The sequence below is a fragment of the Sinocyclocheilus anshuiensis genome, unplaced genomic scaffold (assembly GCF_001515605.1).
Source record: "Sinocyclocheilus anshuiensis isolate Anshui unplaced genomic scaffold, SAMN03320099.WGS_v1.1 scaffold2284, whole genome shotgun sequence".
Taxonomy (NCBI): domain Eukaryota; kingdom Metazoa; phylum Chordata; class Actinopteri; order Cypriniformes; family Cyprinidae; genus Sinocyclocheilus; species Sinocyclocheilus anshuiensis.
The window spans coordinates 41,849-108,991 of record NW_015542461.1 but is presented as its reverse complement, the minus strand read 5'-3'; the positions used below and the strand labels follow the sequence as shown (position 1 = coordinate 108,991).

The following is a 67,143-nucleotide window of genomic DNA, read 5'->3' as shown; positions in this document are numbered from 1 at the left end:
CACATATACCTAAACCTACCCATCTCCACCCCCTGATCCCTAAACCCACCCATCTCCACCTCTAAACCTACCATCTCCACCCCCTAGATGTGGATCCAACCTCGCCCCCTGGATCTTTGTTCTGCAGTGAGGGGCTACTAGAGAAGTGGTAGTGTTTTATTGGCTTAGTAAATAGCAATTGTAACTGTTTTTTATTGCCAAAGCAAGCATTGGTGGAAAATAAAAAAGAATAGATTAATAAATATATACAATACATTAATTATAGCACTTGGTAACATAACAAATAATAAAAATTATATTTAAATAGCCTAATAGAATACAATAATAAGAAATATATAAAATAATAAGAGATAGAATAATTGAATTTTTTATTTATACATACACTGTGCACATATGTGTTTTTGCAAACATGCATTTTACTAATTTTTCACTTCCCTATTAAATTCTTTTTTTATTTGATTTCTAAGTTATATAAGAAATATATAATATAATTATGTAATACAATTATTACACAATTCTTTATATTAGGCCTGTTTATAAAATAATATAAACAAAAAAAAATTAATAATAAACAGTACAATTAGAAGTAAACATATAAAACAATAAAGGATAGAATAATATTTTTACATACATGAGATCAGGGCCGTGTACATTGCAATTACTAAATGATATTTAGACAGACTTAAGGAAGTTCCAGATCTATACTTGTGCTCTTATTATTTCAGTTATTTTGACTTTAATGTAAATAAGCATGTGCAAACAATATACTTGCTCTTGTGAATTATTTTGATGTTAATTACATTGTGCTAGCTGTCTCTTCAATACCACGTGGTTTACATACATGTTGCTGCTGTATCTCAAACCCCGTTGCACACCGCTGCACACCGTTTTCAGGAAACATGTCGTTCAAACCGGAAACCGTAGCAAAACGTTGCGCACCGGTTTGAGCTTGAACTTGCCCCAGGTGTTTGTTGTAGCTATATGGGCGCGGCGCTCAGTTTCAAATACATAAATTATGAGCCTTTATAGACATAATGTTTCTTGCGTAAATAAAACGCTGTACTTATTCAAACAACAAGATCTTTATTTACCCTTGCAGACCTAGTTCAGCTGCTGTGGAACTTCAGTTCATTCAGTCAAGATAGAGGGGGTGGAGTTATGAGGTTTACTGACAGTTTGAGCGGATCCAACAAGATTTAGTCACAAGCTCTTTTTAATACCTTTCATTAGCTAAATATTTGTAAAACAGACAGACAGATGTAAAGGGTGACCAATATCATTGATTTATTGAAGAAAAAAAAAAAACACCATCACCAAAAAACTTCGGAGTGTAAGGGCAAAAAGGGCATGTGCTCTGCACAGGTTGAGCCCTACCTGTGCACGTGCCTGCATGAGATAGTGTGCAAATGTGCATTATTATACCCAAGTAGTATGCATTTTACATATTTTTTACTTCCTGATTAAAATGTATTTAAGTTGTATGTAATTATGTAATATAATTGTTTTATATACAATTATTACAGCTTTTACATTAGACCTATGTATAAAACAATTTATTTATTACGTCATAAACAATATATAAATAATAATAAACCATAAAAATAAAGGCGTATAACATAATTGGGAATATTAACAGTATTAAAATAACCTAATTTGTAAGTCATAACATTTTAGATGACAGTGGACTTTTTTACAGATCTATACAGATGGATCTAAAGACCCAATCAAACAAAACGTGGGAGTGTGCATTCCAAGATTTAAGACGAAAATAAGTTTAAGGTTAAGTGACAAATTGTCTGTATATTCTACAGAATTAACTGCTATAATAATAGGATTGCAGTGGGTAGAACAGATTAAGCCAAACAGGATTGTAATTTGCTCAGATTCTTCATCAGCTCTTAAAAGTATATTGTCGACAAAAACTGATAGAGAAGACCTGCTAGTAGAAATGTATACATTACTGTACAGACTGAAAATAGAGGGTATAATTGTATACTTTAGTTGGGTACCGGCACATATCGGGATAGTAGGGAATGAAACAGCGGATAAGTTAGCAAAAGCTTCTTTTAATGCTTCATTAAAGAAAAACTTTGTGGATGTTAAGGCACCTCTGGGAAGAAATGAGATAAAATCAGTAATTAATAGGAAAATAATAAGAATATGGCAACAAAGATGGGAAAATAGCAGCACAGGTAGGTGGTATTATAATATTGTAAAATCAGTAGGGAAAAAAGAACAGTTTTATGGAAGGCACTGAACGGAAGAAGTAATTATTTCTATTACGGATGGGACACACAGGACTAAATTCAACACTTAATTAATGGGGAAGCATGAAAATGGTATGTGTGATGAATGTGATGTTTTTGAAATAGTAGAGCATGTGCTTTTTAAATGTAGTAAATTTGAAGATCAGCGTAAACAGTCTTTTTAGCAATATAAGGAACAGGCCAGTGAGCGTAGTGGACCTTCTGGGAAAGGGTTTGAGTGATAATTAGATGGTTAAGGTGGTTTTAACGTTTTTAGAGCTTACAGGACTAGACCACAGGATTTAGTGTTTGAGGATGAGGATCATGATGCTTCTGCCCATCTCGGAGGTTGAGGAGCACAGTGTGGAAGCTGGAGGAGCTGAACACGCAGCGCCAGCTGAAGCTTGGGCTCTGATCCTCTGGGGTGGGTGGGGCATTACAATTTTATTTTATTTTTTTTTCTGTTGTTATCAATACTGATTCATCACCCACGTGCGCAAGATATACAGTAGGTGGCGGTAATACTCCTAAGGAGTGAACGGCCATTGAACAAAAAGAAGAACAAGAAGAAGACAGTGGACCTTTATTATGAAAAATATTTTGGAGGCCATATTGAAAGCGTGGTTGCCCATGCTGTTTGATTATCGAAAACAAACAGAACTCTATGTGCGCACGATTTGATATGGGAGTTTTCAGTAGCTCGTGTTAAAGTCATGGACGAACAGCTTACTGTGAGTTTATCCTTTAGGTAGTATTGTTTGGCGATCTGTGCTGTTATGTAGTCGATATCTTACTGTTGGACTCTTCCTCCAGGATGGATACAGTGAGCCATGCGGCCAGTGCGCTGCTGTGAACTGGGGAGTGTCGGATGAGGGTCAGTTCTTCTGCAGGAGCTGCCACAATGTGATCGAGGTTAGTCAATAGACAAACATTATTAGATGTCTAGGGCTTTGATATTCTACAAATCCTCAATGCTAATGCAGTAATTCTTATTGATAATGTAGTCTCTGGCCCTTATCCTAAAAAATTAATGGAAAAATAATTTAAATTAATTTGTTGTAAGGGGCTGGCATTAATGAAACTGTAAATTAATTATCCATTATACACTTAACAAATCATGCTGTATATTTTCTCAACTTCTTCTAGAAAACGAGGGAGGTGGTGGATGTGAACACCCTTCATAGTAAACACAGCAGGATCTCACAAATAACAAGACCCAAAAAGAAAAGACCAGGTCAGTCAAATAAGTTGATTTATTATTTATTATTATTATTATTTAGATTTGCGAGATCCTTCACTTTCTCTGATCTCATGGTTTCTTCTGTCTGCTTTCAGAGAATGAGCGAGAGTGGATGATATGTGAGGGATTTCAGTTCATCTTGAAACACCAGGCCAAGGCTTTGGTCAGTCTTGGTGTCTGCATGAAGTTTGAGGTTGGTAGTTTAGTTTAGCCTACTAAACCCACACAATGTTATGGATGACACCAAAAAATTTATCGTATTTTGTTTTGACAGACAGAAGTTTTGTGGAATTTCTGGAAGAGATACCTGCAGAACACACAGCAAGCTTTCACCAGAAATCCGGTGTACACTCCAAGGTTTATGGTGGTAAGTTATTTTTATTTATTTTTTATTTTTTTTTTTTTTGTTGTTAATGTTGAAAATAATAGAAAGGGCTGTAAATTTTATATAGTGTAAAAATAACACCATCTTTCGGTTTTCTCTGTTTAAGTGTTATTTTTGTATTGCTTATATCCTATTATAGTATTTATTATATTTTGAATTAGCGTTGTTTTATATGTTCATTTTAATTTGTTTTGTGTTGTGCTTTACTGCTTTTGTCATTTTTATTATTGTTTTTTTAAATGCACGTTTAGCTATAATTTATTTGTATTTTAGTTTTAATTATTTAGTTCTTCAACTTGAATGTATTTATTTCAATTAGTTGCCAAGCCAACATTTCTCATTTTCATTTCAATTTTCAATATTTTATTTTTACTTCAGCTTTATTTCAATCACCAAAAATGATTAACAACACTGCTCTGCTCTCTTCCTGCCTTTTTGCCCTCAAGTTCATGAAGTCACAGAGTGATTCGGAGTCTAACGCTCAAAGTGAGCAGTCGTATCACACCGAAGTTGCTTCAGAGATGTCAGAAGAGATGTCAGTCTCAGGTACGACAGTGATTACTCTCTGTCAGCTGGACCATTTACATCTTATACAGTATTGATTGAGCTGAATTTTGTTTTTCTCCTGCAGGTTACTCCAGTGAGGCACCGTCATCAGTATGTTCAGGGTCTTTGGATGCCGTTGTGTACCAAAATATGAAGGGAACAAGAATGCACAATCTTATGACCATGCCACGGACACTGGCCCTGTGCTATCTGGCTCTGCTGTGGGTCCGAGAGGCCATCACTCTGGCTGACTTACTGAGGTTTGAAAGGACAAATACAGCTCAACACAAATTGGCCATTTTTTAAAAATATTACATTTACGAGTGACAGAGCAAGATGTTTATTACCTTAAATAAAGTTATGTGCTGCCTGTTTCAGAGTAAAGTGTCTGAAAAGTGCTCATGTGTTCTTTTACACATGAGCAGCTCCTGATTTTGTGCTTTCATTGTCTAAAAGTGGCTTGGCTCACAGTAAATTCCACTCTACATGATAGCCATCTCTGAATCTACTCTGATAAAAAAAAAAAAAGAGTTAGATCGCTTATAACAAGCATTTAGTAATGCAACATGTGCCAACCATTTTACCATTAAGACAGATGTGAATAGAAGTATTGTAATTTTATAGTTAGTTTTACTTAAACACTTTAATTCTTTAAATACTTCTATTTATTGATTGATTTATTTTTGAGATTACTTAAAGAAAAAAAAAGAAAATTCTGTCATTAATTACTCACCCTCGTGTTGTTCGAATGTCACACGGACTACTTTGTCGATCATCTTGGTACTTTTCTGGACTTTGAACGTGGTAGTTACCTTGCTGTCCATGGGAGGGTCAGAGAGCCCTCAGATTTCATCAAAAATATCTTAATTTGTATTCTGAAGATGAACGAAGGTCTTGCAGGTTTGGAACAACACAAGGGTGAGTAATTAATGACAGAATTTTCATTTTTGGGTGAACTAACCCTTTAAATCTAACATTTTATTTAATAAGATTTTTTGGGGTTTATTTATTATTACTTTATAGTTATATTGATATATACAAAATTGTGTAGCCCTACAAACAATCACAGCAAAACTTTATTTTATTTGTCAGAAAAATTTGATTTTTCCCCCAAATCATGCAGTCCACTTATAAGATTAATTAAAGGTGTAAAGTTTTTTTCTTTTTTTTTTTGCATAACATACACCAAAGTATCCTCCCTTATTTACATGCATTTAAATGGGGTCAAATTTGATTTTATGCTGACTTGATGCTATTATATGTGTTTAATATGTTTTGCTTTGGACGATTTTTAGGCCCAAAATTTTGTCCTAAGCAATGTTTCTGCTTGGTGTGCAGCATTAAACATTTCTGTCAGTGTGTTTAGATGTAATATCACGATTACATGATGGCTTTTATACTGTGTATACTTGTACCGGATAATTTGAAAAACATCTGATTTAGTCATATTTCATGCAGGATGGTCTCAGAGAGGTGTGTTCCTTACATGAACATTCATGAGGCATTTCCAGCGGAGCTGAGTCTGTTCGGAAAAGATGTCCAGTTCTTTAATGTTCGGGTGAGGAAGACAAATCTGGTTCGCATTTCGTCAGTCAAGAAACAATGTATTGTATTTCTAATAGCTATGACGACTTCTGGTCTTCCACAGTACCTTCCGTCCTACTCGCTAGTTCATAAAGAAGCTGTGACTCTGGCTCGAATCTTGCAATTACCCTCCTTCCCAACAGTTTCGAAGGATTGCCTTCTCCACCCGTTTCCGCTCACTGTCCGCTATCTGTTGGAGGCAAACCTCCCAAGTGGGTGTTTTTGACAGTAATGTTTGTGGCAAATGATGGCTTGAGATTTTAAATAAATTTACCCAACACATATAATTGTCTTTTTATCTGTTTGTTTGATACACTTTTGACTCCATTTATTTCTGATCTTTCCCAGATGACCTTCATGTTTGGGTCCACAAGGTTATAAGACAGGCTGCTATGGGGGACAGCTCTTTTCTGACCTTTGAACCCAGCAAGGAGAAGCCTCATCTCTTGCGCTATGACATTCAAGCAGTAGCTGTCATCATTGTCACCTTGAAGCTCCTTTTCAAGTTGGATGATCATGTGGAGTGGTACATAACTTCATAATTTGTAACTAAAGGTTTTGGAGTTATCGAAGTCCATGCAAAAAGTCAATTTTTTACTTCACTGGATTTGTAAAGTTACATTTTTATGCTAATTATGTTTCCTTTTTCTCACTGATGTCTCAAGGAAGTTATCTGAGGAAGCAGCCAAGAAGAAGAAAAAGAAACGTAACACTTTTTTTTAGCTAGTACTTTTTATGCATATCATTGTTTTTTTTTGTTGTTGTTATTTTGGTTCACAGCATGTTCTTATGCTTTTCGCAGTTTTCAAGTTAAAAAAGTGGTTTGATGTTGTACAACCTGTCTTGGAGCAAGCCAGAAAGAGGGAAGAACGAGAGGAAGCTCAGTAAGACAACCGTTTCAGTAGTTTACATGACTTTTATTGAAAAATCTTTTACTACAACTGCTTTCATTCTGCACTTTCAGACGGCAATGGGGAACCACTAAGCCTTTCATTACATCTTTGAAACGCAAGAGCGCGGTTCTGAAAAAAAGGCGTAAGCTGATCTGGTCACATCTCAGTAATGATCTCAAAACTGTATCTCTGTATGTCATCCAATGTCTGCCTTCACTTCTCCAGGCGTTGCTAAACATTTGGAGCAGAAATTTCAGAAGTTTACTGACTCTGCACCAGAACAATCGTCTTCCTTAACAAACCCTCATGCCAGCTTTCACTTCAGCTGGGGAAAAGAGGAAGGTTCGGATGGACCCAGTATGTATAAGAAACGTTTGGACTGTACCCTTAAGAAAGACGGGTTCAAGTACCTCTGCAACCGAAAATACTGGCATCCTGAACTGAGATTATGCCCACGCAGGTGAGTCATCACAAATGTTTTGTTTTCTCAATGACAGATACTATAGTATTGTATTTTATTATATATAATAAAATAATGTAATGTGTTATTTATTATTTCTATTATAAATAATTTTTTTTTATTCCTCTCAGGACGTGTGGGGATCATTTCTCAAAAATTGAGCCCAGTTTGCCCAGGATGTACGTGTGGGTCCTGGATCTCTTCTCTTTCATTCTGGGAGTCCATCAGGCAGAAGTGCACAAAGAGGTTCTCAGCGTTGAACGTCGTTTTTTGAAAAGGAATCATCAGCCCAAGATTCAATGGACTTTAACTTCCTGCAAAAATAAGAAAAAAAGGTCCAAAACCGCAACTCATGTTGTTAGAAAGAAAACCCGTGTTCTTGACGAGAATATCACTGGAGTATGAAATCTGCATATCAGTTCCCAAGATCCCTTTTGTTTCCCTACAACAACAGCAGCAGATTTGTTCTTTTGTCATGTCAGATTTTCACTTTTGAGCATTATTTTCAATAGTGTCTTGCAGTATAAATCTGTTATGAGACTTGGAATGAACAGTATCGGTTTCCCTCAAAAGTGTATTTTTTTAATGTATTTTATATTTTGATTAAAAAATACATCACTTACATTGAATGTAGCTACACAGATGAACCAACAGGGGGCATAATGCACCTGACAATGGAGTGCTGATAGATTCCTTTGTCCTGCAGCTCACTAAAAATATTTTCTTTTAATTTGTGGGAGCAAAATTGACAGTTGTGAAAAATGTAAAGTAATTCTACTGGGTCTTTCTACTGAACGAGGGTTTTGTCTAACTAGTTTTCACAGTATTTTGTCCCAGATGAAGGATCATAATAAGCTATTTCACCCCTTTCAATCCAAGAATTGACTCGTGCAGGAGAATGTTATTTGATCACACTGTGATTGAAACTAATATATATATATAAGCTGTCCTTTTGTACTTGCAACCCACTGCTGTCACACTGTCCTCAACATCAGTGCTACTATACACCTTGTTAAGCCTCAAAAATTATGCCTCAAATATAACATGGCAAAGGTTTGTCTTAAAAGTCTCATGAGTAAAAACACCTATTTAAATAACACAAGATTATAAGGGTTCTTATGACAAGAGTTTATATTGTTTTTAATTGTATGCATAGTTCTGTTTCTTTTGCTCTTTTGACCAGCTAATAATAGCTTATATATAGCCTACAGTATACACATTTTTCATTTTTGTTCATGAAAATGGTAATAAAAAAAAAGGCAGGAAAAAATCGAAAACACTAAAACTTTAGTTGATGATTACAAGGACTACAGTATCACCGGCCAGAGGACTTTTACTGTAGTAGTAAGTCCAGCATAGAGAGAGAAAAACACGAACTGTCTGCAGGGCAAGAGTGATGGAAGAACGAAGAAATTTGGGAAAGATGGAGCCAGAGGGGAAACCAGGACAGAGTCTGTGCTGTACGGTCCGCATGCTTCTCTTGCAAGAGGCAGGAAAAAATCGAAAACACTAAAACTTTAGTTGATGATTACAAGGACTACAGTATCACCGGCCAGAGGACTTTTACTGTAGTAGTAAGTCCAGCATAGAGAGAGAAAAACACGAACTGTCTGCAGGGCAAGAGTGATGGAAGAACGAAGAAATTTGGGAAAGATGGACAGAGAGTCTGTGCTGTACGGTCCACATGCTTCTCTTGCAAGAGGAGCTATGACATGCACAAACATATACACTCAGAAACTCTTTGTTTCCAGCGAAACAACGTACCCGGCATACTTTTCAGAGTTGTTTTCCCTTCTCACGTGTAGAGGGGCAGTCTGCAGAGTTTTCCTGGCGTGATTTCTGTTTGACTTGGGCTCTCCCAAACAGACAGCACTATGTTTGGGCTGCACACACTACATGGTGCCAAAAGGAAAACACTCGGTCTGGGGGTTGCGCTGCACGAGAGGATTTTAACCCTGAGTAACTGACCAGGGTTTGTGTACATATAGATAAACACGCTAGACCGCAAAGTCTCCGGCGTAATTTCATTGTAAACAACTGATAGTCTTATCTCTAATGTTTTATCTCACACCTCGCTTCCTCTCCTCCCCCCAAAATGTTTCTCTTTCATTCTTTGACCCGCGACACTGCTTTTAGTGTTTGTTGCTTTGACGCTGAAGTTTAGTTCGATTTTTCTGTGTCTAGCAATGTTAAGTCTTCTGAAAGTGCTCTCAACCATTTATAGCTTATGTTTTATATCATAAATTTACATTAGAAAATTTTAAATATTAATATTAATTTGACGTAAAAGCGACGTTTGCCTCAAAATTGGGGTCTTCATATTTTTTCCCCGCGTTTTTCTTCATCTTTTACCAGATCACTGATAAATATGCTCTCTCAGCGACAAAACCTTCAAACTCTGTATATAAAATGGTGTAATACTAAAATGTGAGTATTATAGACCAATTTTTTTTGCACCATACAATACGCAACGCCTACTTTTTTTATCTGCAAAAATGCTTCGCAAAATATAAAATGGAATCAAAATATGCATTTTCCACGATATATGTTGTGCACAATGTATTTTTAGACAGGACCTGCGGAAGTGTAGCAGTAATAAGTGTTTTCCAGTGGTTCACAAAAGCAAAGTTCCACACAATAGATTACATTCTGAATGATTTAAGATCCATTTCCTGTTTAGATAGAAAACCATAGTTTACAGTTTATCACTAATGTTAGTTAAACCAAGAGTATAGGCCATCTGGTGTACAGTTGTTTTAGTTGTGTGCTAGTATTTGCTAGTAAACTGTTCAGTGTAAGTCAATGTGCATTTATCCTTTCTTGCACTACGTTGCATATTCAGTACAGACTGGTGTGAATATTGTGAATGTAATATTTTCCATCCTTCTGTATGAGTCGTTAGTGTGGAGGCGAGCTGTTTGCTCTTACAGTCTCAACTCATGTGACGGTGCCTCTGAGATTTTATGTAACTTAGTCAAAATGCTGAGTAAGTGTGTCTCATTCCAGGACATAAATGGTGAGAATAAAGCACCAACACTAGATGCTCTTACTTTAATTTATGATGTTAATTTATAAATGGTCATTTATTTTGTTACAGGCAGGATGCAGAAGATTCGGGCTACGCAACACAGAAAGCATGTTGCATCTCAGAGGTTAAAAGCATGCCCGCCCTTTTTGGATGACCTACTTTTTGAGAACCCCACCTATCTGAGCACAAGTCATTCGGTTCAGACGCTCTGCAGCAGCACATATTGGATTGAGCCCCAAAGTTTCAACTGTTTTTAACTGTTTTTCTTCATCAGCCCAAAGCGGACAGCACATCTGCCACCCAACCCTCCTATAGCCTGTGTGTTTGCGTGCCCTGTTTGGCCTCTCTCTTTCACACACACACACAGACACACACACAGACTCTGTCTCCTCTGGCCCGCAGCCTAACCCCCATACATGGCCTCACTACCCTCCTAAGATTCCACGGTCTCTGGGTTCAAACAAGCTCATACTATCCATCAGGAGAAGCTCTGCTTCTCGAAAACGCAGATGATGAATCTATAGAGTCTTTGCAAGACTCTGGTTAATCAAGAATTTGGTTATTTTGGGTCTGACAATCTTTGTATTTTCTCAGCTTCATTTTAAATTTGTGTGCAAAGCAATCAAAGTTTATACATGTTTTATAGAACTCCAAAATTGTTTATAGAATTTTATTCTTCATTAACAAGACTTGACCTTCAACACCCCATACCAGTTAAAATCTTCATTCGTATGCAATTCAGCTCACAAGGAAGGAAGCAGAATCATGCAGTGCAGAGGAAAAAAAAATGTTTTGCTGTCACATAATGAAACGGAAAACGCATGACTAATTCAAGTAGTAATATCTTGTGAAATATATTCTATTTAGTCACTTACATTTTATGCTAACATTTTAGTTCTAATTCTGGACAATATTATTTATGTAATAGTTCTTGAGAAACAAAACTACATTCTCAGTACTCCATGGGGTGCAAGGCAACATCTGGTTTTGTTTCATTATTGTTACATTTTGAACAATAGTGTACTTCTTTTGATTAATATGTGGATATTTTTTCTTAAAATTACAACTGCTTTCTGTAAAATCATTTGAGTGTTTAAATGACACAATTCTATCCTTTATTGATTCCTTCGTTCATTTCTGAATACAGCTGCTGAATGGTGTTATATTAAATAATATATCAAAATATATTTGTATTATTAAATATAAAAATTTAGACAAAGTATTCGGTATATAAGAATATAAAGAGCTAACCTCACTGTGCTTGAGTTCCAGAAACCACACTACTGTTCAGACGTTTGTGGTCAGTAAGAAATTAATTTTATTCAACAAAGACACTATAAATTTGATCAAAATTACCAGTAAAGACATTTAGACACTTACGTTTTAAGAATATTTCACAATATTACTGTTTATGCTGCATATTTTATCAAATAAATGCAGTCTTGTTGAACATGAGACTTCTTTGAAAAACATGAAAAAATCTTACCGAGACCTAACATTTAATTATCGGTAGTGTATATCCAGTTACGTTTGATAGAATGTTTTCATGTGCAACTTTTCTTCTAATTCGTTTACCTGTTTCATTGTTCCATCAACACAGTAGATCTGCTTTCCTGTCAGTCTCAGTGTTTTGCTTTATTTTTTAAAACAGATCTTGCTAAATGAGACTTACATGAAATCATCTGTGCAGTATTAAAGACCTTAGTCTCTTTTTTCTTTACTTGTGACTCCCACAATACCACTTTTATCAGATAGAAAAACAACAGAAACATTCCAATTCTGCATTCAAAATGTAACAATTATGAAGCAAAACCAGATGTTGCCTTCTACATCCCTATAAAGAAATGTGCTCCTCTAACAAAAATCCTCTTTTGTTGTTAATGTGTTCGTTTAGCACTTCTAAAAGTCAATCTGTGCCATTGGATTACCAAATATTACCAGATCTATGTCTTTATAATCAGTCAAATTAGCTGAACCACCTATTTATATAGAATGAAATATTGCTGTTTAATAGGACATAATATTTGCCTTTGTTCATGTGTCAATTATGTGTCTAGGACTCGTTTTATATTATTGGTTCATCTATGTGGGTAAAAAAACAAAACAATCATGTACATTATTTAAGACATTAAGTGTTGTCTAATTATATGTGATACATTAGACTACTTTTAGAATGTCAACAATAAATGTACTTTATTTTTTAACTGCCATTCTAAGAACATTAATGATTACTGAGATTTTCCAAAGACAGCAAATGTTTTCCTCGGCTGTATGACACATCACAGACAGCGAAATACGATCTTTTCACTGGATATCTGAATCTCTGAAGAGGAGGGGGCGACTGATGAAGCCTTTTGTCTGCTCAGCTCTACTCACACAGACAGACCAGCCAAATCACAGCCCTCCTGCAGAGACACACAATTAGAATATATATGATTTGCACACATTTACACCTGTTCTCACTAATCTTTTTAGTGCAGAAACAGCTAATTATCACGACAAAAATACAAAGAGAGAGACCCATCAAGGTTAGTGTAGCTACAACAAAGAGATGCGGTACACTCATAGGCTCCGCCCTGGATTCTTTCACAGAAAGCAGAGGTTGCTGAGTTCAGTTTAGTTCACTAAAACCTGGGCTGTGTACGCACGTGATGCGGAGATGCAATGATTTCCGGACAACTGTGTCTTTGTGAGAAGACAAAATGACAGAAAAACACGCATTCTCTCACAAAATAAAATTTTTCTTAAATTGTTTATTTTCGTCAAAAAGGCGAAGTAAATATGTAAATGAATTATTTCGATATTATATTGCTATATAGGCACTATTATTGTTTCATTATTAGTACAGAGCTGTTATTCATTATTTCCATTGTAGGCTGTTACTTTCCTAAGCAGCACCGTGTCCCCGCTTCCCCTTTGTGCACCAGTCGCGGGAGGCTACTAAACATTCATTACGAGAGTTTATATTATAAAATCAATACAGTCTATCCATAAAAAAAACAATAGCCATATTTTCTGTAAAATGTGTACTATACGGTTTTGCTTCTTTGTTTAAAATTTGTTTTGAACAGGCGTTGGCTCTTGTACTTCAGTGTGGACTCTCGTCTGCGCATGCCACACTCCACTGGCACAGCTATAGCCAGACGCGTGCGAGTATCTCACGATTCCGCTGGTTCTCCGCGCCGACCTTTCCCCCAGTTCTCCAGCACGGGGTTCAGCGGGTTTACTCTGACACCGCTGACTCCTCTGTAACGCCCCCCAACAGCCACGCACCCCGTTTTAGCCAATCAGCGAGCGATCACGTACTGATCACGCGCTGCCTGCTTTCCCATTGGTCCGTTCCTGCTACACCTTTGTTTTTGATTGGTAACATGTTACCACCCTCCAGAGTGCTCTGAATTTTGTTTCTGTTTTTTTTTTTTTCTTTCTTTCTGTTTTTTTTTTTTTTTAGCTTCTGATTCACTCAGCTGAGGTTGGACTTTGCTGTAAAAAGTGGTTAGACTTATGTGGAGAGGCTTCGTATCACAGCTGTCTTCCCGTTGCTTTTAATTTACTTACACATATGCTGAATTTTGCTTCTGACTCCGGCCGGGTAAGTTGATTATATTGCCAAAGTGGTTTTATTGCTACTTTTTAGTTTTTGCGTATTGACGTATTGAACTAATGACATCCGCTTTTGCTGCAAGTTGCGACCCATATAAAATAATTTCATGCTCATTGACGGAGAACAGTTGACTTTGAACAGAGCAATGTTTATAATTTCTGTTTACACGCATAAAAACTTATTTGATGTTCTTGACACTTGCAACAACGAGCAACATTCTTTGTGTTACACTGCTTTAATTAAATTAAGTCATGACGAACCGTTTGCCGCACATATGCTGAATTTTGCTTCTGACTCCGGCCGGGTAAGTTGATTATATTGCCAAAGTGGTTTTATTGCTACTTTTTAGTTTTTGCGTATTGACGTATTGAACTAATGACATCCGCTTTTGCTGCAAGTTGCGACCCATATAAAATAATTTCATGCTCATTGACGGAGAACAGTTGACTTTGAACAGAGCAATGTTTATAATTTCTGTTTACACGCATAAAAACTTATTTGATGTTCTTGACACTTGCAACAACGAGCAACATTCTTTGTGTTACACTGCTTTAATTAAATTAAGTCATGACGAACCGTTTGCCGCAATCATTGTTGTGCATTTCCCTCCTGCATTAAGCTGCAGTGCTACTTTACGTTCAAACTGTTGTCATATATATATATATATATATATATATATATTATTTGCTAGCGACCTTATTTGAACCTTGAACATACTTGAATTTGAAAATTTTTCTCCTATTTAATTTTTGCATTAAATTGTCAGTTATTTTGAATGCATTGTTTGTTTGTGTTATTGCAACAACAACGACGATGTGCATTGTTTCTATCACTCTTGGTATATCATAAAGGCTCCGTTATGACAAAAATAGTAACATTAATGCAATATGCCTTGATATGGTTTACCACCCTTGGATGATACTTTTTGCATGGAACACTCACATGGCGCTTTGGTTGGGTGCACCTCACTCTTAAATCTATATTTGGCAATGGGAGGTTCCCAGCAGCTCACGTTAACGCTATGCAAGGCTCTAAGGTGGGTGTAGTCGACCAGTTCTGGGGCCCCTTTCTTTGCTTATGAATGGCAGAAGCTATTTACAGCAGATTCAAGACAAACATCGCCTATTTTGCCACTTTTATTGTATATCATGCAATTACATTAATACATTTCATTACAGTGATAGTGTCGACTCATATTCAGTGTTATTGTAGCTCAGCAACCAGCCTACTGTGGCATTAAAATGACAAATGTGCTTTTTCCAATCCGCAGCCCAGTCTTGTGGACATCTGTGAGGTGATGATGGAGAGAAACAGGCATGACAGTGAGAAGTCCTGCTCCTCCACTCTGGAATACAATGACCTGGAGGCTGCAGAGGCTTTGGTTTGCATGAGCTCCTGGGTCCAGAGGACGCACAAGCCTCGCCCACTGACGCCCACCTCAGACTCTTGCGATTCTCTCCCTTTACAGCCTGAACTCAACGAGTCCCCTAAAGACCTGGTCTCCCTCTCATCACTGGTGAGTGACTCTTTAAAAAAACAAAAAAGAAAAGAAAAGAAACCGGACTGTGTTCTAGCTCTTAATGAGCATTATAAATACATATTTCCAAAAAAGGCTTGGGGATGCTGCTGAAGCAAAAGTTGTTTCATTATTTTGAAAGTGTAGTGTAGTGTTGTTAATGGCAAGAATACACTACATGACTTTTAAAATCAAAACAGATTTTAAAACACTAGGCATCATACACTTGCCGACTTTGAAAATGATTGCAGAGAAAAACTGGACATCATAGGGGACTATGACTATGAAGTCATTACAAATACTACAAACTCACACAGAAACTATGAGATGCATTAAAATTAAAACAATATTTGTTCTAAAATTGGCACAAATAATATATTTGATATCCCCCAACTGGATGGACTCTTAGTCTGAAGCTAAAAAATCAGAGTCTGTGCCCATCACACACTATTTGATTTTCTGTGTCAACTACGACTAGCTAAAATCTGACTGTCTGTGACTTTTGGCAACTAGCGTCAACTTGTCCAGGCTTAAAATTGGTCCAAAAATCTGGGTAGAAGTTGTGTAGTGAATTAAAGGCAATTCCCAATGCTCAATGCAAATCTCTTCTTTCCAACAGTGCATGACCCCTCCCCACAGCCCAAGCTTTGCGGAAACTTCAGGCACAGCGGTTCTCAGTACCTCAGTGGCCTGCTCAGGCCTCAAACCACATCCCAGACTATGCTCAGCCTTGACCAACAGGGCTGCATGTCACGTCAACTTGCATCCCAGCACCACAGTCCTGATCAACCCAGCTCCACCGACAGAACAGCCCTCACTTCACAGAGCCACCAGTGTTATACGGCACACTGCCGACAGATCCGTGGACCACAACATTCCATCTCCAACCACAGGGCAGGAGAAGCCATGTTACTCAGAAATCCCTCTACAGCACACAGAGCCAATTGCCAACCTCACAGCAGAGCTGCAAAGCTGCAGTAACCCATGTGACACTGCAGAAACGGAGAGAACTTCCCCTTCTCCTCCCTCCACAGGCATTGCTATCCCAACATCACAGTCTGCCGTTCCTCAGTCGCCCATATCCAGCCCGCCGGTGCTCTGTCAGGTGTTTCCTGTTACGGGGCAGACTGGAATCATCTCTGCATTTGTTCAGGCTCCAGTTCAGATGCATGCCTCGGGGTCGAAGCCCATTCTTCCGCATTCTCAACCTCTTCTGGTGGGCTCACCTGTGGCTCAGGGCACGGTGATGTTTGTCGTCCCGCAGTCCCAGGTATCCCAATCCTCCACCTGCCAGCAGAGCGTTGTTATGCTTGGGAACACGAAGCTCCTGCCCTTGGCACCCGCTCCAGTCTACGTGCCCTCAGGTCAGAGCGGTGGAGTGACACAATCTGACTTCTTGCGCAGGCGGAACTACGTCTGCAACTTCCAAGGATGCAAGAAGACTTACTTCAAAAGTTCCCACTTGAAAGCTCATTTGAGAACCCATACAGGTTTGTGTCTATCTGGCATGTTTTTGTTCTAATAGGTTGTACCCATAAAATATGGTTGTTGATCATCTTTCTCTATATCTCAGGTGAGAAGCCTTTCAGTTGCCATTGGGAAGGGTGTGACAAAAAATTTGCCCGTTCAGATGAACTGTCCAGGCATCGTCGGACACACACGGGTGAAAAGAAGTTTGTCTGTCCTGTCTGCGAGCGTCGGTTCATGCGAAGCGACCACCTGACCAAGCACGCAAGACGTCACATGACAACCAAGAGGTCCACAGCGTGGCCTAACGAAGTTCACGACGTGAACAAAATGGCCACTTCCCAAGCACCATCTTCCATGCCCCTTAGTGTGCTTCTTCCTGCCTCAAACTAGGTTAAGACTCAGACCACTCACCTCAGAAACAAGAAAACCAAGGCTGCTACACATCCATGTACATAAAACAATGTGACATTGCACTGGATTTTTATTTTAATCATGGTTGTTTATAAGGAATTCTTGTTTACTTTTATATAAGTTATGTCTCCCAATATGTATTTGCTCCCTTTGCCAAAGTCTTTGCATCAGTTCACCTGTTACTTACTCTTTACTGTTGTATAGTTGTATATAAATATCACTATCTATATGAATGTAATGTGTATTCAGATTGGCATTTATTGTTGATATATGAATAAATGTTATTGATGTTACTTCTGTTAATTGGACAGTATTCCTGTATGCGATACTATCTGCAATATTCCATATTATTTAATAAACATTTGTAGTAAGAATATAGAATTTGTTTTATTTGTTGTCTCTGATATTGTTATTGAGCTGAGTTTGAGACCTCAGTAATATATTTAAAAAAAACATTTTAAGCCATTACACACTGCTTAATCTAAAAAAAAATCCACTTAAAACGGATTAAATTTAGAAATTACACAACAAAAAATATTACACGTAACATAAACACAGGTTGACAAGCGTTACACAACGTGTAAAACGTAGAAAAGGAAAACAATAGAATCATTACATAGCCATGAACTGGCGTGACGACACAGTTACACAACATCAATTCTCAACACTCACCCCACAGCACCCAGTAACAAACCTCGTCCAATCACATTGCTTAATTGTGGAGCGGTTAGGGGGCGCGACCAATCACAGAGGATGACGAGTTGTAAATATGGCAACAGCAGCTTGACTGACAAGCCTTGGTCTCCGCCCATTTGCCTTACTGACCGATATTTCCAAACGAAAAAAGAAAACACAAAGAAAAAACAAAAGACACTGTTACTGCACTGAAAGCTGATTTAAAATACATTTTTTTTTCTGTTTTAATGATATTTATCTAAAGTGAGAAGTAAGCAAAATGGGAAGACTCGACGATGGACAGTCTTTTTATCTTGTGGAGAACCAGTTTTATGCCATATTCGCATTTGACCATTAGTTGTTGGTCATATATGATAATAGACGCATTTTAGCAACGTTTCGCAAATGCATACAATTCATTTTAAATGTCTCGAAAACGGCGAATGTAAATAGAGGTGAGGCCTCCCCCTGCTGGTCTCTTCAGAATTAGAGGCAGTTTGCTGTTCGAGAATTTGTTTTATTTCCGCGACAGGGCTGAAAGTATTATCCAGTACTATCGCATTTGGTGATTTCATAGTAGCTAAGAATTATTTATATTATACCTTTATTTTGGGTTGGAATATTTTATTCTGTTTGTATTATTATTCAGTCAAAAACATAGAACAAACCATTACATTAATAACTAAATAAATAATGTCGTCTGAGAGTAAATATTATTAAAAAGACATGTATGCAGTTTTTTCCTTAACACAAATGTATCGCTTTGTTACCACAATTTATTTGGCGAGTTGAAACAAAAGTATCATAAAACGTGTGGTTATTGTCCTCCAGCCACGAGAGAGCAGTATCTCAAAAGCATGCTGTATTTTATCCCAGGCAGTGACCTCTTGGGCGTTTTTATTGTTCTTTGTCGACTCTCGCGTCCTGAACATGTTTTTGTTATGAAACAAAAAAAAAAATGCATTTCAATATTTTTGCAAAATACGTTTGAAACAACTTGAGTTATTGTTTTTAATGTAGATTTTGAAATTAATCTCAAAGCTCTAGGAATTCGTGTTTTGGTTTGGTTGTAGTGAGCAACTGGCTTAACAGCTGATAGTTTGTTGTGCTGTAAAGTTTAATCGTCAATAAATACATATACTTAGAATCTCTCTTGTTAGACACGTATGTAACATGCTATATTAATTAATGATGCGCAACATGATCTTTTTGCTTCTCTTTTTTTGAGAAACAGGAAGAAGGAGAACAAAACATTTTCGCCACGTCAACAGGATGATTTTATGAAGGTAGTAATATCAAAGATCACATGTCTAGCTTTGTGTTCACCATTAAAAATGATTATTTCGGGTTTTGGGATGTATTCTGTGTGATCGTAAGGGTTGACGTTATGTGTTTTGATCGTTTACTCAAATCTGGCGCCAAACCATTGCTTCCTTTCGGGAAGGTTTTGTTGAAAGTAAGTTTGGATTTGTGGCTGCGACGTTATAAAAAGGGGCACTTTAAAAACGTATTATACCCCCAAACAGCATGGGGGATGTTGTTTTACCTAAATAACGTTTTATTGTGTGCTGTTTAATGTGATATCTGTATGTGACTGAGAACTGCAGTCGGTCTCGGCTGTAAATTAGTGGTTTCATTGGCACTACGTATCATTTTCATTAACCTTATTCTGTTCAAAAGAAATGACAAATAATGCCGACTCATTAATGTAGAGTGTAAACAGAAATGCTATTGCTTGCAAATGTAAGGTTTTCCTGTGTGGGCTCTTAACTTGAACACATTTCGTACACCTTATTTTCTTACAAAATGTAAATGAAATACTTTGTAAAAAAAATAATAACGTGATATTATACATAGCTTTTGTATCGTATTCGCGCCTTTTTAAACCAGTTTGTGTAATTGCACGTTCGGCTTTTGTGCAACACTTCGCATCCCCCAACCAACACGTTTGAATTTCCCGCGAGGCGTAACTCTCACGTGACGTCTTGGAGAATTCTGATTGGTTCGTCTGATGAAAGAGTTAAAAGGACCAAACAAAGCGGCGAAGTTGGCCCTTTTCTTATTGGCTGAGAATGAGCGCCAAGAATCGAATATAAAGGAATTCTCCGGTGTTCATCGTTCGTTTTCTTCCCTCCAGCTGGACTGTAGATCCTCAAGTTTATGCTTTCCATTTTATTTATTTGTAGCTGACTTTGTTTTAGAAATTATTTTTTTAAAACTTTTAACTTATCCTCATTTTCTGTTTTACCTAAGACTTCAAGCTTTAACAATGCTGTCAACTCGCTCTCCACTAAAAACTAAGAATGAAAACGCCATTTCTACCAAAATCAACAGCATGTCCTTGGTGGACAAAGAAAACACGGTAAGTTTATTATTTTAGTGATATTATAATACTTAAGACTTGTACTGAGATGCTTTACATTTTAGGCGTCTAGATGAATACTACATACTTTGGTAGAAATATAACTTTTGTTTAATTAAAGGACAAATGTTAAACCGTTCATTATGCTGTAACGTTAGAGCCTAAATGGGTGATTTGTTTTGTTCTCAGCCGCCCAGTCTGAACTCCACCAGAATCCTGGCGTCCAAAACGGCGCGCAAAATCTTTGATTCAGAGGTACGCTCACTTTAACTGCATTCCTGTACGTTTCTTCAGGATTTACAACATCAATGCATGTTAAATATATACTATCTTAAATGATTAGTGATTTGTCGAGCGATGTCTTTAAAGTGGTTGATGAAATTCGGCGGTTTCAGAGCGCGCCAAGTTGGGCTGGTCCATCCAAAATATCCTGACCTTTAATAAGAAAAATGTCTCGTAAAGCAAATCTACTTAAGTTCATGACATACGGTCACCTAAAATGGGTATTATTTTGTGTTTTGAGCCAGTCAATTTATTGGGTATTATCTTGTTTTGGCGGGTCAGTACGTTAGCTCGAACTGATTTAATGTTTTGTAAACTACGCAGAATTCACGTGAAAACATGCGTGTAAATATGAAAATACTCCCATATACTATATGACAATGTTTAACGTTATATGAACATAGAATGTTATTTTTTTCAAATTTTATCCGGTTAAACGAGAAAGCACTTTTTTTTTTTAAACCTGCAAACTAGACCGGAAGTAGTAGTATCACTTGGAGACATGAATGAACGTAAACCCTCTATGGACCCATGCTTATAAAAGCCACGAAGAAAATCCAGTTAACTTACCTTTTTCCCCGTTTGCTTTTATTTCAGTTGTTAATATTCCTAATATGAAAATGGTTACCAAGGCAACAAACCCTGGCAAAACCAGGGTTATTTCAGGAATATTGTCTAAATGGTAAATATTAAAGTGTTTAATGCTGCATAGTTGAATTAAACTGTTTTTGCTAGGTGAAATAAGTGTAATAAGTCACTTTGGTTTTCAAGTCTTTAAAAAATGTGTTGCCAATAAGAATTTTGTGCTCCTCCCATTCACCCTGGCTGTTAGATTTTTACTTGCCATTTAAAATTTGGTTTGTTGCCAAATCTAAAGTTTTACCTTTAACTTTTAAGGAGCAGACAAAAGCTAGGAAAGGAGCTGTGGAGGAGGAACCCCTTCTGAAGGAGAACCCCCACCGCTTTGTCATTTTCCCAATTCAGTACCATGACATCTGGCAGATGTACAAGAAGGCCGAGGCCTCTTTCTGGACTGCAGAGGAGGTGAGCTTCAAAGTATTTGTTAACACGGGTGATATAAAAATTGTCCCATACTCTTACGGGTCTTAAATATGGCATCAAAGCTGTTGGCACATTTAATTTTGATGGAGAAAAAAATTGCAGCATTTTGAAAGTTTTGCATCTTATTTTCTCCCAAGGTTGACCTGTCCAAAGATCTTCAGCACTGGGACTCCCTGAAAGACGAGGAGAGATACTTCATCTCTCATGTTTTGGCTTTTTTTGCTGCGAGTGATGGCATTGTCAATGAGAACTTGGTGAGTTCAGAGGCAAACTTGTGCAAACACGCGTAAAAAAAAAAAACACTTGATTCTAATGGCTTGTGTTCTGTGGTGCTCTAGGTGGAGCGATTTACTCAGGAAGTCCAAGTGACTGAAGCCCGTTGCTTCTACGGTTTCCAGATTGCCATGGAAAACATCCACTCTGAAATGTACAGTCTGTTGATTGACACCTACATCAAAGATCCCAAAGAGAGGTGAGCTTTTGGAAATGATGTTGGAGTTATTTGGGGCAATGATGAGTGGCGCAGGGGTACATACCTCAGCTGATAATGGGAGCTGAGTGTTGACCGCTCAAGATCAGTGGACATGTGGTCAGCTGGTTGTAGGGCGTCAGCACGAAACTATCGCCTTTACTGAGCTCCATAAACATGCTTGTCTAATGATCTGTGTATTTAGACATTAGCTGACTAATGAGGTGTTTTTATTTTTGTCTTGTAGAGAATTTCTTTTCAATGCCATTGAGACGATGCCTTGCATAAAGAAGAAGGCCGACTGGGCGATCAACTGGATTAGTGACACAAATGCACAATACGGTATGTTGTATTATACAAAAATATATATACAAAAATATAAAATTTTTGTATTTTTTTTTATTTTTTTGTTTATTATTATTGTAAACTAAAAGTTTGAGCTAATAAGTCTTTGTATTCAGGGGAGAGAGTGGTGGCTTTTGCTGCTGTGGAAGGAATCTTCTTTTCCGGGTCTTTTGCTTCTATTTTCTGGCTAAAGAAGAGAGGACTCATGCCTGGACTCACCTTCTCCAATGAACTTATCAGCAGAGATGAGGTAACCATTTTGAGATGCACCCTAACACTGGTACGAATGCGTTTGGAAGTGTGGTGTGAAAGTTGAAGATGTGGTCTTCACGTTTGTTCTTATCCTTACAGGGTCTTCATTGTGACTTTGCTTGCCTCATGTTCAAGCACTTGGTCCACAAACCTTCAGAGGCAAAAGTAAAGAAAATCATCATGAATGCAGTTGAAATTGAACAGGTTTGTGTGCCTTAATAATGCCATATACATTTCAGGGTTTCAACCTTTCTGGTTTTCAGTGACTGTCTTTGTTGCTTTGGATTTTTGTGTGTGTAGAAGCTGTACTGTAACTTCAGTGAAATGCATCCTATTGGTGAGAAACAAATCTAATTTTTCTTTAACTTCCTAGGAATTCCTGACTGATGCTCTGCCAGTAAAGCTTATTGGTATGAATTGTGACCTGATGAAGCAATACATTGAGTTTGTGGCTGACAGACTTCTGCTGGAGCTGGGACTTGACAAGGTAGGGTTGGTGGAGTTCTTTTTTTTTTTGGGGGGGGGTAGTTTTACATCTCTGCTCATGGTGGCAGTATAGTCTTTGTGACTGACCCCAGGTCAGTAGCCTTGTTCTATGCTCTCATTTTAACAGATGGTATTTTAACTTGACCTTTAAATTTGCTTTCTAGGTCTATAAAGTGGAAAATCCTTTTGACTTCATGGAGAACATTTCCTTGGAGGGCAAGACCAACTTCTTTGAGAAGCGAGTCGGCGAGTACCAGCGGATGGGAGTCATGTCCGGAACCACAGATAACGCTTTCAGACTGGATGCTGATTTTTAGAGACTCAATCTGAGTGCATGAATGGACACAAACGATGAACTGTTTGGACTCTGAGGAGTTTCAACCTCACTTATTTCTACAGTTTGTTTACTTTTTTTTTTTTTTTTTAACTTTGTTTTAATAATCGAATACTAAAATGTCTTTTTATTTTTGTTGTTTTAAATAATAATAAAAAGAAACCATCTACTTGCTTTTTTTTTTCTTTGCTTTGCCTTTTGGGCATGGTGAAGACAAGAAATAGTTGTCTACAACTCATCTTTTTATTGTAACGTGCATCTGTTTACTGCAAATAGTGCAAAATAAATTTTGTAATAAAGTAGACTTGAAGAATTTGTGCTGAAGTTCCATTGTTACCTGTCACTTGGTAAAGGGGTAATTACTGTCATTTGTAAGACAAAAGTACTTTTCAACTGTTCCATTGAACATGAGTAATATGACCATGTAGGTATAGTGTAGATCAACATCCAGGAAAAGAAGTGAAACATTTGGCAAGGTTTGCCTTTGTTGCCTACACCGGCTTAATCAATTCTCTTTCAGCTGCTGTGAAGCTTTATAGTGTCTGCCCAAACTGGAGCAGGCTTTCTGACGTCAACCACATTCTTTCAAAATGTCTCCCTCTGTTTTCTCATTGAGGTAGGGTGAAGAATCAGAAGAAGAAAGGCTGATTTCCATATTGTTACAGTTTATAACTGATGTTGAAAGTCAGTTTGATACAAAGAGCCAGTAGTTACTGACCAGTAAAAGGTCTATTTAAAATTCACATTTCAATTTTTTTTCAAGTTTAATCAAGACTTAATGTTTTAGTACACTGAGTGAATGAAATGGTTCTCCATACACGCCTGTAATGAGCAACATTGCTGACATGGAAACTTCTAAAACACTCCATATATTTATAGTAGTCATTATCTAGAGCACTCCTGGCATGAGCTGATGACCGGTTCTCTAAATGCTCTCAGGACGTTGAAAACAATTTCTGCATGGGACCGCATGAACTAAGTTGTAAAAACTCTCTAAACAGCCTAGAAAAGAGTTAACATTGTCTGACCTGCTTTAATATAGCTAAATTGCTCCAAATATCTATGCTTGTCTTTGCATATGCTATCAGTTTTCTTTGGTACATTCTAAAACAAGTCTTACATCTTCCCTTATTGCGTATTTCTATTTTGGAGTATGGTACAACTGTCACTGAAAAACACAATGATGAATAGTCATGAACATCTGAGTCTTTCTTGTCAGACGGCCGATATGAGTGTCTGAATATGAACAGCGATTGACTCTGGGACATGTATATTATGAAGATCATTTATATGGGGTTTTCTCATTAGCATGCCTGTCAGCGGTCCATTCTGAAGAGTCCTTTGCTGACAACAGGTTTGTGTGCTGACACAGTGGATCTTGTTATCAGACATTATATCACTGAAATAACCCAGTGTTACAACAGGTACTATGAGCCACACTTGTATATAGAAACAATTACACCAAAGTGATGCATCTGTTTTTTATGAAAGTCATGTCTTGACTGTTTCTCACAAAAAAACTTTTCATGTGTCGTCTTTGTCTTTTTTCCGACAAAACATTTATTTGCAATTTTTACTTTGAAGGGGTAACAACTTTATTTTTGGTAACACCTTTTAAGGACCATTCCTCACTATTAACTAGCATGCACATTACTAGCATATTGGCTGTTTATTAGTATTTATACTGTAAATTACTGCCATATTCCTGCACATATTACTGCCATTTTGCATGATCATATGTGACCCTGGACCACAAAACCAGTCATAATTAGCACGGGTATATTTGTAGCAATAGCCAACAATACATTGTATGGGTCAAAATTATCGATTTTTCTTTTATGCCAAAAATCATTAGGATATTAAGTAAAGATCATGTTCCATTAAGATATGTTATAACAATTTTATAAAATACCTTATATTTGAGATATTTTATAACAATACAATTTGTTATTAGTAATATGCATTGCTAAGAACTTAATTTGGACAACTTTAAAGGCGATTTTCTCAATATTTAAAAAAAAATTATTTTTTTGCACCATCAGATTCCAGATTTTCAAATATTGTCCTATCATAAAAAAGCATACATAAATGGAAAGCTTATTTATTCAGCTTTCAGATGATGTATAAACCTCAATTTAAAAAATAAAAAAACGGACCTTTATGACTGGTTTTGTGGTCCAGGGTCACATTACATATTCTAGATCCCTTAACCCTACCCAATAACCTAAACAATACCTACCTTACTATTTATAAGCAGCAAATTAGGAGTTTATTGAGGCAAAAGTTGCAGTTAAAAGTTAGTTAATAGTGAGGACCTTAAAGTGTGACCTTATTTATTTATTTTAGTGCTGTTTTAGTACTTTTATATTATAGTATTGATTTATCAATACTTTATTGGTTTCCTTTCCACTGTTATTCAAACAGCGAATAAATAATATATATAAAGTGACATTATCACTAACATTGATTTAAGCAAGAACCAGACATGGGTGTCATGTAGGCTAAAAAAATGTTTAATGGGACTGAATTTGTATTTAACGAGATTACAATTGAATAAAAACGTTAGAAATTTATAATTATATAACGCTTCCTTTCCACAGTTATTCAAACAGCGAATAAATTATATATAGAACGTGACATTATCACTAACATTGATCTATTGCGAGTTTAAGCACTCTCAAAAAAACAAAACTATCTGTTATAATCACTGAAGCTGTATACACTGTTAAATGCATCTCTTACTTACATTGTACTTACATCTGCGCTTTGTTGTTTATGATGAGAGAATTCGCAAGAGTCCGGAATTCAGTCAGCGAACGCGCGCGCACTCAACACTGATGAGTTTGAACGATGACTAATCTGAACGCTTCTGATTGGCCATTGCATTCCTAAGCTCAACAGATATGTGTGTGATTGGTTAAAATGCGCAACTCTGTAAAAACGCTTAAAATGAAATACGGTGCAACATGAGCAGATCTTAATTTAATGCCGCAATCGACACTGTCTATTCATATTCACTTTGTTAGCAACAAACGTAATAGATTTACTTTGTTTGTGCAGGGGCATTTTTGTCCAATTTAGTGGCATTTTTTTGCCCCAAGTCCCAGGCATGGCAGCCTTACACACGCTCCGCCTATGGATTTATTTCAATAAAGTTGTAGTTTTAGGTAACGATAACAACAATACTTAATACTTGCTTACTGGCAAGAAATTCTTTTTTAAATCTCTCTCTCTCTCTCTCTCTCTCTTTCTCTATTTATATATTTTTAGTAAAAAAAAAAAAGCCATTTTCTTTAGCTATTTTGTCATTTGTTGTTGGTTTTATGGAATTAGCACAATGTTTACTCATCTTTTATTTACTCACATTTGATACATGAAGTGAATTCAACTTCAAATAGTGTATTTCCTACATTCTCCTTTATTAAAGGCCCTGTGAACACTGTAGCTGCCATATCAGCCCTGCATATAATCCACATTACTCTCTGGTATGGCCCAGCAGGGTCATGTCACAAACAGGTTGATCAACGAACCATTGTTCCCAATATAATGAATGTTAAAAGGCATTTGGGCCCAACAGTTGCCACTCTCCAATTGGGGGTCTACTGGTAAGCGCAGCTGCCTGAAACAGGCAAATCCTGTGTCTCCTCCATGCCCTTTTAAGGAGACAGGACCCTGTCAAAGTGCTTTTGTGTGTTGCTTGCTTTGTTTGACCACTGGGCCTCCCACACAGCAGCGCTAATAGATCACAAGCCAGTAAATATTGCCACAGTAGAATTACAACTGTTTCTGTACATTAATAGCGCAACTGGGACACCTAAATTCCTTCGCTTATCTTTCCTGAACACAATGAATGCACATTTTCAGCGGGGGTTTTTTTTCACCAGAAAGATGTTAATTCACACAGTATAAATGCAAAGAAACCATTAGCAATGATCTCGTTTTGGTAGACAGCATCACCAGAGCTATAATAAGATGCCAGTATCGGTCACGGTACATGAGGGTTCAAGGGAATCTGAATGGATTGTGTTCTGTAGATATCTATCAAGCTAGCATGAAAAACGGCTAATAATAGCACATTAACAAAGACGCTTAAACTTTATGGTGCTCAAAAATGCACCCACATAATCCAACTTTGGCACAGCAAGCCGAAGGGTCTATAAGAAAGTCCAGAAATCTGATAACAAAAGGTTAGAAAATACTATCACACTGATATCACTGTCTTTTTCAGTCAGGCCAGAGCTTTGAGGATCACAAATAGAACGTTATCTACTGTTCACCAAGCCTGAAACAACACAAGATAACAAATACACGCCAAAACAGGAGGCAATGCCACCTTTAATGACAAATTGTCATTCTAAGATGTTGAAAATGAATCATTTATGAAATGCATGTTTTGACCCAAAGTACATGTGTAGAATCAAACTAGCATTTAATAAAAACCATACTCATCATAGCGAGGTTGTTTTCTCTAGTGTTGAGTGAAAGAGATAACGGGGGAGAAGGTGACAAATAAGGAGTTGGAGCCAAAGCAAGCAGCACCGAGGAGCAGCACTGATGTGTATCCAGGAGCACCTGTCACTCAACATGACCCTAAAAGGACAGAGCTGGGCCAATCAGAGAACAGCAGTTGCAGAGAAAGGACATGGGTCCTTCTTAACACCCCCCACACCTCTCAGCTGTCTGGCATGTTGTGGGCCCGATCACATACCAGGGCCCAGGCCATTTGACAAAGGTGGTGTCACTCAGGTCTGGCTCCTATATGTGACCCCACACGTCTAGTGTTACATCCTCTGTCTTCCAAATGCCTGTGAAGTCAAATCATTTTTTGACATTGTATGTCACTGACCTTACACATATTGTATATTGTTCTGGGTCAAAGGTCATGACGTGTGCTTTCCTGACATTCTTGTTGGTGCAAATAGTAGCTGAAACCTTAAAATGAACATTTAAACATGTTATTTGTACATTTTTGTGTGTATAATGACACTCTTTTTCATGTGCTATTGTCTTATGCTTAAATAATATTAATATTCTGGTAGATACAATTACTATTGGACAAGAAATGGTCAATATTAAAAGTATGTACTGTTTTGTCTAAGTTAAAAATAAAACACTAAAAATTAAAAACCAATAATTTTAAATGCTACAAGTGAATTTCATTCAGTGTTATTTTAGTATTATATTTATATGCTATTAGCATTTATTAATATTTTGCATGTTTTTATTTGTATTTTTTCAGTTTTCTAATTTAGCTTAGGATTTAAAAATTTTGTTATGTGCTTTTGTCATTTTCTATTCATTTTTAATAATTCTATTTAGCTTAATTTTTGTTAGTTTTAGTTATAGCCATTTTATTTCTCGAGCTTCAACTTATTATTATTATTATTTTTTGTCATTTTTTACGTTTTCAGCTAATATTTCTATTTTATTTTATTTCAGTTTTATTTCCAGCTTAACATAATTTTTTTTCCCATAGTTTTAGTTTGAGTTAACAATACAAAAACGTTCAGTATTGGACTTTTGGCATCACATAATAAAGTATACTAGGAAAAATGGATATTAATTTTGAGTTTTGCTACATTTCAGATGATGATGGCAAAGGTCATCTAAATGTAAAAATCTGCCAACAATAAAAACTTTATATCATATGTTAAAAGAAATGGAGAACAATCAAAGAATAGTACTTGACTTTTTTTGGCCTTCCATTTGGCTCTGAAATCATAACAAACAGTTTTCCACTGCTTATTTTGCTCTCAAAGAGGATCTGTCACCTCTTAAGAAACATCTGTCCATTTTGGTAATCAAGTCAGAGTCCATGGAGTACAGGATATACTGGCTATGGGCCATTTCCTAGCATCTCTTATTTGGTCTTGTTTGAACTCCAGATCCCGCCCATGAACCCCAGCCCCCCCTTCACTAGCATATTTAAGAAGTATCCTTCTCCCATGCCCTTCATCCCAGCAGAAACCCCAGTCTTGTGCTACAACTTGGTGAGTGTTTGCTACTACCTTTATCTCTATGGACTACTTCAGGGATGATATAGATTTGAAAAGGAATAACCCAACACTTCATCTCCTACATGGGAAGGAACATTAATCTCTGGAACTGTTGATGGAGATGGCGGATAACTGGCTGATTTTACATTGATAGTCTTAGCAGAAACTACTAACAATATAATTGCTCATTCTCTGTGACTGTACCTGTAGCAGTAGCTAGAGAAATGTAGGAGAATGGATAGTTGCCCATTGCTAACATGAAGAAATAATGCTGGAGATGATAAAAGACAGCAGAAGTGAGCAGTTGTAACTAGTTGTACGTGATTGACTAAAGGATTCATTGGGTTAGAAACCACATCTCATAAGGGTGACTTGAAGATGCACTAATAAAGGGAGTCATCAACAGATGTAGTGAATTGACACATGCTGCCAGTGGATCTCTTACAGTTTCTAGACAGCTGAGGAGGCGACCCTTAGGTGCTGCTGTCATTTGTCATCAGACAACTGTAAAATAGCTACAGATAGGACACTTGGTCAGGGGCTTCCGCTCGGAATGACAAGAGCTGATGCCTAAAATAGTTTAAAGAGGATCTGCTGTGCTGCTTTTGGCCTTTTGTTGACCTTACCTGATGCTGCGTTTCGTAATGCAGGCTTAGAAATGTTTCAGTGGATTGTAGAGGATATAATATATATTTATTAAAATGACTGAATACTTAAAAATGAATGTTCAATTATCTGTATTATTCAGATTTTAACTTTAACTTGTACACTCTCCTAACACATGTTTTCTTTCTCCTATAGGACCATCCCAAAAAAGACCAATCATGTGTGACGATGATGAGACTACCGCACTCGTGTGCGACAACGGTTCTGGTTTGGTCAAGGCTGGATTCGCCGGTGATGATGCTCCCCGTGCTGTCTTTCCCTCAATTGTCGGCAGACCCCGTCACCAGGTGGGCCTCCAAAGCATGTAGTAAATTCCTGGTTCCAGCCAACATATTGTATATTGGCTGTGGAAAATCATCATATTATACAAACTAACTGAACTACAGATGCTTGATGGTAACCCATGACTCTTTTCCTTTAGGGTGTGATGGTGGGTATGGGTCAGAAAGACAGCTATGTGGGAGATGAGGCTCAGAGTAAGAGGGGTATCCTTACTCTGAAATACCCCATCGAGCACGGCATCATCACCAACTGGGATGACATGGAAAAGGTAGCAATTAAAGAATTAATACAGAATGCTGAATTTTTATTATTCATTAAAAGCAAATATAAAAGAGATTTTATTTCTATTATCCTGTGTTTGGTCACCTCTATGAATTAACATATTTAAATGTTTTCAGATCTGGCATCACACCTTTTACAATGAGCTGCGTGTGGCCCCTGAGGAGCACCCCACTCTGCTCACTGAGGCCCCCCTCAACCCTAAAGCCAACAGGGAGAAGATGACACAGGTAAGCTAATGCTGGGGTTTACAAACTTTATACAAATATGATGATGCCCTATAGTGGCAGCATGTAATGGCAGCCATATATTTTCAAACCCATTTGTACTGTAAAAAATGTCAATATTTTAATTGTATTAATGTAAAATTACATAAATCTTAACTCATTTTTGAAAATGTACTTTATGTATTATTCTCGTGAGTTTTATTTATTACACAATTTTTCTCTGAACTTTTTCATGGATGCTCTAGCATCTTGTGGCCCCTTAGACTTGCGTTTTCATAAACCCAAAATCATTTCAGTATGTTTACCATTACTGGTAGTTTTTGTTAATATTTTGAATTTGATTTTTATATTTTCTGTTTTAATTTTAATTTGAAGTTTCAGTAATTTTGTTGTGTTTTGTATTTTTTTTATTACATTTTAATACGTCTTTTAAGATTGACTTTAAGTTGTAGTTTATTTAGTTGTAGTTATTTTAGTAGGCTACTTCAGCTTTAAATAAAAATGAGAAAAATTAGAAATGTTGCCTTGACAACTAGCTGTTTAATTTTAGTTAATGCTTATTTTTTGATGGATTTAGTTTTAGTTAACAATAATAACCCTGGCTGAAACTAACATTTTCCCCTCTTTTCAGATCATGTTTGAGACCTTCAACGTCCCTGCCATGTATGTTGCCATTCAGGCTGTGCTCTCTCTTTACGCCTCAGGCCGTACCACTGGTCAGTGTCTATTAAGTCACTAGAAGCAATACGTAACATTATAGGTTTTAATTCCTATATACATCTGTAATACTTAGGAAGCAATACTTAACATGCCAATGCATCATGTTACAGGTATCGTGCTGGACTCTGGTGATGGTGTGACCCACAACGTCCCCATCTATGAGGGTTATGCTCTTCCTCACGCCATCATGCGTCTGGATCTGGCCGGTCGCGATCTGACTGACTACCTGATGAAGATCCTGACCGAGCGTGGTTACTCTTTTGTGACTACCGGTGGGTGCTAGAAGAATTCTACTTATGTAGAATTTTGTTTAGAAATTAGCAAATGCTCCCCTGGTCTCAAGAGGGGACTTTTTTCATCCATGCAAAATAAATGTTTTCATCATGTCTTTTCCCAGTTTAAAATATCCTTGCGCTCTCTTCTCTTCCATAGCTGAGCGTGAGATTGTGCGTGATATTAAGGAGAAGCTGTGTTACGTCGCTCTGGACTTCGAGAATGAAATGGCGACTGCTGCCTCTTCCTCCTCTCTGGAGAAGTCCTATGAGTTGCCCGACGGCCAGGTCATCACCATTGGAAACGAGCGTTTCCGCTGCCCCGAGACTCTCTTCCAGCCCTCTTTCATTGGTATGTTTTGGCTGGGCCTCAGATGACCTCATTGCATTACTCCATGTTGCTGTCTTTAGATCACAATTGTTCCCTTGCTAACATAGCTTGCAATGTTGCTCCTCACAGGTATGGAGTCTGCTGGCATCCATGAGACCGCCTACAACAGCATTATGAAATGCGACATTGACATCCGCAAGGATCTGTATGCCAACAACGTCCTGTCTGGTGGTACCACCATGTACCCTGGTATTGCTGACCGTATGCAGAAGGAGATCACTGCTCTGGCCCCCAGCACAATGAAGATCAAGGTAAACATCCATGCGACTAAATGAGCTTGTTTATGTAATTTTAGTCTAACTACAATCATGTTCTCATGCTCATCCTCTAGATCATTGCTCCCCCTGAACGTAAGTACTCCGTCTGGATTGGCGGTTCCATCCTGGCTTCCTTGTCCACCTTCCAGCAGATGTGGATCAGCAAGCAGGAGTATGATGAGGCAGGTCCCTCCATCGTCCACAGGAAGTGCTTCTAAACCTCAAATCCTCTTCAATGCAATCCAGCTAACCCTCCGTATGCATTTGTACTGTGTCTTGTGCTGTATATACATGTACTGTTGTAATAAAAGTCGTGATGTGTAACAGGCTCGCATTGTGTTTTGTCTGAGTATTTGATGAAGAAAATGTAACTATTTTTTGAGCTGACAAATACAGCCTTTTCTATTTTTTTTTATCAACAAAAGCTCTTAATTTATGTTCATTCATTCTAAATTCTATGAGCTATTTAGTAGATTTTTTTTTAAAATTTGTTTCAAAGGATTTCTAAAACTTTACACACATACTGTAGATGTGGACCGTAAACTAAAAGGCAGAGTATGAGTTAAAAAGATTCTGAGTTGCATGTGAATGCAGTGGTGATATTCCATCAATATTATAATAATGCCTGTTCCTGAGAAAATACTTCCAGGGAAACTATTGAATTACTTTTAAGCCATTGTTATTGTTTTGGTTATATTAAAGAGGAGATTACATGCGAAAAAAAAGAACCCAATGTACTTGCATTGTAGGCTATATTTGCATTGTAAACGTTAAGCTATTAATATTAGAATTCGATTAAACTGACAGGTCCATAACATTATCTGAACATGACGACACGACAAAACATGCCTCATAGCATGTGATTTATTTATTATTTAGGCTAATAACATATTTCCTTTTACATTTTCCTTACATTCCTTATTTTTTTAAACTTTGCTCTTCTACCGTCCCCAATAAAACCCAGCAGCATGGTTTAACGGATATGTGCTAGCCACTACGTAAACAAAGAGGTGAGCTGATTCGCTGCTTGGCAGCAGAGCAAATGAAGCGAGGAAGAGGAAGAGGAAGAGGAAGAGGAGGAGGACGGCATCTGTGCTGAACCCGACAAACCTTTCTCAATCCAGATTACATGGTAGGTTATCTCTTTAAATTTGGTTAGCTGTTTATTCTCTATGGGTTTTAGTTTTGCTGTAATACGAATGTGCTTCTTAATTTGCGTTTATAAAATAATGGCCTGTTTTTTATCAAGCCTGTTAACTTGTGACGTAGTTACAAGCAGGGATGCGCGTTTTCTCTGAGCTCAATAATATTTGTAATAATAATATTTAAGCATCAGAATTATAGCGCAATATTTACATTACCTTTTCGGCGAATATAAAATCTTAAAAAATATAGCTATATAACGTATACCTTTATTTAAAACCGCCGTTTTAGCATAAAGCGCAGCAATAATTTTACACTAACGTTACGTGTTGTGTTTATTGTCGGTGTAGTGAACGTCAACGATGGGTTCGGCTCCAAAAATGGCACACACGGTTCTTTTGAGTGGCATTATAAGCTGGATGGCCGTCGTTTCTGGCCGCAGTCCACGCACGGTGGATCAGGTGTCGGAGGCGGATATCCAGCGCCTGCTGCACGGTGTGATGGAGCAGCTGGGAATCGCGCGGCCCAGGGTCGAGTATCCCGCGCACCAGGCCACCAACATAGTCGGCCCGCTTAGCATCCAAGGTAAGAGTTTCTCTGTATAATTGTAGGTAATTACACGTTTTTAAAAAAATGTAAATGATCACTGATGGTCCTTATAATAGCCTACTCCTCATTATGTGATTGCCTTCATGTGTAATTTTACACTTTGTCCAATAGGTGGTGCCCATGAGGGACTCCAGCATCTCGGGCCGTATGGGAACATCCCTAACATTGTTGCAGAGTTAACTGGAGACAGTGTTCCCAAAGACTTCAGCGAGGACCATGGCTACCCTGACCAGTGGTATGTTGGTCCAAATATAACTGAATGCACAAATATACAGCAGTGCCACCATTCAATAAAATTCAAATGGCCTAAACATTTTTTTGTTTAAAAAATGTGATGTTTTTATAGCTGCTGATGGATGTTTAGAGAACTCTCCAGACACTGCAGAGTTCAGTCGAGAATTCCAGAAACATCAGCACCTCTTTGACCCTGAGCATGACTACCCTGCACTCGCGAAGTGGGCGAGTTCACACTTGACACCTTGAAAAAAGATGGAGATTACTGATTTTTCATTTTTTTTAAATGATTAATTTAAGGGCTTTAAATTAAATTAACCAGGATTCTGGTCTGTAGCAGACTGCACTAAATATCTATTTTCATTCTTTCAGAATAAAGGTCGGTTGTATGAAAAACTGAAGGGTGGGCCGAAAAGAAGAAAAAGGGTAAGCTATAAATATATTTTTCTGTGCCTTTTGGTTGCTTCTTTGTCAGTAGAGGCTCAAACGCATAAATTATTAGATGGAGCACTGTTGCATATTTTCAGAAAAAATGTCACAGGATCTGTCACTGACTGTTTCAGAGTGCAAATCCATATCTGATGGGACAGAGGCTGGATAATGTGGTGGCCAAGAAATCAGTGCCACATTTCCCAGAGGAAGATGAGGTTGAAACTGCTACAAGCAATATCAAGACCTGAACATCGTGTTATTTATAAAATCTGTACAATGAAAATCTTATCATGTTTCACAGTAAAGTCAGCATTAAATTATGTGCGATATTCAAATGAATCATTTTATTAATAGAGCAGCAAAGGGTGAATGTAACATGAATGATTATTCTCTTGGTACAACTTTTGTTGTAATACCATTTAATCAAATAAAAATGAAGTATATGTTCATGTGCAGATAATTGGAGACATGTGTTTTTAACTTCATGATTCATCTAAATTACAAACATCACAATATGCATTCATCATGAGCTTCCTTACCCTCCTGAAGCACTGGACCATCCCCAAAATGCTGTGAATGATCTTAGACTGAGAGGAGGTGTGGACTGCCCCATTCTCTGAAATGTCAGCACTCAGAACAGAGCTCCAGACCTTATTTTGAATCTGACTCCGAGTTCTGTATCATTTGTTTCAACCTATTATTAATCGTAGTTTGTTATGGTACACAAAGACCTTTGTGAACATAGCTGCAGTCCATGTGAAGAAGTTTGAACCATTATTAATCTGAGGTAAGTCTGCATATCTACTGGAGTATAGCCTATTTGTATTTATTTTTTAAATGACATCTGTGATTTTTTTTTTATGTGTTTATAGAAATGAGGGATTGCAGAGGGCAATTGGCTCAAAATTTTGTAGGGAATGTATATAAAAAATGTAAATGTGTTTAAATGATTGTGAACTTTATACACTATACGCTTTGAAATATTTTACGTTTGGTGTGTTCATTTTATATGAATATGAAATGTTTTGATAAAATATATAAAATAATTAGCATATTTTGATTAAAAACAATTATATTTCTATTTTTTTTTAGTAAAAATAACTACATATATTACTGTATATTTAATGACATTTAATGGTATGTTTCTTTCTTCATGTGAAAGGATGACTAAAGACGCATTAGCTGTCACTATCGCGGTCTTGTGGCTGCTCTGCAATCCGGCGAGGATCAGGGGAACCGGGGGATTTCAAGGCGCCATTCCTCACCCAAATAAATACAGCCCAAACCAGTCGGAACAGTCACCGCAGACACCGCAGGCCAATTCCAGGGGAACGGGACCGCCTTCAGTCGGGGACGAGGTGCTGGACTCCAGCCAGGAGGCTTTACACGTAACGGAGCGCCGTTACCTCAAACTTGACTGGTGTAAAACACAGCCGCTGAAACTGATGATCTACGAGGACGGGTGCCAGCCGCGCGCCATCATCAACCGCTTTTGTTACGGACAGTGCAACTCATTCTACATCCCTCGGCACGTTTATCAAGAGGACAGTGCGTTTCAGTCGTGCTCCGTGTGTAAGCCAAAGAGTTTCACTACCGTTACTTACACGCTCTTCTGTCCCGGACAGACTCCCAGCACCAAGAAGAAGCGCGTGCGCCGCGTCAAACAGTGCCGCTGTACTTCTGTCGACCTGGATTAAATTTGCTGACGTCTTTGTTTGTAGGCTACTTTGGTCTAAAAGTCACAAATTCATATGGCTGAATAATGTGGGAGCATGATCGATTTGTTTCCTCCATCATTAGTTGTTCAGTCATCAAAATGAGGCCTTTATATTGTGAAGAAATACAATTGATGCAATTAAATTAATTATAAAACAAGTTGGCTAAGTTATAATACTATAAAATAGTGACATATTAAAAATATGCTTATATTATTATTACATTCTCCACTGTGTGGAGCACGATTTGCGCATTGATGCAAATAGCTTATTTTGTGGCTTGATTTGTAATGTGGGATACATTACATATTAGGCTATGGATGTAAATAAACACCCCTCCCCCAAATCCAATCCATATTTTTTTTCCCTGGTCTTTATACCATACTGCAATGTAAAAAGAATGTGGTGCCAAGTGTCTGCCTTTTTAATCACTTGATGAAGAAAATCTAGGTGAACAAACATTACAGAAAACAAGTTAAATGTTTTTATATTAATTAATACTTTTTACAGTGTTGAGTTTATTATAAAAGGAACAATATTACTGTGATTAAATGGCAATAAGATGTGATGAAGCAACATAACTGTCATCAATAAAAATGTGTGATGTTCATCCAAATAAAACTGATAGGGTAGTTTAATATTAATATTTCACATGTACACTATCTTTGTTTTTTTAATATTCTGTAATGATTTAATATGAGCATAAAAAGTTACTAAGCTTTGTTACTCAATATACAAAATAAAGTTACTGCCTTTTCCAAGTCGAATGTTAAGACTGCTTTTTCAACCCTTAATTGTTTAGACTGGTGAAAATCCCAGAACAGATCGAGCTAACTTGTATATAAACATTTCTTAAATATTTCTCATTTTGAGCAGCATTCATTCATATCTGAAACATGGTCAAAGGAATTTTTGGTGAGCCATTGGTTGTTGGGTTATACACAGGAATGGGATCCACTACACTGACAGACAGGTTGTCATCTTCTAACTTTGCAGTCTTGAGGAAAAGTGTCACACAAGCAGGTGCACCTTATTCTGACCCTGCCAAAAATTGCAAGTGCCTGGGTCTTAAACATAAACGTATCTGGTCCTCTTTGGTAATGGCAGATGGGGTTAGCTGCTGGTCAGACTTGCTTCTTTCAGACGCAGTCTCTCTTTCTGAAATATGCAGAAATATGCATCATTATGAAGTCCCATTTAGCTGTGCATGCATTATGTAGTATAAAGGAATAGTTCACCCCAAAATAACAAATTTGCTAAAACTTTACTCATCCTCAGGCCATTTGAGTTGTACATTAGTTTGTTTCTACAGATTTGGAGAACTATATCATTACATCTTGCTCACCGATGGATCCTCTGCAGTGAATGGGTGCCGACAGAATGAGAGTCTAAACAGCTGATAAAAACATCACAAAAATCCACATGACTCTAGTCCATCAATAAATGTCTTGTGACATGAAAAGCTGTTTTTGTATAAAACAAATAAATTGTTAAGCCCTTTTAATTTGAAACGTTTAACTTTATGGATTATGGCGAAAGTTTTAAGTTAAAATACTTAAATGATGGATTCGTTTCTTACAAACACGCAGCTTTTCACTTCACAGGACATTTACTGATGGACTGGAGTCTTGTGGATTATTGTGATGCTTTTATCAGCTGTTTGGACTCTCATTCTGACGGCACCCATTCACTGCAGAGGATCCATTGTTGAGCAAGTGATGTAATGCTAAATTTCTCCAAATCTGTTCTGATGAAGAAACTCATCTACATCTTGGATGGCCTGAGGGTGAGTAAATGTTCAGCAAAATTTCATTTTTGGGTGAACTATTCCTTTAAGAAGTGTCTGGATTAAAAACCTGATTCATGAAAGTACAATAGTTACTAATGTTTGAACCGCTTATCTATCTGACACCCACACCTCAGCAGACTCTTACCAGTCCATTCGCATGTGCCCTTTTGGTCTCAATCTTTTTCTCTGCTGTCATGTTGCGCACTGACTGTTGGGCCTCTTTGATTCTGAAATCAAAAAGAGCAGAGATTGTATTTTACTTAACCACAAAGTTTCAATTCCAGCCAGTTTTAATGCTGAAAATCACTAAAAACAACAACCGCCAGTGAAGAAGTCATCATTACCCAGGTTATCACACTGTGTGGTTTGGTTAGAGCAGTTATATATGATGCTAGATGCTCAAGATGCTGTAAACTTCTCACCTCTGTTTGGATATGACCTTGTTCTCTCTCTTCCACCTGATCTTGAAATCACTGCAGAATTCAAACCAAAGTGTGAAAACATGGCCAGGCAAAATCTCTGGCTCTCCAGAACGTGGCTTCAGTCCAAAGTACTCCACTAGGTCACAGAAGCTGAGAAAGGAAAGTCATGAGGCAAAGCTGGAGATAATGCCAAAAATGTTTACAAAGTTTGCACTTTTTGTAATATTTTGAACAAGAGTGATGTGCTACCTTTTATGTGCCGATATCACTTGATGTTCCACAGTAATTAGCTCTTTTTGTGCTGTAAAATGAAAAATTTATATAAACAATTATGCATTTTGATTATATCATAATCAGCACCACAGTCAATATTAAGTGCCAATATCTCTTCTATTACTTCAGGATCTTCATCTGTCCTCTTTAACAGCGATAATGCACCACTCTGTCAGTTATAATACTAACAGCATTATTGTCATATCATTCATAGCCTTTCTACAAGGGCCTCAAAGACAATGTTGAAACTCCTTTACTAAGAAGTCTCCTTCATTGCCAAAGTCTCCCTGATTCCTATCTCTGCGTCTGTTTTCTGAACCTGACCAGCTATCTCGTACAGGTACGGAGTTACAGACACTTATCAGGTCCCCCAAAAGAGCACATGGCAGATATTCTTCATGACTGCAGGATGTGTGCCGTCTTATCTGTGTAGCGGAGACAATCAAATAATTGTAGTAGGAAGAATGTGAGGAAAGGAAAAGCTTTGCTGCTATGTACATAACATAAACATGTATATAAATACATACATAAACTACAAACAGAATAAATATTTGTCTAGTTCACTAACAGCTAGCGTTGTCTCGTCTAGCTGAACTGTAGTAAATGACGACAAGTTTATGTCTTGCCTCTATGATCTGCAAAATAATCCTGTATACAATCTAAGCAAACTTTTGTTCTCCTCTCCATCAATCATCTAGAGAGGCAGGTCGTCTCAGAGACCAACGAGACTTCATATCTGAACAAGGTAGACGAGAGGGATTGGCTGATGTGACAGCACATAAATAGAAGGCTTAAAAACTTTGAATACAGATCCTCTTCTAAAAGGTAATGTGGGCTAATCGCATGCATCTTAGCATAGCTCACCGTTGCCAATGAAAAAGTCAATTTTCTCCTTGAAGGGATGTACGTGCTCATGAGATGAGTTGGTACACACAGTTAGGACATCCTTTTCACAAACTGTACGAGACAAAAACAATAACATTGGGTTAGAGTAAAGTCCCTGACCAGGTCCAATCTGAAGAAGTCATTCATTGTAAAACAACGTTTTTTAGCCAAAAATAAACAGTCCGATTTTTTTCTGTTAGACCACCATGAGCGCTTACTTTTTATTCCAATAACCCTGATTTTGAAGTATAAATGCCACAATGAAGCTAGAAGAATTTCTAAACTATTATGTTCTTTGCAGATGCCTTCTCACTAAGGCGATTTAAAATAAAGTGTACATTTATATTACATTAATGGCAGTTACCTGGCAATGTTTTAGACATCTGGTATAGGACACTTCAAATGCCAAGTAAAAGCAAACTGCAAATACAGTGAAATTCTTTCTAATCACAACACTAAACTGCTTGTATGCTAAAATGTAACCAATATTTTATTTTACAAATAATAAAAATTAGTTATTTAGGCATTAATGGTTTCTTTTGAAAGAAATCAATACATTTACTCAGCAAGGACGCATTAAATTGATCAAAACTCACAGTAAAGATTTCTGAAGGACCATGTGACATTGAAGACTGGAGTAATAGATGCTGAAAATTCAGATTTGCCATCACATGAATACAGTATATTAATTGTTTAAATATATTACTATATAATAGAAAAGTTACTTTAAATTGTAATATTTCAAAATGAATATATTGTTATTAATATGTTTTTACTAGATTTTTGATCAAATAAATGTAGCCTTGTATTTCAAAATATATTATTGGTGAAACCAATACAATTTTTACTAAAACCATGTTTGTCACTATTGCCATATTCTAGGTGGGTGACAATTGCATTTTTTCTTTTTTCTTTAACCAGGAATCAACCATCATTCACAACCTCAGCTTAAGTTGGCTTTATCAAGCCATTTAAAATCACAGCTACTGTGGTCAAAGCTATTAGCACATCGCTGATTACTTGCAGATGGAATGAAAGTGCTTTCTGCTGATAAAGCAAAGTCTGTTAGTGCCTAATTACAACATCACTGCAGTGAATTATGCCGATGAAACAATGATTACAGTAAATTGATTTTGATTATGAGCGGTTAATGTGAAAATGTGTAACATGAGGGAATATCCAAAGTCTAAAAACAAGTTGAGCGACAGCATTCTACTGTAGGTATGTTGATATTGTACTGTATATATCTTGACATATCAGCCTAATTGTGACGAGCTAAGTAGAGTAATTGCCTTATTTTTCTTGTGCTATAAACAAATGATAATACAGTCATCATTTGTTCACCCTCACATCATTCCAAACTTGTATGACTTTCTTACTTTGATGTTAAAACTTATTTCGCATCTACAATTAAAGTCAGCGAGGTCCAAAACAAGACTGGACCCCAGTGACTTTCACTGAATGAACAAAACAAAACACTCAAGACTTCAAAATATCTTCTTTTGTGCTCCACGGAAGAAAGAATGTCATACAGGTTTGAAATGTCATGAATTTTAATTTTTTTGAGTAAACTATCCCTTTAAACCCTTTTTGTTTGCACTTGTTACTAACCTACTGCCTCTAACCAATGAACAAGAAAACACAATAGAGCTAAAGCTCCACCTGTGACAGAGTCAGAGGTTATCAAATGTCTTTTTCTCTGGGTAAGATCTGTTTTGATGCACCTCTGATCGCATCCTCAGATAGTCATTGTGCCACCCGTGGACCTTTGTTCACCGTCCAATCAGAGGATCAGAGGAGCCAGTCTCCTGCCCCAGTCATAATACAGCCTGATGGGAAGCCAGGACTGTTGGACATGCTCCATCTGCATCTCACTCCAGATAAGGCTACACACACTACTGTTTTCATTAAGCATTTGTGTAAACTGTGAACACGGCTGGCAATGACGAAGAAGTCGAGTGTCTTCCCCACAGCATTTCTACAAGAAATATCGATTCATTACAGTCTAGCTTGATTAGGTTCTCATACATGTACTGTAGTTTCCGCCAAGGCGGCTCACAGCTACATTCACGTTTTCTCAACTGTGCACCGCAGCGAGCCAAACCACAATCACAAAGAGATCAAAAAGATGTCTCAAACGCAAACCAGATGAATCAGCTGTGGAGACTGAGAGCATTAGATGTGCTTCACAATGTTGTCATAATTGTCTCTGGAAAATAAAATCACAGGGACATTCCCTTTTTGTGTAGGCACACAGTGACTAATTTGATTAGTGCAGCACTTTCTTGCTCCGCAACATAGCATCGCAGACAAATGCGGTCACCTTGAGCAGCCAAAACCTCAGTGGGGCCGTAAGTAATGCACACAAGACACCAAAAATCGAACAAACACAGCACAAAAACAAAAAAACAAAGACATGATTCTCTCGCAGTCATGAGGGGAGTTCAAACAGCAGGGAAAAAAAAGGGAGAGCGCGATGGGCCAGATTTGGCAGTCTCTCCGTCGCCCGATAAGAAAGGCTTGTTAAGAGGTAAAGAAAAGAATCTCTGACACACATCTGCAGGGCCACACTGAACTCGGACTGATACAGTGTAGCACGAGAACGGCAGTGCATCTCTGTGCAGATTAAGCCCATCCCGCCAGCGATAAGCTGCTCTTCTCTCAGATTACATAAGCGCCAAAGCACTGTAGCCTTTGGCCCCTCCGACGGAGCTAAAGAATCACACAATGCCAGAAGCATCTGATGGGCAGGATTAAAGTCATATCTAAAAGGCACCAGGGCAAAACCACACAGACTCCACTTCGTCTCCACAGACATGTACATACGCAAACATGTCTGTATATTCCACCTGATCTAATGTGGTTTAATAATGAGTTGTTGCTAACAGATGCTGTAAAGTCCTCAGGATTCAGCTGGAGCCACGTTGCAGGATTGTAGCCATCCATCCACTCAAACCCATGTAATCTTGCTTCTTTTGATGCTAGAGTAAGTCAGTGGCATGCTAAAAGTGTTTTTGCTAATTCTTACCTGTCAGGTCTCTGTTCAGCTTCCTGAGATCCTTTGAGAGGTCATCAAACTTCACTTGAGAGGATAGGAAAACATCTTGAGGTTCGGGCAAAGGAAAGATGCTCTTTTCTGTCCCAGCGTTCTGAAGAGAGATTTAAGGGTCAGTGACATATTTAGGTGTCCATGATAAAGAAAAGACTTACAAATCTATATTAAAACATGTGTCAAGTTTTTACCCTAGCATTCAAAAAACATTTCTAAAAGAAGTCTTTTATGCTCACCAAGGCTGGATTTATTTGATCAAAAATGCAACAAAAAGGGTAATATTGTGAAACATTATTATAACTTCAAATAACTGTTTTTATTTTCATATACTTTAAAATGTCATTTGTTCTTGTGATGGTAAAGCTGATTTTTCAGCATCATTACTCCAGTCTTCAGTGTCACATGATCCTTCAGAAATCATTCTAATATGCTGACTTGATTGAGATCAAGAAACGTTTCTTATTATTATCAAAGTTGAAAAGTTGTGCTGCTTAATATTTTTTTGTGGAATATTGTGGAATTATATATATTTTTTCCAGGATTCTTTGATGAATAGAAAGTTCAAAAGAACAGCATTTATTTTAAATAGAAATCTTTTTTAACATTATAAATTGATCAATTTAATGTGTCATTTGTTGTATAAAAAGTCCCCCCTCCACCAAAAATTTGTATATTTTCATATTTATTCCAAAGTTTTGAACAGTAGCGTAGTTTATTTTTTATTCATGTAGGTTTTAAAAACCTTTAATACCATTTTTAAGAAAAAAATTAAATTAAATTTAATAAAATAAAATAAAAAATGTTTCTTCATTTTGATATCATTATGAGAGCACCCTGACATTTGTTTGAATCTAAATTATTTTTAATTTAGAAATGAAAAACACTGCATTTTAGTATATTCAAGTCATTGTATAAATTGCATTTTTTATGTATCACTGAATAAATTAACAGAAATTAATTAACAGAAACATGAGTCATTGACCCTGAAAATAATGTGACCAGAAGAAGTGTGCAGATCTGTACTGTGCAAAATATATCATTGCATGTGAAGAATTACACGTTCATGGTTTACCTTATCAAGGTGACGCAGATAGTAGGAAACAATGTAGTCCAACAGACTAATGTGATTTTCCTGCAGATTTATAAAAAATTATGTCAAAAGCGTACATCACCTTGTACAAACAGAAAAAACAAGGCTCTATCAAACACCTCAGTGAAATGGAGAAAAAGGTTACCCTGCTCTTGACGTCTTTAAGCTTAGGAAGAATCTCAAGCCCGAAGCCGTCAGCCTGTCCTCGAGCTCTGCTGCCTCCATTCATGTAGTTTCCCAGAGCAAGCACCAGTCCTATCACCTCCTTCACACTGTCCTTCTCCAACAGATACTAAAACACATCACCATTTATTTGTGAATTTATCACTCTTCATAATGGAGATGTTGGAGACAAAGCAAGCACTTAGACCTCACTTGAATAAACGGAAGCTGTCTGAAGGGCTGTTTTTGACTGTTAAGAATGCCAGCATTGATACTTTATCAAATGTTTGATAGTATCTGAGGTCTGACCTCTTTGAAAAGTGCCTTTGTACCTTGCAGACGTGAAGAATAATCTCGGTCTTGCGCTGTATGGAGGCAACGGCGTCAGTAAACTTTGACTGAAAAATTAAACAGTGAACTCGACTGGAGAACTCAGGGATCTGGGAGAGTTCAAACAGGAACCTGTCAAGGAAAAGCAATGAACATCTGTCAACCTAAAGTGCGTAGTGTTGAAAACACTACTCTGTCTTCGTCTGTCCTCAAATGAAGGAACCTTAGAGAAGTATACATTGCAAAAAAGTGCCCTTGTAAGTGACAATTGACGTATCACTAGTCGCTAGTTGCAGGAAAAAGTGAGTTATCTGGTGTGTTTCTGGAATATCTCACTGTTCAGGCTTGTCCAGTAGTTTGACCTGCTCCTCGTCTGAGGTTTCATAGTGTTTCTTAATCTTCTCTAACTCCTCGGGCTGAGCTCTCTGGGAGAAACAGAACAGACGCATTCATAAGACAACTGACCAATGATACACACATAAACTTATGAAACCACACAGGAACTATCAATTACTTAGTTATGTTGGAACTGGAACTAGTATTTATGTGAATTGTCTGGAGTGATTTTGTTGAGAAATGTGAGTTGAATGGATTTAAATGAGTGCTGTCAAACGATTAATCGCATCCAAAATAAAAGTTTTTGTTTACATAATATATGTGTGTGTGTACTGTGTATATTTATTATGTATATATAAATACAAACACATGCATGTATATATTTAAGAAAAATATGTTGTGTTTATATATTAAATATATTTATGTATAATATAAAATATAAGAATATAAATGTATATACATGTAAATATTTAAAAATATATATATACTCTATGTGTGTATATATATATATACATAATAAATATACACAGTACACACACACATATATTATGTAAACAAAAACTTTTATTTCGGATGCGATTAATCACGATTAATCGTTTGACAGCACTAATTTAAATACAGTAAAACGATTAAATACAGTAAAAATTTAAATTATCGGAAATATTTAAAGGAATATCCTACAAATTAAGCTCAATTTAATCTCAGCCTTTTAGCTCCTTTTTTTTAACCCAGCAGAAATCTGGGTTACAGTGCGACATTACCAATGGAAGTGAATGGGGTCAATCCATAAACATTCAAATATTCACTCTTTCAACATTATAGCCACAAGATGTAAACAAAAGGTGTGTTACCATGATTTTAAGATGGAAAAAATGTATAGTGACCTTTCTGTTTAAAATTCTATACAACTGATGAAAATACATCATAAACCCTAATATCACAGTAAAAATACATTAGAATAATTAATGTGCTTCATATAAAATAATAATCTCCACATTTCTGCTTTTAAATCTTCCAAACATTGGCCTTAATCACTTTCACTGTAACCTCCATTTTTGCTATTTTCAACAACACAAAAGAGAAAACATGCAAGGGGTGCAGGATATGTAGGACTTTGTGAATGATGGATGTTCAAATTTTGTGCAAAACTACTGTTTTGGAGGCTGGGATTCAGTGTGGGCCTGTACATAAGTACATTTCCAGTGTGGCAGGATACTTACATTTTCATACAGGGCTTCAATAGCATCCAAGTCAACCACAGAATTGTCCAGAGTCAAAACAGCTGTGTAAGGAAGAAGTATTAATCTCTAGACAAGAAGACTGATTAGTTATTGGACATGTGTGTGTCATGGATGTGATAAGTGAATGTAAAAGTGGCTAAATATGTATTTAAGAGCTTTTTTTTCCCTGAAGGAATTCACTGTTCAATTTACTAATGTCATCATAAACATCTGCCTGTCTGACTCTGTTAAGCCAAACTGTGATGACTTCAAGATTTTCAATGGGAAAAGTATAGGACTGATGTACACACCATAATGTGGAGAACCCAAAGAGTATTTCTAGAGGTAAACCACAAGACAAGTTTATTTAACAAACATACAGCCAATTTATTCCTAATAAGAGCTGGAGCCAATCACATTGTTGCAAGATATGTCTCTATATACAGACTCATTTCAACATCATGTCTTAGCTTGCCTTTCGCCATCCAGGCCACACAAATATGTATTATTTTAACATGTCTGTTTATTATTAGTGGAGGAAAAATGAGTCTGGATAGAATAAAATGACACTTTGCTGAGCTGGTGGTCGAGTATTTCTCAGCATATATACAGTGTGATTTACCTTGCTGGATGTCCTTCATCTCCAGATGGAGACTTGAGATTAAGATGCCCACGGCCTGAGAGCGCTTGCCATCCAGTAATTTAATGACCTAAAATCCACATTCACAAGACAAACCCCACCACAGAATAGCATTTACTTCTAAATGACTTAGATCATAAGTTAAGTGCATTCTGCTTACTCTACCATATGAATACAAGGTCGCAAAGACTCATGCTTGTATTATGCAAAAGTGGAATGAATGAATAACAAAAGAACCTTTGGGAAATTCCAAACTTCAATTATAAATCCGCCTGCCAAAGGTAACAATGGCATGATCACATTTCATAAACAGGTTCATTTATTTCAAATTATTCCCATTTCCTATATAATTATATCAATTTCAAAGGCATTTGTGGGATCCTGATATTACACATAAGCATTTATATAAAAAACTGCAGATTCTATCAAGTGACAGCACCTGATAAATTATGTTTCTGTTTATAGAAACGTAATTATCAGAGGTGAATGCGTGAATGCATCATTTCTGCTAGTGTTCCAGTAATATATATAATTCGGAAGTGTTGAAAACTGCTCCACCTAGTGGACACTTCTCAAATCTGCACTTTGAGCAATGAATTACATGTATGCATTTGGGCAGACACTTTTATCCAAAGCGACTTAAAGTGCATGTGCATTTTTTAAAATTAGTTCAATCAAACCAACATGCTCGCATTTGCTATATAATTATGGGATGGACCCTCTCTATGTCATATAATTTTTCTCATCTTCAGGCAAGAGTGGTACCTTCCTGGCTTTGGTTTTCTTCTCATAAGCTTCAGATAGGGGCTTTCTTTTGGTGGGCGATGTGGCTTTAGCAAACAGTTCCGCAAACTCATTGGTGTTTATTATCTCTGGCTCTTCCAGGGAACTCCATAGCATATTGTTCCTTAGAAAAGACAGAAACAGATGACGAGAGATTTTATGTTTTTCCAATATTTGACGTTTTCAGCAGTTTTGCTCACTTTAAGGCTTATTGAGATTGAATCTTCACACTTCAAAGTCACAGAACAGGCCACGACCAAAGCATTTCCTAATACTGGCATCTGTAAAAACCAAAGTTAATGAGTTATTTACTGTTGCTGGGTAAGCATGCCTACAAGCAGGAAAAGGAAAATCAACAGGGGCTCAATGTGAGTAATCTGATTTGCTAAATGTTCTCTCCCATAAAAATAATTAAGGAGCCAGGACGACGGCGCACAGCTAAGCTTGACTGGGTTCGGCTTTGGCTTGACAAAATGCTCACGGAGAGAGCAGAAAGCTTTCATGAGGAGTCAAATAACATTGCAACAGCACAGAGGTGGCCGGGGAGCTGAATCCCACAGAAATCCACACCGCCACTAGAGGTCCTGGAAAGACTGCCGCTCGGCCTGTGGCTGGCCCCTCACGCAGACAAATGTCTGCAGTGGTCTGTCTTAAGCATCCCATGAGGTCTGACGAGGGAGAGTTGAAAATGTCAGCGTCACTTGTGGACATACATTGTGTGGTTGAGGAATGTTATGAGTGATGAACAATGGAAATGTTTATATGGAATACAGGTACAGTGGGATGATTTTTTTTTAAGCGTTTATTTTTTTAGTTTAGAGCAGCTAAGAGCTATTTAAAATCATGGCCAGTGTTGTTATTGTTAACTAAAACTCTTACAAATTTGTCAAGTCAAATATAAATATTAGATGAAAAACTTTTGAGACTTTAAAAAAATTAGATGTTTTTTTGGCAACTAACTGAAATAAAATAACTTTACATTTAAGTATAAAAATGACTAAAACTAAAACTGAAATAAAAGAAAACTGAAGCTATATAAAAATATTTAGCTATATAAAGCTATATAAAATATATATAAAAAAAACTAAAAGCAAATGTCAAAATTTCTAAAAATAAAATGAAAACTAAAAATATAAAAATAAAAGCTAAATCAAATAAAAAAAACTATAATATTGTATTAATAATACTAAATGATTACAGATTGTGTCAGTGGCTAAGCACTTTGTCATGATATCTTAAAACAATGTGAGTGAATGATGATGGATGATCAGAAGTGTCTCTTTTTACCTGTATTCAGTATATAATAATACAATTGACATATTTGTGTTTGGGTCAATGACATACAAGTGTAAACATTCTTTTAAAAATCTACTTTAAAAATGTATCTGATATTTTCAGAGATTTTTGATCTTGACGCAGTCATGAGGGGGCTTCTTGAACATACAATTTCCTGTTTTATGGGTTTTTTTATGCTTCTGCATGTTGATCGCACCATGCCTCAGCAGTCAAGTAGATTTGTTAAAATATTATTCACTTTTTTGAACAAAACGTAAAATGAATTCATTCTTTTAATAAGCTTTTTCATTATATCAAGACAATTAGGCAAAAAACAAACAAACAAAAAACAGACTGCTATGTTATTGACCTGTGCCAATTAAAATATGAGGTAAGGTGATAAGGGATACCTGTTATCTTGAATCTGTATCCGTGTCCAGTACAGCGGTTTCATTGGACAGACCGGTTCCATTGACGGCTTGCGAGTAGGATTGTCTGCCGCTTTACTGGAGAAGATACCAACTCCAGGAGGAGGGGGAGGAGGAGGGGGGGCAGAGTGGAGGACAGGTGGTGGCACACCACATCCTGTCATTGGTGGAGGTGGTGGAGGAGGCACACTTCCTGGCCTCTCTAGTGGCTGAGCAGGAAGTGGAGGTACATTAGGAGTACAAGGGCCTGTTGGAAGAGGAGGAGGAGGAGGAGGAGGGGGTGGAGTATTGTTGTTATCCATCTGTAACTTTAGTTTACCAGTAAAGTTTTTTGTTGAGTTGAGGTCAGCATTTTTAGGCAGGGGGTCAAAACCCCTGCTCTGGGTTTCTTTGGCCTCCTCAGGCTTGTTGACTGTCTCTCTTTCTGTCTGAATACATACAGAGTGGAAGGACCGTGGCTTGATGTTGTCTTCAGTGGACACAGCAGCATCTCTGTGATTTCTGTCTCTTTCTCTTTGTAAGCTGGCGATGGTTGTCTCTAATCTGGACAGATCCTCTTCATTCTTCTTTTGTAACTGGAAGAGCTCAAGTTTGAAGTCAGCCTGCATTAAAAAGTCCAAACATCAACATACAGTACATAAAAAAAATTTCCCCAAAGAATGCATGAACTCATAAAAAAAACAAAAAAACATTTTGAGCTTCTCACCTGTAACTTCTCCACCTCTTCATTACATTCCCTTTTTAGCTGCAGAAGAGCTGCCTGATGCTCTGAGAATATAAAACAAAGACATGACTAAATGTATTACAAAACCCATTGAATAGTTCTAGAAACTCGATAAATCAAAGCTCTACCATATAATATATGTAAATATATAGAATAATATGAATGTATACACTATACCATTCAAAAATTTGGGGATGGTAAGATTTTTAGATTTTTGGGGATGGTAAAGACATCTCTTATGTTCATTAAGGCTGCATTTATTTGATCAAAAATACAGTAAAACAGCAACATTGTGAATTATTGTTTACAATAAAAAAAATTTTCTATTTTAATATATTTTAAAATGTAAGTCATTTCTGAGATGGCAAAGCTGAATATTCAGCAGCCACTACTCCAGTCTCCAGTGCCATAAATACAAAATATTGAAAACAGTGCTGCTTAATTATGTTTATGGAGCATTTTGTAACATTATATGTATTACTTGCTGATTTTTAATCAATTTAATGCATCCTTGCTGAAAAAATATCTTACTCTATCATAAATGGGATTAAGAATCGTATATCCAATAAATGTTGCAGATGTAAAAATTTCCAATAGATGGCAGTGGTGGGACTGTTATAAATGGATGATCACTGCCTTGTCTAGAGAACCATGGGAAAACTGTCCGACTTTTATGTAAGAGAACTAATTTCCTCAAGTATAATCATACCAAGATATATGACAACACCATTCTGACTGTGTGCTTTTTAGGTGTGGCTGTGGACTGCACTCCCTTTAAATCTATAAGACACTGCAATATGGGCAATGGAACTGATGCTCAATAAGGGTGATTATAAAACTATATAGTATTGAATGCACACATTTGGCATAAGACTAGTGACTGCATTACTGAGAAAACATTTAGACTTACAAATAACATATAGTGTGACATTGAGTAATTTCATCAGTAGAACAGCCCTAGGAACACATTTGGGGTGGAGGTGTATTGGAATTTGTTTGGACAGTGTTGTGTCATTAGATACTAAGGCAAATATTGGAATCAGAGCAAACATTTACACTTACTGCTGTTGTTTATTATTATACAATAAGCCCTTACCTGCTTCAGTATATTTTAGACCAATCTTTTCCTCTTCGTCTTTGGGTTTTGGTGGAGGCCAAACAGTCTGAAGTCGCTTAGGAGTGTGCTCCTCACTCACCTCAGCCTATAAGACACAATTAATGTGCATTGTACCATTTAAATATGTTGAAATAAAGAGCCTATTAAAATAAAATAACTAAAATGATTACACTTCATAGGTGCACATAAAACAAGGCTTTTCACATGTATTGATACTGAGATGCTACCATCAAATGCAATCATCTGTTCACTTCATACTTTGGAATCAGTAGTTTCTTTGTTGTCTGGAGACTTGCTTGAGGTCCTATCAAAGAAGGCTTTGAGGACATCTTTGTCCCTGTTGATCTTCCTCTTTACGGTGTCCAGGTCCATGCGATTTGAAGTGTCCTTTTTGGCAGATTTAACTGCGAAGAAAGCCTTCAATGCACCTAAGGCCATCTCTGCATTTGTAGATTTGTTTGTTTCCTCAGACTGGAGAACGGCCGGCTCCTCTACAGTTGTCTCTGGCTTTTCTGCAGGTTCCTGACTGATTGGAGACAGTGGGGGGCTTGTCATCCTCTCTTGCTTTCTCTTCCCTTCCCCCTTGCTGAGGAATTGGGTAAGCTGTTCTAGGAAGTCTCCCTTGACTTCTTTCTTGTTAGACTGATCGGTAAAAAGTCCTCTTTTGGCAGGGCTTTGGGGGCAGGTCTTTGGGGTTGCTCTGGAGTGTCTTTTTCCTCAAGGGCTTCTTTCTTGGGGCTGAGCAGCCCGGTGAAGAGGGACGACAGTTGGAGGGGTTTTTCTTTTACTGCTTTGGGGGTTTGGTCAGTTGTGGTCTTCTCAGTGGAAGATGAATCTGTATCTAACATAGTCTCTTCTTGTATTATTTCTTCTTCGTTCTCTTTATTCATTTCTTCTTCTGTATGCACTTTTATCACCTGTTCCTCCAGCTGTATGGTCACCGGTTCTGGTTCTGAATTATCTAGCTCAGTTGAACTGTGTTCTTCAGTGTCACAGAGGCCAGAACCTTCTGAAATCTCACCTCCAGTCTCAGAATGTTTCATTTGGTTCTTCTGGCTTGTGGCAGGTGGATGGACCTCCACAAACTTGCTGTCTGATTCTGCACTGCTTCTATTGAATGTAGCTTGACCAACAGTCTCATCTCTCGACTGGATCTTTTCAGTATCTACACATAATCCTGCAGAAAGATCTTCAACACGTGTAAGGGTGATGACTACAGTTCTGGTGTTCGCAGGTGAGTTTGAAGAAAGAACCTTTTTAACTTCACAATGTGTTAATGTGGTCTGAATGTCCATGTTTGTGGAGGTCTGGTGGTCGTTAATCAGAGTTTGTTCATTTGCACCAGTTCTGGTTACCTCTGGAACATCTGCAGAGTTTTGATGATTTCCATCACGCTCTATTTTGCTCTCAGCAGCAGATACGTCCTGCTGACTTTGCACTGAAAAGTCATTGTTATTTGTGGATGAGTTCAAAGACTCTGTTATTAAAAATTCAGTCAGATTGTTTCTGTCAGAGGGAATATTTGTACTTGTAGTGTCTGTGAGGACGTCCTGACAGACTCTGTCTTTCAGTGGTTCTTTCTCAGTGTTCTCTCTGAACATTTTCATTTTTTCTTTGCTGCTGCTGATGCTGGTTTCCTCTATGTGGCCTTCTTTTCTCTTATTTTGCACAACACCAAAAAGCTCCTCATTGCTGACATTACCTGATTCCATAACAACGGTCTCATTTTCAGATATGTCCTGCTTGAGTCTGTTTTTGCTCATATCCTTATCATTGCTTTTTGAAACAAACTCTTCATCCCTGTATAAAGATCCTTCTCTGAAATCAGGTTCTTTATTATGCACTGTAATGAGTGCTGGGTTCTCAAGTTGTTTGTCCAGTCTGTTAGCACTGTCACTGGCTGAGACCTCGTAAAGTGATTTAGACGTTGTGTCAGCTTGACCATCTGTTACATCCTGGTCAGTCTGGCGTGCTGCTGATGTTTTATTGTAATTATCTCTCGGGTGGTCAACATTCAGGTCCAAGTCCACTTCCTCCTTTTCTGAAGAAAAATCAATTTCATCCGTTTCATTGACATTCTGATGCTCTGATCTGTCGACATGGTCCCTTTTTCTGTCTTTCTCAGCATTTGTTTGTAAAGTCTGAACAATTATATCAAAATCATCCCCTTGATCATCGATGCCATCCTGCCTTTGAACACATTTTTGTTGATCATTAGCATCTCCTTTCTCAGTCAAAGAATGAAAAGAAGTCACATTTGGATTCTCCTCAGTCGGTGTTTGGAGTTCATGCTTTTCATGGTGAGTAAAAAAGTTTGTTAATTTGTCCAAAAATGAATTACTGGGCTTACTCTCCATTTCCTTCCGGTACAGTCTACTGCCTCTTTAAAACCAAATTTAGTCTGTCTGTATTCAAACAACCATATTCCACAAGTGAATAAAACAGGAAGCAAAGTCAAAATTCAAATCTCCGGAGTTAAAACTGAAGTGTTCATGTTTGCCGTTACAAAAAGTCTAGGTTCTTTCCATTAGCCTTCCCAAGGCTAGCCAACTCTGAATTTCCGGTCCTTGTGCTGACAAATTATGAATATGAATAAGTTCCATATATTATATTTTACTGTTTTGAAATACTGTTCTGTTTTAATAAAATAATTTTAGTTTAGTTCTAGTGTAATATGTTGTCCTTACATGAAGTTTCCAGAATTACGGACGCCAGGAAAATGTCCATTAAAAAGCAGAGATGCTGTTCTCAGTCTCTCATTACAGGAGAGCTCAAGAAATGGAAAAAAAACACAAAAAAACCATTCCGCAACGACATTCTAAATAGTGCCAGCATGCAGCTTGGTCCTTTTATCCTGCCTTTACATTCTTTTTAGCCTCTTCATTCTTTTCCATTTTGGATTTTGTAATGTTTACTTGATTTTAATCCACAGTTCGCAACAAGAGCGCATACACCAACACATGAAATACACATATAGGCAGTAAGTGCTCCACCCACCTATTTTCTGCCACATGATTTCTGGTCACACACTCAGTCGCCCATGAGGAAGAAGTGGCACCTCAGTACCACACCCAAAAGAGCACACAAAACTCCAGTAAGAGTAACTGTCCAGTCAGGACAGTCTATCCTGCCTCTATAAGGCTGGATATCTCCTTCTGTCCACTTCACACTGGATAATGTCACATTAATCAGTACGATTAACCTGTTAACCCCACCTACATCCTTGTTTTGTCATCTGTTTTGGCTGTAGAAACCAGTCCTGATACAGTCTCTTTACTACAGTAATCCACAAGGTAAGAACAAAGTAAATAGACATAATTCACTATATTTTAAATAATAAGCCTAATATTAATAAATACACAATTTCATTTACCTCAAATGAAACCTTTAGATAACAAAATATCTTAATTATGCTGGACACTTGAAAATATAATTGTATAATTTTTTCTGAATAATGCATCAAGCATGAGAAAATTTAATTTTACAACTTAAAAAATACAAATATAAATTATATATAAGTAAATTATTTTTTAAATGTTCTAAAAACTCTCAGATTACACTTAAACACTTAAGGACTTGATTTTTTGATTACAAAATGTACTGGTCATTTTCTGCCAGGACAATATCCATTCTAAACTGATTTTTATTCTTACAGTGGGTTTTCTTTAAAATCAGGGCTTGCAATATTCATGGGTAAAAAGCATCTACTGTTTTGTGACATTGATATCACACACTAATAAATGAATTAACATACAATAGTTAACTGCAAGTCTGTCACAAATAAATAATGACAGTATTTTCAAACACTCACAGTGTGGTCACCGTCAAGAAAGACATGTGGAGTACTGATGATCTCATCTTCTTCACTTTGTTGGTTTTTGGACATAGAGTTGCACAAGGACACATTACCAATGTGCTCACATGGCCACTTCTCCTCTGCATGCACCCTGTTCTCACTCTCCTCTGTGGAAAAACAAAAACTAAATTATTCATACCCAAATTTTAATGACTGAATATTCTCAAAATAACCCACCAGACAGGTGGCTTTAGATTTGGACCCTACATCACAAAATATAATAAATATGCATTAGCCAGATGAATGAGACAAAGGTTATTGACAGTTACAACTGCTAGTTGACATACATATGTATAGCAACAGTGCTGCTTGACACAAGATCAGTGCACATAATTTGAAAATGTATCTGTGAACATTTAAAAATAGATATTTGAAAAGCCACCTTCTTCCTTATTGAGTTTTCCTTATAGCAAGCTATCAGGAATACACAGACTGCCACAGAGTGGACACTGAAGTGTACTGCAATTTAGAGGTGAAGTGCCAGTGTCGTCTTCATTCAGTATATCTTATCGCACATTTTGCTTTCATTTCAAGACAATTTCTATATATAGTAAAAATAAGAATTCAGATACCAATAATTGGACATTCTGCAAGTGATAATAAGTCTTATTAAATCAGACAAATACATGGAAAATCTCTACACAATTGATTCACTCACAGCATGATATCAAGTCCAAGAATCAATAAAGCTTTTATCCAGTAAATAAACAGCTGAGGGTCAGTGAAAAGTGTAGGAGAGCTGAGATCCACTGCAGAGCAGGAAACAATGTACAAACAATCGATGAACAAATTTCACTGAATATGCAGGAGAGAACAGGAATGTGCTGTGCAGCCGACAGTTACATCATTTTAAAAGGTCATAGATTTGGGGAGAAAATTGTGTTTGTTCTTTCTTTGAAATGTTACATTACCTGAAGGATTGTCACTGGTTTTGATTTCCATCATAATTAGAAATGAAAGAATGTGCTTCGAAGTGCTCTCTGCTCCCTGTTCATTGAGCAGGGAATATCTGTACAGGCTCACTTAACATTTTTTAGTGACATATAGAAGGCTCAACACATCAGAACCATATTAGATCCAGAAGAGAAAAAGACATAGGCCTATAAAGGTCTAAATAAATAAATATGATATAAATATAAATAAAAGTTTATTTTAACCCCAGAGGATGGGGTTTTAAGAATCTAAATGTATGTAATATTTTGCAAACGTCTGAAGAAAAAAAAAAAAGAAAAAAAGAAAATCGGTCATTATTTGTAACGCCCTGCGACGTCATCAAATACAGACGACACTAATTAAGTCCGAAAGTCGCGCAAATGTATGCCTGTATTATAGATATATATGTACTGTTATTTAAAAAATGTTATTACCCTACATTCAAACTGATATAATACTATACTCGAAAAGCCCAGTATTGTACATTACAGTTGTTCAATATGTAAATGTAAATAAATGTAAATCACAAAATTTCCATTAAATGTATTAAAAACATTTGGTGCATTTACATTAAATATAAAAAATTGTATAATAATGTATACAATTCACATTACAACTATTGAAATTTATCTGAACCATTATATTCGAAAATAACTGATTCGTATAGTAATGCACAATATGTGTTTTCCCCTAATAGATATGATAATCATAACGGTTAACGTTATATCTCGTGCACATGCACATGTTACTCCAGCAAAACTTCTTAGCAACCACTTCTGACGTAAAAAGCTGAAGAAATGCTCTCCTCATTCAACTGTAAGCTACATTTGACCTTGTTTCCCCGCAATGGCTGGTATGGCGGGTAAAGTTTATGTCCATAGGCTATATGTCGTTGCTGTAAAGTAGGCCTGCTGCACTTATTACTTTACACGCTTTATAAGCTGTGGCCAAATATGTATTCGGATGTACAGTCATGGCCAAAAGTTTTGGCAGTGACATAAGTGCAATATTCTTTGTAGCAATTTCCTTGCATGTGAGGCCATTTTGATGCAAAGCGATGATGGCTGCACGTGTTTCTTTGGAGGTAACCATTGCTAACAAGAACACAATGATTGGAAGCGCTTCTTCCCTCCTTTTATAGCAATCAGTCTGCTCTTACAATCTAATTAGCATGATAGTGATTTTACCTGACTAGTACTCATTCACACTTTCACATGTGCTGCTGATATGATTAGTCAATTAATGTTAGCTGCTCATTTTGTGTCAGGATCAAAAAACAGTGAAATTAGTTTTTTTGTAAAAAGTACATTTTTTGGCCAATGAAGCTTTTAGCAATTATTTAAAATGCATCTGATCACTCTACACATTAATCTAGAAACAATGTGAATGAACACCACAACAGCTTAAGCAGCAACCTTTGCAAAACACAAAATTTATGTCACTGCCAAAACTTTTGGCCATGAATATAGTCGCACATCCAATGTCAGTTCAGGTATAATCTCTTTATAGTTATTAGGAAGGTGTTTGGCAGCCCCAGAACAATGACTGTTTATTATGATGGGGTTGGCATTGGGCACTTTTAATTTCCAAAATATAGAGTTGCTTTATCTTTGGAGTTGATTTTTTATCCATTGTGATTAAACCATTAATCTCGGTGAGCTCTCTAGTAGACATGCAGTAGCGATGTCATTAGCTCCATGCTGTGAGTTATTTTTGTAAGCAGTGGACAGCACCCTGAGAGGAGTGCTGCTGACAGATTGTTTTGTCCAGATAGGCCTACTGTATGTAAAAAAAAAAGAGTGTTAGTAGTGAGAAAACAAGAACATTGTCCTTATTTAAACTTCATTCTACTTCATTCTACTCTATTAAAATAGAGAACTTTGTGGCACAAAGACCAGGATTGGACAAAATTTAGAACTGACTCTATCTCAGAACTTGAGGTTGTTTTGGGTTAAATATTAATATGTTAATAATATTATTATGATTGAATATATTTTATATTATGATTTTAAGTGTTATTTATTCTTGTGATGGCAAAGCTGAATTTTCAGACAGTTCTTTTTCAGACAGTCTTATTATTTGATGGATAAGACAAAAGAACAGCATTTATTTGCATTTGCAATCTTTTCTAACATTATAAATGTCTTTACTGTCATTTTTGATCAATTTAAAGCATCATTCCTAAATAAAAATAATGTTAGAAAATTTTTGAACAGTAGTGTATACAGTATATGGAAATAATTTATGGGTAATTTGTTTGAAAGTAAAATGTTTTTCCCTCAGTTGAAATTCATGGTTTTAGGATTGGAACGGGCATTCTCAATTCAATTCTGACTGAGCCTCTAATCTCATTTGAGAAGGGTGCAGGCTTGACTCATCTTCAGGATGCCATTTCCAGTAAAGCTCAAGGGATTGGAACATTAACAGCTGGCTGTTGGGCTGAAACTGCTGCTACTGTGAAAGTGAAAGTCTTAACACAAAGCGGCAGGTAGCCACGTTCACGTTGGTGTCTCTAATATCTTGCATTCACATGGGGACCATACACTGCAGACATATATAAAGGAAATTTAAATAAGATTAAAGTAGTATAAGCCTGTCACTGCAAAATCAATAAAGGGATGAGACGTTGGTGTATAAAGCAATATAAATATCATTCTAAATAAGCAATTTCACACTAGATTGATTGCACACCCATATGTCGTGGTCTATTCAGCGTTTTGCTATTAACAGAAGATGGGTCACACAAGCCTGAAGAATTAGCTGACTAGTTTTAGATGAACAGGTGTAAGCCCACAACAAATCACAAAATCTTATTACCACTGTGTTTTCAAACAGGCATCTGTACTGAAAGAAGCTCCCAAGAGATATTTAAAGGATTGGTTAAGGATGGTAAAGGATGGTTAGCCACACTCACAAGTTAGCCAGAAGATAATTTTTTGTGGCAAATTCCGTATTCTTTATCCTTTTCCCTTTTTAGGCATTACTACATTGCAATATTTCATGCCTCATTAATGTTTTAATGTTCATATTCCTAAACAAGCCTCAAGCACCACCACTTAACAGACTACAGTACCAGACCATAATGTTTCATTCTCTGACCCCTGAAATCATATGATCGTCTGCAAACTATAGAAGTATCGAGGCTTACACGGTATGCCTCTGGGTTTTGGACTGCAGGTCTTCAGTGTTTCAGCGTCTCACCCGTGTTAATCTGTATCATGAAAAGGCATCACAAGGTTTAGGTTTAGCATTCCTATCCACCTCAGTGATCACAGGCTCTGTGGGGGCAGTAATATGCTCTGCTGTATTCTCAATCCCTCCTCAATGTGTTTCTTACGGTGGCCGAGAAGTGCAGAGCAAATCACAATTCTGAAAACAAAATAACAAATTACAAAAGCAAATGCAAGTCTAAAAAACAAAATAACAATTCAGAAAGCACAACAACAATTCAGAAAACATTATAACAAGTCAGAAAACACAGTGACAAATCCAAAACCAAATTAACAAGTCAGAAAACACAACGACAACTCAGACAAACCGGAAAAGGTAGGTATAGTTTGAGACAGCGCCATTGGTTTGGGATTACTCACGGCTGACTGGACGAGACATCTGTCAATCAACGTATACAGGGAAGAACCAGCCGAAGAACAGCAGAGTCCTGGTAGAAAGTTCGGAGATGGTATTAAAGTAGCTCAGTTTAAATGTATTGTATGAATTACCCTTACTATGGAATAAAAAATACGGGGTGTCTATTTACATACACAACGACAAATCAGACAAACCGGAAGAGGTAGGTGTAGTTTGAGACAGCGCCATTGGTTTGGGATTACTCACCGCTGACTGGACGAGACATCTGTCAATCAACATATATGTGTGTGTGTGTATATATAAAAAATACGGGGTGTCTATTTACATTTAGTTAAAAGTGGCTGTAAATCATCAGCTTCAGTGGCGCAGATGGATAAGCTTTTGTGTGTCGTTGGTTTTTTGACGCGATCGACCGGGGTTCGATCCCGTCTTTTGCCGAACTTTTTTTTCCCCCTCCCTTTTCAAATCTCGTATTAGCAATGGATTCTATTTACACTAAGTGAAAATAGCAGTATTTTTAGCAATATGCTATTTAGTGATCAGAGAAATGACAAACAACAAGTGCTACTCTACTGCCCAAAACTCGCGTTTGAATCATCAGTGGCGAATCCTTTAAATGAAAACGTACTTACAGACTGTGAGTCAGAACTGCCGGCATTTTAGTCTTAACGTTACTCTCCCAGGATCAGTAAACAGTCCTCCATAAAATGTGCTTTACGATGTGATACGAGATTTGAAAAGGGAGAGAAAAAAAAGTTCGGCAAAAGACGGGATCGAACCCGGGTCGATCGCGTCAAAAAGCCAACAACACACGAAAGCTTATCCATCTGCACCACTGGAGCTGATGTATTACAGCCACTTTTAACTAAATGTAAATAGACACCCCGTATTTTTTATTCCATAGTAAGGGCAATTCATACAATACATTTAAACTGAGCTACTTTAATACCATCTCCGAACTTTCTACCACGACTCTGCTGTTCTTCGGCTGGTTCTTCCTGTATACGTTGATTGACAGATGTCTCGTCCAGTCAGCGGTGAGTAATCCCAAACCAATGGCGCTGTCTCAAACTATACCTACCTTTTCCGGTTTGTCTGAGTTGTTATTGTGTTTTCTGACTTGTTAATTTGGTTTCGGATTTGTCGTTGTGTTTTCTGATTTGTTAATTTGGTTTCGGATTTGTCATTGTGTTTTCTGACTTGTTATAATGTTTTCTGAATTGTTGTTGTGCTTTCTGAATTGTTATTTTGTTTTTTAGACTTGCATTTGCGTTTGTAATTTGTTATTTTGTTTTCAGAATTGTGATTTGCTCTGCACTTCTCGGCCACCGTAGTTTCTGCTTTCAAAACACTTCAGTACTGAAGCCGAAGAAGCACTGCATAAGGCATTACATAATGCTCTTAATCTCGCCTCTTTAGTTCTATGAAGTTGCTAATTGAATGTCCACATTCAGTGTAAATGAGGCATTCTACTATTTTTGAATACAAGAAATTCTAATAAAATACAGAAAATATGCTGTTATATTTGATAAAATATAGAAAATTATAAAAATGATATTATACTAATATAATTTTTGAAAGAACTCTCTTACCCATGCTGCATTTATTTGATCAAAAATACAGTGAAAACAATAATATTGTCAAATATTATTACAATTTAAATTATTTAAGTATTTTTCTTATTATCCTTGCTGAAATTTTTTTTAATGATTACTGTTTTGTGGAAACTATGCTCTGTGACTTTTTTTAAAGAATTCTTTGATGAATAGAAACTTAAAAAGAATGATTTTCTATCATTACAGCTCTCGGAAGATTGTATCATGGTAATGGATATGACAATGTTAATGTATTTGGTCTTGGCATAATAGATCTGCTATGCTGCTGAATTGCTTCTGCTGTTGGTTATTGCTGTTGTTGTAGATTATTGCTGCTGCAAGTACAGGAACTTGCTACTGCCAATACATACGTCGATACAGTGCTGTGAGTATTTAAGACATACTGCTGCTGCACAAGTAGCATACATAATAGCCCATAGCAGATCTGTACAGGTGGAGCTGGGATTTCAGAGGAACTCTGAAAGCGTGCTGCTAAATGCTCAGGTGAATGCTAGTCTCGCGTAGCCAGACCTTCAGACTGACGGCTGAAGGTCTGGAATCCATGGCAGCTTTCATTGGCCAAGGCCCGCCCATGAGGCCGTTTGACCAACAACAAACAACCAATCACAGTTCGTTTCGTTTCAGCGTCACGTTTCGGGGCGTGGAAATGTCGCCACGATAACAGTGTAAAACTCTCGGACATATTTTAAAGATTCTATGCCGTGAACTAAATATTTCACATACTTTTGAGAATCCAGCATTTAGTTGATCCTGATAAGCGCTCGTCGTCACAGTTGTAAACACGGCGGCTTTCTTCTTTCGTGAAGGGGTTTGGCGCCACGGCATCTTTGTTTCCAGGAGGAACGTTAAAGAACGTGACACACGTCTCCCGGAAATCCTTTATAATTCAACCAATCCGATGCCGACTTCGAAACTCCTAAAGTGTTTCCACTTTTGTGTGCCATATGCATCAGCGTGACATCTGAGGCTGAGACAAGGTGAATGCTTACCAGCCGTTTAAATGTAAAGCAAAAAGCTCATTGGCTGCATATGCAACATAAAGCAATCAGCTTGTGCCAAGTAGTTTAACGCTGTGAATATCATCAGTTTGCGTTAACAACCCATCAGCCTGCACCATCTAGAGTTTCATGACAGAACTTGGCATTTATTTGAAATATTTGTATTGTTGTCTTTATAAATATCTTTACTGTCACTTTTGATCAATTCATCCTTGCAAAATATATATATTTTTTTACATTTACATTTAGTCGTTTAGCAGATGCCTTTATCCAAAGCAACTTACAAATGAGGACAATGGAAGCAATCAAAATCAACAAAAGAGCAATGATACACAAGTGCTATAACAAGTCTCAGTTAACTTAACGCAGTACACGTAGCAAGGTTTAAATCATATAATAAATAAAAATAAAACAGATAGAATGCAAAAAGAATAGAGAACAGTGTTAGTTTTTTTTTTTTAAGAAAACAAGCAGTAGTAAATGAATAGAGTGCAAGTCTAAAAGGGGCAAGATTGTTTTAAAGAATAGAATTAGAATAGAGAGTGCTAGAGTTAGAGGGTCAAATAAAGATGGAAGAGATGTGTTTTTAGCCGATTCTTGAAGATCTCGGACTGAGTTGGGCAGGTCATTCCACCAGGAGGGAATATTTCATTTAAAAGTCAGTGAAAGTGATTTTGTGCCTCTTTGGGATGGCACAATAAAGCAACATTCACTTGTAGAACGCAAGCTTCTAGAGGGCACATAAGTCTGAAGTAATGAATTTAGGTAAAGGGGTGCAGAGCCAGTGGTGGTTTTGTAGGCAAATATCAATGCCTTGAATTTTATGCGAGCAGCTATTGGTAGGCAGTGCGAATTGATAAACAGAGGTGTGATGTGTATTCTTTTCAGCTCATTAAAAATTAATCTTGCTGCCACATTCTGGATTCATTGTAAAGGTTTGATAGAACTGGCTGGAAGACCTGCCAAGAGAGCATTGCAATAGTCCAGCCTGGACAGAACAAGAGCTTGAACAAGCAGTTGTGAAGCATGTTCTGAAAGAAAGGGCCTGATCTTTTTGATGTTGAATAAAGCAAATCTGCAGGACCGGATATTATATTTAAATATAATATTTTAAATATTATGTTTACCATATACTGTATAAATAAATCACTGGCCACTAAATATTATGCATTTCATGAAAGAAGTATTTAGAATAACAAGCGAGAGGCAAGAAGATCACAAAATCAGGAAGTGTTATAATCTTGAGAACAGTGAGGTCACACACCTATAGTTGGAGAGGTGGGGATGGTTGGTGTAGTGGATGGGGTCCAACTGACACTCTGCTCACTGACTGTTGATTCAGATCCATTATAGGTGCTCTTTTCTGTGCTGCCATACAGATATTTTCCCTCTTGTGTTAGATAAATACTGTTGTAGTCCTCTGCATCCTCTTCAGGTAGCGGCAGAATACGATACTGCGGCAGAGGCCTGGAGGTGCGTGAGGATAGACGGGATAATGGTGGAGACACAGCGTCCAGATTTGAGCATCTTGTTGAAAGTGTAGCGACAGCATCTGAAGAAGTGAAAGAAATACTCTTCCTTCCTGATTTAATATTTGTTTGCTTAAGTTCTTCACAGAGCTGCAAAGGGAAACTCTCCTTGTGCTCTGTGGGTACGTGACTGTCCAAAGGCAAAAACGCACCTGTGGTTGAGGTATGTGTGCTGTCTTTTAAACCGTCTAAACTGGTGCAAACCTGGTGGATAAGGATCTCAACTTCGAGGATCTTGTCTTTCACTCTGGGCATTGCTTCCTGCTGCTCCATACACTTATTCCCACACTGGTAAGGTTGAATCATGTCTGTTGACTTCCCTTGAAGACTTTTCTTAGTAGTCTTCATCAGGTCATGAAGATTTTCTGTCCCATCTGAGTCAAGTTCAAATACATTGTCATACTCTGAGAGCTCACTGGACAGATCTTCCTCAAAGCTCCTTGAATCCTTGGCTGTATTATTTTTCAATTCAGTCTGCGTCCCAGGACCTTCATGCTTGAATTGTCTCATTTCATCTTTTAAAACTTTGTGTGAGGGTTGTTCAGTAGTTGAATTTAGTTTCTGTTTGCTAACGTACATCCTCTTCTCTACATCCATTGATCTCATTGTCCACAATTTCTTCTGTTTCTGCCCTCTGGAGGCTTTTCTCAGACTTTTAGGAGAAATAATGAGCTTGTTCTCCAGGTTGCTGGTGCAGCACAGATCGTCTCCACTACAAAGGTCACTTTCCAAGTCTGAATTCTTGTATCCCTCTTGATTTCCCATTACAGCCTTGGCTTTGCAATCCACATGCGGATCCAACCACTCCTCAAAAAGCACCTAATTTCTGACATCATTTGTCTTAAGGAGACCCTTGTGCTCATTCATCAACGGTCCCACCTCCTTCATGCCAGGACTAATCAAAGCTTTACCCTGAGCTGCCCTTCCATTCTTCACAGAGCCTGGACCGTTAATGACTGGGAGAAACTTAGTTATCTGTTTTTGTTCTCTCTGATTAGTTTGTAAAGCTGAAGAAGAGTGATGCTGCCCTCCATAACAGTCTGCTTGCTTATTAGAGTGTTAACCATTATGAGGGTCCTTCTAAGAAAGAAAAGATCAAAATTAGTTAACTTTATTATTTCAAATGACAACATCTGAGCATTTTTTGTGTATATTTGATGTCATTTCAGTTAACTTTACACTGGTTTTAGTTTTACTAATTTATAAGCTCTTGTGACTTGCTTTAACAAAGGTAAAAATTCAAGTAGTTGCTATTAACAGGTTGCAAAATAAAGCAAGTAAAAGTCTTTATAATATCCACAACTAATGCTCTTATCTCAGTAATCTGGAATGAAAATTTGAATTCTTACCATTATCTACTGGCTAAATTACAGGTATTCATTTGAGCTGTAGTCTCGTCTGTCCCATGGCTTTCCTATGTTGTCTCCTCTGGCTGTGATTGATGGATAACTGTCCAATCAGCACCGACTCTGGAAAAGCATTCATCCTAATCCAAGATCTGAGGTCAGTGTTATGGTATTGTGTAAAAAATTAAAAACAATATATTAACTGGGCATGCAGGCAAAAGTGTTCATTTTTCAAGAAAATCAAAATAAATGTTTAATAAAAGTTTTTGGAGACATGACCATTTGGAGGCAGGGGGAATTAATGATCATGATAGCTTGCCACGACAGCCTGCTGGCACGCAAGCTGGGGGAAATGCGCTGTGCTGGCCAGTAAAAGAATGCTGGAATCCAGTGACTGCAGTTTAGAGTTTGCCGCCAGATGGAACTATTACCCCAGAATTTAATTTGGAGACTCAGCCAAGTGCAGTACCTGTAGAACCATGAGAATGTTGCCCTGGCATTAGTAGTCATATAAAACAAGCATAAATTGCTAGGCTATTCACCTGAAGATTTCTCATGTTTAAAAATGCATATTCTCAGAAACGTCTTGTTTGTTAAATGTCTATTTTAAATATCTATTTTTTTTTTATCTTTGATGTTTGATTTCATCTTATCTTTGAAGTGTTGTCTAAAAATATAGGCTATGCATTAGTTGGCTGTTCTTGTTTATTATAGTAGGCTATTATTATATTTTATTTATTCAGATTACTGGCATTTTATATTTTATTTCACCTGTCACTTCACTGATGATGTAGCAATATTGTATGTAAATTATGCCAATGATGTACTTTAAAATTGAAATGTTTGAGCTATTCCCTCAGAAACTTGATGTTCATTAATGCCCATTTTATCTTTTGTTAGGAGTTGTCTGAATATTCTTGTATTTGTATCCTGTTCCAGTTTTTATTTTATCTTATTTAATTTTATTTTATGAGATTAGCCTACTGATTATTTATTTTTTGTTTACCTTTTTGTTTTTCGTAATTATTTTATTATCAATATTATTTTATTACTGGGACCTTTATCTTTTTCCATTTGTCTTGTCACTGTTTTTATTAATGCTTTGACAGTATGACATAGGCTAAAACAGTAATCACAGTTAAAGGCACAATATGTAAGATTTTTTTATTAAAGGTCCCATGGCATGAAAATTTCACTTTATGAGGTTTTTTAACATTAATATGAGTTCCCCTAGCCTGCCTATGGTCCCCCAGTGGCTAGAAATGGCAATAGGTGTAAACCGAGCCCTGGGTATCCTGCTTTGCCTTTGAGAAAATGAAAGCTCAGATGGCCCAATCTGGAATCTTCCCTTTATGTCGTCATACGGGGAAAGGTTACCTCCCCTTTCTCTGCTTTGCCCGCCCAGAGAATTTGGCCCGCCCATGAGAAAATGAGCTACTACCGTGCGAGGCCAGCGCAATATTTTTTTTCCTCGAGAGACATCATGGCTTGCAAACGAGCGAAGCATGGCAGTTGCCCCGCCTCTCTCCTCCTCATTAGCATTTAAAGCTACAGACACAGAAATGGCACGTCCTAAGGAAAGCTCATTGTGGGACTGGCTCGTAGTGGCTGAACTTCTGCACCAAGGCTGAATTTCGGGAAAGAGACTTCAGATACAGTACTAGGGACCACTTAGGCCTATATAAAAGCATCCAAAAAGCAGCATGTCATGGGACCTTTAAAATATCCAAAATCCACTAGAACGGTGTTATATATTTGGCTGACTTGTGTACTTACATTATCCCAAATGTTTCGAAGAATGTTTAAATCCAGAGAAATAAGCAATTTTAACTAGTGACACGGACCGTGTCCATAGTGTCATTGTGTCGCCTGCCAATG

General features: G+C 37.2%; 7 protein-coding genes across 10 annotated transcripts; 6 read left to right on the top strand and 1 right to left on the bottom strand.

Moving 5' to 3' along the window:
* Nucleotides 1-2,843: 2,843 nt before the first annotated feature.
* Nucleotides 2,844-7,910, top strand: taf1b (TATA box binding protein (Tbp)-associated factor, RNA polymerase I, B). The gene is made up of 15 exons (XM_016493310.1): nucleotides 2,844-2,977; nucleotides 3,060-3,158; nucleotides 3,393-3,480; nucleotides 3,582-3,679; nucleotides 3,761-3,853; nucleotides 4,318-4,417; nucleotides 4,503-4,677; nucleotides 5,876-5,975; nucleotides 6,066-6,213; nucleotides 6,350-6,527; nucleotides 6,667-6,707; nucleotides 6,804-6,885; nucleotides 6,966-7,036; nucleotides 7,120-7,354; nucleotides 7,486-7,910. Exons 1-15 carry the CDS (start codon nucleotides 2,960-2,962, stop codon nucleotides 7,757-7,759), a joined length of 1,800 nt encoding a protein of 599 aa, XP_016348796.1. The 5' UTR covers nucleotides 2,844-2,959; the 3' UTR covers nucleotides 7,760-7,910.
* A 5,921-nt stretch (nucleotides 7,911-13,831) lies between these two features.
* Nucleotides 13,832-17,666, top strand: LOC107693793 (Krueppel-like factor 11). Of its 2 annotated transcripts, none has more exons than XM_016493301.1 (4): nucleotides 13,832-13,974; nucleotides 15,257-15,502; nucleotides 16,122-16,992; nucleotides 17,076-17,666. In XM_016493301.1, the coding sequence occupies exons 1-4, from the start codon at nucleotides 13,945-13,947 to the stop codon at nucleotides 17,360-17,362; spliced, it is 1,434 nt and encodes a 477-aa protein (XP_016348787.1). In that variant the 5' UTR covers nucleotides 13,832-13,944; the 3' UTR covers nucleotides 17,363-17,666. The 2 variants fall into 2 exon arrangements, with proteins under 2 accessions (XP_016348787.1, XP_016348788.1); XM_016493302.1 differs by lacking the exon at nucleotides 13,832-13,974 and adding an exon at nucleotides 14,261-14,290.
* A 1,560-nt stretch (nucleotides 17,667-19,226) lies between these two features.
* Nucleotides 19,227-23,773, top strand: LOC107693794 (ribonucleoside-diphosphate reductase subunit M2). 3 transcript variants are annotated; one of them, XM_016493304.1, is made up of 11 exons: nucleotides 19,227-19,344; nucleotides 20,312-20,420; nucleotides 20,610-20,675; nucleotides 21,600-21,746; nucleotides 21,902-22,018; nucleotides 22,103-22,236; nucleotides 22,481-22,575; nucleotides 22,695-22,828; nucleotides 22,930-23,034; nucleotides 23,204-23,317; nucleotides 23,481-23,773. In XM_016493304.1, the coding sequence occupies exons 2-11, from the start codon at nucleotides 20,328-20,330 to the stop codon at nucleotides 23,631-23,633; spliced, it is 1,158 nt and encodes a 385-aa protein (XP_016348790.1). In that variant the 5' UTR covers nucleotides 19,227-19,344; nucleotides 20,312-20,327; the 3' UTR covers nucleotides 23,634-23,773. The 3 variants fall into 3 exon arrangements, with proteins under 3 accessions (XP_016348790.1, XP_016348792.1, XP_016348791.1); XM_016493306.1 differs by lacking the exon at nucleotides 19,227-19,344 and adding an exon at nucleotides 19,425-19,514; XM_016493305.1 differs by lacking the exon at nucleotides 19,227-19,344 and adding an exon at nucleotides 20,184-20,202.
* A 5,837-nt stretch (nucleotides 23,774-29,610) lies between these two features.
* On the top strand, nucleotides 29,611-33,063 carry actc1a (actin alpha cardiac muscle 1a). The gene is made up of 9 exons (XM_016493307.1): nucleotides 29,611-29,640; nucleotides 30,448-30,599; nucleotides 30,734-30,862; nucleotides 30,993-31,103; nucleotides 31,732-31,816; nucleotides 31,931-32,092; nucleotides 32,253-32,444; nucleotides 32,553-32,734; nucleotides 32,815-33,063. The coding sequence occupies exons 2-9, from the start codon at nucleotides 30,471-30,473 to the stop codon at nucleotides 32,956-32,958; spliced, it is 1,134 nt and encodes a 377-aa protein (XP_016348793.1). The 5' UTR covers nucleotides 29,611-29,640; nucleotides 30,448-30,470; the 3' UTR covers nucleotides 32,959-33,063.
* A 692-nt stretch (nucleotides 33,064-33,755) lies between these two features.
* On the top strand, nucleotides 33,756-35,545 carry LOC107693797 (neuroendocrine protein 7B2-like). The gene is made up of 6 exons (XM_016493309.1): nucleotides 33,756-33,872; nucleotides 34,234-34,468; nucleotides 34,604-34,735; nucleotides 34,839-34,951; nucleotides 35,099-35,152; nucleotides 35,290-35,545. Exons 2-6 carry the CDS (start codon nucleotides 34,246-34,248, stop codon nucleotides 35,404-35,406), a joined length of 639 nt encoding a protein of 212 aa, XP_016348795.1. The 5' UTR covers nucleotides 33,756-33,872; nucleotides 34,234-34,245; the 3' UTR covers nucleotides 35,407-35,545.
* A 216-nt stretch (nucleotides 35,546-35,761) lies between these two features.
* grem1a (gremlin 1a, DAN family BMP antagonist) lies at nucleotides 35,762-36,864 on the top strand. The gene is made up of 2 exons (XM_016493308.1): nucleotides 35,762-35,945; nucleotides 36,321-36,864. Exon 2 carries the CDS (start codon nucleotides 36,322-36,324, stop codon nucleotides 36,853-36,855), a length of 534 nt encoding a protein of 177 aa, XP_016348794.1. The 5' UTR covers nucleotides 35,762-35,945; nucleotide 36,321; the 3' UTR covers nucleotides 36,856-36,864.
* Nucleotides 36,865-37,954: 1,090 nt separating this feature from the next.
* LOC107693792 (formin) lies at nucleotides 37,955-53,962 on the bottom strand. Its single transcript, XM_074187036.1, is given in 18 exon segments — nucleotides 37,955-38,031; nucleotides 38,808-38,889; nucleotides 39,085-39,234; nucleotides 39,334-39,385; nucleotides 40,222-40,314; nucleotides 43,271-43,391; nucleotides 44,367-44,426; nucleotides 44,530-44,676; nucleotides 44,879-45,008; nucleotides 45,213-45,301; nucleotides 46,433-46,494; nucleotides 47,055-47,142; nucleotides 47,838-47,979; nucleotides 49,541-50,160; nucleotides 50,265-50,326; nucleotides 51,379-51,484; nucleotides 51,658-52,092; nucleotides 52,095-53,962. Coding segments are annotated over 18 exon segments (4,146 nt in total). The 5' UTR covers nucleotides 53,757-53,962; the 3' UTR covers nucleotides 37,955-37,986.
* Nucleotides 53,963-67,143: the final 13,181 nt, after the last annotated feature.

What these genes read in the sequence shown, in the direction of transcription:
- taf1b (XM_016493310.1), top strand. An exon ending in ACACTCCAAGGTTTATGGTG is followed by an intron (nt 3,854 to 4,317) that starts GTAAGTTATTTT and finishes TTTGCCCTCAAG; the next exon opens with TTCATGAAGTCACAGAGTGA. An exon ending in CTGAGATTATGCCCACGCAG is followed by an intron (nt 7,355 to 7,485) that starts GTGAGTCATCAC and finishes TATTCCTCTCAG; the next exon opens with GACGTGTGGGGATCATTTCT.
- LOC107693793 (XM_016493301.1), top strand. Translation starts at nt 13,945, where the DNA reads ATGCTGAATTTTGCTTCTGACTCCGGCCGG. An exon ending in TTGCTTCTGACTCCGGCCGG is followed by an intron (nt 13,975 to 15,256) that starts GTAAGTTGATTA and finishes TCCAATCCGCAG; the next exon opens with CCCAGTCTTGTGGACATCTG. An exon ending in TGGTCTCCCTCTCATCACTG is followed by an intron (nt 15,503 to 16,121) that starts GTGAGTGACTCT and finishes TCTTTCCAACAG; the next exon opens with TGCATGACCCCTCCCCACAG.
- LOC107693794 (XM_016493304.1), top strand. Translation starts at nt 20,328, where the DNA reads ATGCTGTCAACTCGCTCTCCACTAAAAACTAAGAATGAAAACGCCATT. An exon ending in ATCAAAGATCCCAAAGAGAG is followed by an intron (nt 22,237 to 22,480) that starts GTGAGCTTTTGG and finishes TTTGTCTTGTAG; the next exon opens with AGAATTTCTTTTCAATGCCA. An exon ending in AACTTATCAGCAGAGATGAG is followed by an intron (nt 22,829 to 22,929) that starts GTAACCATTTTG and finishes TTATCCTTACAG; the next exon opens with GGTCTTCATTGTGACTTTGC.
- actc1a (XM_016493307.1), top strand. Translation starts at nt 30,471, where the DNA reads ATGTGTGACGATGATGAGACTACCGCACTCGTGTGCGACAACGGTTCT. An exon ending in TCGGCAGACCCCGTCACCAG is followed by an intron (nt 30,600 to 30,733) that starts GTGGGCCTCCAA and finishes CTTTTCCTTTAG; the next exon opens with GGTGTGATGGTGGGTATGGG. An exon ending in CGCCTCAGGCCGTACCACTG is followed by an intron (nt 31,817 to 31,930) that starts GTCAGTGTCTAT and finishes ATCATGTTACAG; the next exon opens with GTATCGTGCTGGACTCTGGT.
- LOC107693797 (XM_016493309.1), top strand. Translation starts at nt 34,246, where the DNA reads ATGGGTTCGGCTCCAAAAATGGCACACACGGTTCTTTTGAGTGGCATT. An exon ending in CCCTGACCAGTGGTATGTTG is followed by an intron (nt 34,736 to 34,838) that starts GTCCAAATATAA and finishes ATGTTTTTATAG; the next exon opens with CTGCTGATGGATGTTTAGAG. An exon ending in ACCCTGCACTCGCGAAGTGG is followed by an intron (nt 34,952 to 35,098) that starts GCGAGTTCACAC and finishes TCATTCTTTCAG; the next exon opens with AATAAAGGTCGGTTGTATGA.
- grem1a (XM_016493308.1), top strand. Translation starts at nt 36,322, where the DNA reads ATGACTAAAGACGCATTAGCTGTCACTATCGCGGTCTTGTGGCTGCTC.